The sequence below is a fragment of the Hordeum vulgare genome, chromosome 6H (assembly GCF_904849725.1).
Source record: "Hordeum vulgare subsp. vulgare chromosome 6H, MorexV3_pseudomolecules_assembly, whole genome shotgun sequence".
Taxonomy (NCBI): domain Eukaryota; kingdom Viridiplantae; phylum Streptophyta; class Magnoliopsida; order Poales; family Poaceae; genus Hordeum; species Hordeum vulgare.
Genome location: NC_058523.1, coordinates 500953135 through 501025223, shown reverse-complemented (window position 1 = coordinate 501025223; position 72089 = coordinate 500953135). Strand labels below are relative to the sequence as shown.

The following is a 72089-nucleotide window of genomic DNA, read 5'->3' as shown; positions in this document are numbered from 1 at the left end:
TTCTCCAACAGTTATACTGGAGACAAAGTCTCTGACCGAGGACTTAGGAGGATCATTAACACTACCCCCATCGGGTATCTTGCAAATCCTATTGAAATCCTCCAGATCCACGGTATATGATTTATCGTACAGATCAAACAGTATGGATGAGTCACGGCCAACTGAAAATTTAAATCTACGCACGAAAGAGGCAGTGAGCATAGCATACTGTTCACATTTATCTCAGAGGAATTCTTCTAACCCGGCATTGCGGACAAGTGTATCAAACTCATCGTTGAAACCTGCTTCGATCATGAACTCATCGGAAGGCCATTCACATGGTTGTGCCGGTGCGTCCCTTAGTTGAAAAGGTTCCGGCTCCCGAAAGGAGAGACGAGGACCCTTCTTACTTGAGGAACCACCATCAAACTTCCTCCTGAACATAATTTCCTTTTGCTGAAATTTTTGAAGTTCAAGAGAAAAAGTGAATAAAGACCCACCACACCTTGTAACAACTACTCCTACTAGTGCCTAGAGAACGTATCACGCGCTAAAACTACTTGGAACAACCTAAAATCAACATTTCTAGCTCAAGAACAGGGTCACCAAGGTAGCAAGAATACGCGAAGGATAAAGCACTAGAGCAAAAACTAATTGGGCCAATGGAGGAGTCACTTACCAAGGAGTAATTTCCCCAAAATGGTTCGGAGAATGGTGCTTTGAGCAAGGAGATTGAAAATCACACCCAAATGAGCAAGAACACAGGTTTGAGCTGCGAAACAATTTTTTCTAGAGGTGGACGAAGAGGCTGGGAGCTGGAATGAGTGGAGGGGGTGCCTGTGGGCCCCACAAGCTTGCACCCTGCCACCAGGGGGGTAGGTGGCGGTGGCAGGGATTGTGGCCCACTGGTCTGGCCCCCAGGCCAGCTCTCAGGCCCAGAAATTTTCAAAAATTCCAGAAAAATCATACTAAATTTTCAGGACCATCGGAGAACTTTTATTTTCAAGGTATTTTTCTCCGGGACGCTAAAACAGAAAACAGGAAAAACTAAAGTAATTCTATCATTTTTCTTCTAAGCAAAAGAACAGGAAAACTTAAAACAGAGGTATGTGACTCCTTGATTCATCCGTTTCATGGTCATCGAAAGATATCCGTCAATGGCATTGATCAAGTCCTTACGACAAAACCTTCTCGAATCACAAGAAAGAACGGAGAATTTTCGAATAGCCACTAAGTCACCTCAATGGGGATATGTATTTCCCCAACAAGCAAATCATACTCCATCTTGACACGAGGAATAGGGCATTCAAAGCTCCCAATGAGAATCGATGAAGTCTTTTCGATAGCATTGATGCAATGTACTGGATATCACTTCTTCGGAAAGCGCACTGTGTGCTCATTACCGTTGTCATGGAAAGTGACATTGCCTTTGTTGCAATCTATAACAGCCCCTGCAGTGTTTAAAACGGGTCTTTTGAGGATGACAGCCATGGCATCGTCCTCAGGAATATCCAAGATAACAAAGTCTTATCATCTCAACGAAGCGCTCAAAATCCTCATTAAGATAAGATAGTGGTGTTAGCAACCACAACAGGCACATCCTCGCAAATGCCGATAGGGAAAGCAGTTGATTTGTCGGCCATTTGCACAGAAATTTCAGTGGGTGTCAACTTATCCAACTCAAGTCTACGATAAAGAGAGAGCGGCATAACACTAACACCGGATCCAAGGTCACATAAGGCAGTTCTTACGTAGTTTCCTTTAATGGAGCAAGGTATAGTGGGCACTCCGGGATCACCAACTTTCTTAGGAGTTCCACATTTGAAAGTGTAGTTGGCAAGCATGGTGGAGATCTCAAGATCTGGTATCTTCCATTTATTAGTTACGATATCTTTCATGTACTTGGCATACTGAGACATCTTGAGCATATCAGTTAACCGCATCTGCATAAAGACGGGTCTTATCATCTCAACGAAGCGCTCAAAATCCTCATCATCCTTTTTCTTGGATGGCTTAGGAGGGAAGGGCATAGGTCTCTGAACCCATGGCTCTCTTTCTTTACCATGCTTCCTAGCAGTGAAATCATTCTTATCGTATCTCTTAGGTTGTGGATTATCAGGATTAAGCATAGATTCAATCTCCACATCCTCATCATTGCTAGGTTGAGCATTATTATGAACATCGTTGTCCACATTGTCACCAGGTTCATGTTCATCACCTGATTGTGTTTCTGCATCAGACGCAGAAATATCATTAGGTTCTTCAGGTGTGACAGTATTTGGTGAACTGGCGTGCAGGTTTCTATCATCCTTCTTCTTCTCCTTAGGATGACTGGGTGTATCAGCATTGATTCCTTGAGAATCTTGATCAATTCTCTTAGGATGACCTTTAGGATACAAAGGTTCCTGAGTCATTTTGCCTCCTCTAGTAATGACTCTGACGGAGTTGTCATTTAATTCATTGAGCATGTCATTCTGAGCTTTAAGTACTTGGTTTTTTTTGAAGGAAAACTGTAAGGGAAACCCCCCACAGCGAGTTTTTTTTAAATAATAAGAACTCAAATTCGCGCCCGTGGGGACTTTAACCAAGGTGGCTGGGTTGTATATCCACTCCACTAGCCAAGTGAGCTAGGCTCACTTCCTTTTTAAGTACTTGTTCTACCTGAGTAGTAATCATAGAGGCATGTTTACTCAGAAGCTTCAGATCATTGACATTTCTGTCTACACAAGCACTTAAATGGCTAAGCATACGAGTACTTTGTTTTAAATGTCTGCTAACATAATCATTGAAACTCTGTTGTTTGGCAACAAAGTTGTCAAATTCATCAAAGCATAGGCTAGCAGGTTTATCAAAAGGAATATCACTCTCATCAAACCTACGCATAGAATTCACTTCCACTACCTGTATCGGGTTATCGAGACCATGGATCTCTTCGATAGGTGGTAGATTTTTGACATCTTCAGATCTAATGCCTTTCTCTTGCATAGATTTCTTGGCTTCTTGCATATCTTCGGGACTGAAGAATAGAATACCTCTTTTCTTAGGAGTTGGCTTAGGAGGTGGTTCGGGAATAGTCCAAGCATTATCGTTGATCAAGAGGTTATTCAGTATGGTCTCAGCTTGTTCTACAATTCGTTCCCTAAAAACACAACCGTCACAACTATCTAGGTGGTCTCTAGAGGCATCGGTAAGTCCGTTATAGAGGATATCAAGTATATCGTTCTTCTTAAGAGGGTGATCAGGCAAAGCATTATGTAGCTGGACGAGCCTCCCCCAAGCTTGTGGAAGACTCTCTTCATGGAGTTGAGCAAAGTTGTATATTTCCTGCAAGGCAGCTTGCTTCTTATGGGCAGGGAAATATTTCTTACAGAAGTAATAAACCATCTCCTGGGGACTACGCACACATCCAGGAGCAAGAGAGGTGAACCAGACTTTAGCGTCATCCTTTAGAGAGAAAGGAAACAGCTTAAGGATATAGTAGTGGCGGATCTTCTCCTCATTAGTGAAAAGGTTGGCTATTTCGGATAGTTTGGCAAGATGGGCTATGACCGTCTCAGGCTCATAACTGTGAAAAGGATCAGATTCGACTAGAGAGATTATCTCAGGGTCGACACAGAATTCATAATCCTTATCGGTGACAAAGATAGGTGAAGTGGCAAACTTCGGGTCATTTTTCATCCTAGCTTCCCGATATTTTTCCTTCCACTTGAGAAGTAATTTCTCAGCGTCATAGGCATCCTTACACGCAAGAAAATCCTCAACTATCTCTCCCTCCATAACGTAACCATCAGGTATATCATGCAATTCATATCTAGGAGAGCTAGATCTAGCAGGAGCAAAAGCAGGTTCTATCTCAATAGTATCGGCAGTTTCAGAAGCATCACGAGCATTGGCAGTAACTCTAGAAATATGAGCATCAAGGAACACTCCTAGTGGAACATCAGGCAAAGGAGTATCTCTAGTAGTATCAAGCATAGCATCATCAGGCAAAATAGCATCTCTAGCATCATCAGGCAAAGCAGTATCAAGCATAGCATCTCTACCACTATCAGGCATAGTATCAAGCATAGTATCATCAGGCATAGTATCAAGCATGGCATCTCTAGCAGTATCAGGCATAGTATCAAGCATAGCATCTCTAGCAGTAGTATCACAAGCATCATCAAGCACAATCGACATATAATGATTTCTGGCAGGAGGTGATGTCGCAAACTTACTCATAAGTGAAGGTGAATCAAGTGCAGAGCTAGATGGAAATTCCTTACCTCCCCTCGTAGTTCAGGGCAAGACTTTGGTCTTCGGATCCTTTAGATTCTTCATAGTGATCAACAGATATAAATCCCAAGTAACTCAGAGAATATAGCAATACCTCACCGACAACGGCGCCAGAAAAATGCTGATTGCAATCTCTGGCGATGGCTAGACGAATGCTGATGACAACAAACCTTCCCCTGCAACGACACCAGAAGAATGCTGCTAGCACTCCTCAGCAACGAAACTAGATGAATTTTGTTGATGGCCCACCAGCGCGTGGGTTTGCAGCAGTTTTCGAGGGTAGGGTATTCGACCCAAATTTGTTGATTCGCCTATAGGAGGTGAGAGGATACTCTCAAGTATTAGCAGTTGAATATGTCAGATTCAACCACACCTGAAAGATTAGTATCTGCAAGCAAAGTATCAGTAGCAAGGTAGTATGATAACAACGGTGTCAGAAACGATCTGTTGACGGCAGACTATTCCTAACGATTGTATCAATGGCGCCAAGTTGCCTCGTTGACGGAAATTGTCAGTTCTCGTCAACGATCAGCGAATCAAGATTGTAGCAGGTAGCAGCAGTGTAATGAGCAATAGCAGCGACAAGGAACAGCAAGAGTGACAGCAGTAGCAAGTAGCAACAGTAGCAAGCGACAGTAATAGCAACATTAGTAGCAGCAGCAGAGCAAAACAAGTAACAACAGTAGCAACAGTAGTAGCAGCAACAGAGCAAGACAAGTAATTGCAATAGGACAAACTATTAGGCAATGGGTCGATGCTTTGTTTGGATGATATTCATCATGCAACAACTATAACACGGAGAGATATGTGGCTAGCTCCCGTTCGTCAATGTGATGTAGGCATGCATTCCGTGTGTCGTCATACGTGCTTAGGGAAAAGAACTTCCATGACATCTATTGTCCATCCCTCCCGTGGCAGCGGGGTCCAAAAGGAAACTACGGGATATTAATGTTCTCCTTTTAATAAAGAACCGGACCAACGCATTAGCACTTGGTGAACACATGAACTCCTCAAACTATGGTCATCACTGGGACTGGTTCCCGTTATTGTCACTCCGGGGTTGCCGGATCATAACACATAGTAGGTAACTACAACTTGCAAGATCGGATCTAAAACACACATATATTGGTAAAAACATAATAATTTCAGATCTGAAATCATGGCACTCGGGCCCTAGTGACAAGCATTAATCATGGCAAAGTAGTAGCAACATCAATCTCAGAACATAGTGGATACTAGGGATCAATCCCCATCAAAACTAACTCTATTACATGATAGATCTCATCCTACTCATCACCGCCCAGCGAGCCTACGAATAGATTACTCGCGAATGACGAAGAGCTTCATGGAATTGGAGAGGGAAGAAGGTTGATGATGACGATGGCGACGATTTCCCCTCTCCGGAGCCCAAGACGGACTCCAGATCTGCCCTCCAGATGAAGAACAGGTGGTGGCGGCGCCTCCGTATCGAAAACGCGACGAGAACTTCTCTTTTTATTTTTTCTGGGATGAAAGAGGACTTATAGACCTAAGGTTGGGGGCGGCAGAGCCGTCTGGGCCCCACAAGCCTGCCCACCGCCACCAGGGGGGTGGTGGCGGAGCCAGGGCTTGTGGCCCACTGGCCCACTCCCTCAGGTGGAACTTGCCGCAGATATTTTTTATATTTTCCAAAACTGCTCCCCGTAAATTTTCACGACGTTTGGAGACCTTTGATTTCTGCACAAAAATAACACCAAGGCAATTCTGCTGAAAACAGCGTCAGTCCAGGTTAGTTCCATTCAAATCATGCAAATTAGAGTCCAAAACAAGGGCAAAAGAGTTTGGAAAAGTAGATACGATGGAGACGTATCACTCCCTGGTTGTGAAGGAGGTGTCTGCTGCCAGGAGGAGCTCCCTGGATGTGAATGAGTTGTCTGCTGCCAGGAGGAGCTCCCTGGGTGTGGGGTTCGAGGTTCTTAATGGTGCACAGAGGTTCAAGGTTTTGAATGCTGCACAGAGGGGCGTGGCGAACGATGGGATGCACGAGTGTTAACAACATCCGAAGATCGTCTACATGTAACAGGTGCGTAAATCTCACGCAGCTTAGCAAGATGCCCTTCAACCATGTGACTTGCTCTCGCGGTTTTAACAACATTTCCACCTATATTAAAATTAACCTACACTAAATAAACCTACACTAAAATAAACCAACACTACAATAAACCTACACTAAAATAATCCTACACTACAATATACCTACACTAACAAAAACCTACGCTAAAATAAACCTACGCTAAATAATCCTACACTAAAAAACCTACACTAAATAAACCTACACTAAAATAATCCTATACTAAAATTATCTACGTACACTAAAATGACTACACTACATAAACTACTTTTTACGTACAATAAAAAAACTAACATAAACAAAAAAGGTATACCTTCGACGCGTGTGTCCCCTTCTTCTTCCTCTCCACCACACCACCTCCTTAGCATCCATACCTCCACCACCCTACCATGGCTCCTCCAAACGAACAAAAAACTATCAAATGACACAAAATGAGACCGTAAGCCGGTGGAGATGGGTACGATCTATTGTTTGATCGGATTGAATCGAAAAACGGGTGGAGGATGAAGGAGATCCGAGGGGGGGATTTCGGTATTGCGAAGAGAGAAAGAGAATGAGGAGAGGAGGAAGAAAGGAGGGAGAAGGAGAGCTGGTCAGCCTTACCCAGGGGCACTTCAGCCTCCTGGAGGCCGACGGCTCTCTTCGGCCGCCACATGGCCGACGACACGCACTTCGGCCTTCGGTTGGCCGACCGGCCCACTTCGGCCACCACCTGACCGACGGGGTGTTAGTTTTGCTTTTTATTTTTTTGGACAGGTGCTTTTTTAATTTGTTACAAAATCGGTAGTAGTTTTGAAAAAAATCAGCATCGTGACCCTCAACCACAACAATCATGTTGTGCATGATCACACAAAAAGTCATCACCTCCACAAGATCTCGAGATGTCCACTAATGTTGCCAATATTTTTTGTCATTGATTCGACGGTATCACAAATATATTCAAAAATGCTAATAAGAGTGGGAGTGTATATGCCTTAATTTGATCGTTTTGGCTATGTAGAAATGATTTCGTTTCTAATGATAAAAATGCTTATCCTTTGCACATTATTTTTCGGCGTACGCACTCGCTACGTACCTGGTCTATGCTACAACGACCGGAATACCAACCAATGTTCATGGCGGTATGTACGCGATTGGGGCAGGTGGCTACAAAGGTTTTTTCAACATGGATGGCGGCATAACCTATGGATCGATCCACCACCCATTTCTACATAGGCATAGTGTCGGTCTATAAGGCTCTATTGTTGTCATTTTTCGGTTCTTATTTCATGATTTTTTTTGTCAGACTTTTGGATTTGGTTGCGTGCATCCTAGTTATGCAGAGGTCGGGTTACTCATAATGTGTTTGATCCGTTTGATGCTATATTTTGAGATAATAGAGTCGCCTTTTATTGAAAAAAACAAGATCTCCAAATCCCATTGTTTTGCAGGTCCACAAACAATTGCAAAACGGGCTTGGAGAACTCCAAATGCCCTCTCGACATCCTTTCTAGCTGCTTCTTATCTTTGGACAAGGTGAGATTTTTTTGGTCCTTTGGGTTAGAGATGGTGCTGACAAAGTTAGCCCATGAAGAATAGATACCGTTAAACAGATAGTAACCCATGTTGTACTGATGCCCATTGATAGTATATTGGCAAGGATGGGCTTTTCTTTCCGTGAGCCTCACAAACAATGACGATTGTTGTAGCGCATCGATATCACTGTGAGACATGGACATGCCAAAGAAAGCGTGCCAAATCAATAGATCATGTGATGCAACTGCTTTAAGAATGATGGTGGGGTTCTTAACATGACTCTGTTATTACCCTTGCAAAGTATTTGGGTAGTTCTTCCATTTTCAATGCATGCAGTCAAGAGATCTAAGCAAATCCCGCCACACTCTTGCTTCTGATATTGGCAAGAGTCTTTCGGTGTCTGTCACAGTTGGTTCTCTCGGGTATTGAGGTCTGAACACCTCGACCACGACAGTTGCAAACCTGACCATGGCATCTCCGTAAGTGCTCTAAGACATCGGTACGTATTCACCTCATGATTTGACGGTCGTGCCATATGGAAGCATCCAGAGTGTGGTCATGCACTTGTGGTAACCAGAGAAGCCAACCGTTCCCACAACGTCCTTGTCCACGATGAAGGAGTTATCGTATTACCGGATGCAATGGTACAAATGACAGAAGGCACTCTTGCGTATTTGAAAATGCCGACAAAAATAGTCAAGGAATAATGCATCGGGGGTAAATTAGTCGGTAATTAGTAGAAAAGGCCCGCACGTCTGGTTGAGGTTGAGCACTCTATGATCCTTGATCGAGCCCTTGAAATTGAGAACATGCTCCTACGCACGCTCCACGTCTTCAAGGACCACCTGCATCATTGTTGTCTCATAGGAGTAGTCCTCCTCGTCCGATGAGCAGTCGGACAACTCAACATAATGCTCGTATATGTACTCCAAATCGAAATCCATTGCTATAAAGAAGAAGGGACATCTATTTTCAGCTTCGGTAATACATTGAATAGTTACCGGGCATGGTGAGAATAACAATAGAAGATGGTACCTTGTGGGACGGTGATACGTCTCCATCGTATCTACTTTTCCAAACTCTTTTGCCCTTGTTTTGGACTCTAATTTGCATGATTTGAATGGAACTAACCTGGACTGACGCTGTTTTCAGCAGAATTGCCTTGGTGTTATTTTTGTGCAGAAATCAAAGTTCTCCAAACGTCGTGAAAATTTACGGGGAGCAGTTTTGGAAAATATCAAAAATATGTGCGCCAAGTTCCACCTCAGGGGGTGGGCCAGTGGGCCACAAGCCCCTGCTCCGCCACCACCCCCCTAGTGGGGGTGGGCAGGCTTGTGGGGCCCACAGGCACCTGCCGCCCCCAACTCCAGCTCTATAAGTTGCCTTTCATCCTAGAAAAAATAAAAAGAGAAGTTTTCGATACGGAGGCGCCGCCACCACCTGTTCTTCATGTGGAGGGCAGATCTGGAGTCCTTCTTGGGCTCCGGAGAGGGGAAATCGTCGCCATCGTCATCATCAACCTTCTTCCCTCTCCAATTCCATGAAGCTCTTCGTCGTTCGTGAGTAATCTATTCGTAGGCTCGCTGGGCGGTGATGAGTAGGATGAGATCTATCATGTAATCGAGTTAGTTTTGATGGGGATTGATCCCTAGTATCCACTATGTTCTCAGATTGATGTTGCTACTACTTTGCCATGCTTAATGCTTGTCACTAGGGCCCGAGTGCCATGATTTCAGATCTGAAATTATTATCTTGTCACCAATATATGTGTGTTTTAGATCCGATCTTGCAAATTGTAGTTACCTACTATGTGTGATGATCCGGCAACCCCGGAGTGACAATAACCGGAACCACTCCCCATAGTTTGAGGAGTTCAGGTGTTCACCAAGTGCTAATGCGTTGGTCCGGTTCTTTATTAAAAGGAGAACCTTAATATCCCGTAGTTTCCTTTTGGACTCCGCTGCCATGGGAGGGATGGACAATAGATGTCATGCAAGTTCTTTTCCCTAAGCACGTATGACGACACACGGAATGCATGCCTACATCACATTAACGAACGGGAGCTAGCTACATATCTCTCCGTGTTATAGCTGTTGCATGATGAATATCATCCAAACAAATCACCGACCCATTGCCTATGAGTTTGTCCTACTGATGTTACTTGTCTTGCTCTGCTGCTGCTACTGTTGCTACTACTGCTGTTACTTGTCTTGCTCTGCTGCTGCTGCTACTATTGCTATTGATGTTACTTGTTTTGTTCTGCTGCTACTACTGTTGCTACTACTGTCGCTTGCTACCGTTGCTACTTGCTACTGCTGTCACTACTGCTGTTTCTTGCCACTGCTATTGCTCGTTACACTGCCGTTACTCGTTACTTTGCTGTTACTACCGTGCTTGCATATACTAATCTTTCAGGTGTGGTTGAATCTGACAATTCAACTGCTAATACTTGAGAGTATTCTCTCACCTCCCGTCGTGCGAATCAACAAATTTGGGTTGAATACTCTACCCTCGAAAACTGCTGCGAACCCACGTGCTGGTGGGCCGTCAACAACATTCTTCTAGTTTCATTACTCGGGAGTGCTATCAGCATTCTTCTGGTGCTGTTGCAGGAGAAGGTTTGTTGTCATAAGCATTCGTCTAGCTAACGCCAGAGATTGCAGATCAGCATTTTTCTGGCGCCGTTGCCAGGGAGGTATTGCTATATTCTCTGAGTTACTAGGGATTTATATCTGCTGATCACTATGAAGAATCTGAAAGATCTGAAGACCAAAGTCTTGCCCTCAACTACGAGGGGAGGTAAGGAATTGCCGTCTAGCTCCGCACTTGATTCACCTTCAGTAATGAGTAAGTTTGTGACATCACCTCCTGCTAGAAATCTTGATATGTCGCCTGTGCTTGATGATGCTTGTGATACTACTTCTAGATATGTTATGCTTGATACTATGCCTGATACTGCTAGAGATGCTATGCTTGATACTATGTGTGATGATACTATGCTTGATACTATGCCTGATACTGCTAGAGATGCTATGCTTGATACTATGCTTGATACTGCTAGAGATACTCCTTTGCCTGATGTTCCACTAGGAGTATTCCTTGATGCTCATATTGCTAGAGTTACTGCCAATGCTTGTGATACTTCTGAAACTGCCGATAGTATTGAGATAGAACCTGCTTTTGCTCCTGCTAGATCTAGCTCTCCTAGATATGAATTGCGTGATATACCTAAGGGTTACTTTATGGAGGGAGAGACAGCTGAGGATTTTCTTGCGTGTAAGGATGCCTATGACGCTGAGAAATTACTTCTCAAGTGGAAGGTAAAATCTCGGGAAGCTAGGATGAAAAATGACCCGAAGTTTGCCACTTCGCTTATCTTTGTCACCGATAAGGATTATGAATTCTCTGTCGACCCTGAGATAATCTCTCTAGTCGAATCTGATCCTTGTCACGGTTATGAGTCTGAGACGGTCATAGCCCATCTTGCCAAACTATCCGAAATAGCCAACCTTTTCACTAATGAGGAGAAGATCCGCCACTACTATATCCTTAAGATGATTCCTTTCTCTCTAAAGGATGACGCTAAAGTCTTGTTCACCTCTCTTGCTCCTGGATGTGTGCGTAGTCCCCAGGAGATGGTCTATTACTTCTGTGAGAAATATTTCCCTGCCCATAAGAAGCAAGCTGCCTTGCAGGAAATATACAACTTTGCTCAACTCCAAGAAGAGAGTCTTCCACAAGCTTGGGGAGGCTCGTCCAGCTATAGAATGCTTTGCCTCATCACCCTCTTAAGAAGAATGAGATACTTGATATCCTCTATAACGGACTTACCGATGCCTCTAGAGACCACCTAGATAGTTGTCCTGGTTGTATTTTTAGGGAACGAACTGTAGAACAAGCTGAGACTCTACTGCATAACCTCTTGATCAACGATAATGCTTGGACTATTCCCGAACCACCTCCTAAGACAACTCCTAAGAAAAGAGGTATTCTATTCCTCAGTCCCGAAGATATGCAAGAAGCCAAGAAATATATGCAAGAGAAAGGCATTAGATCTGAAGATGTCAAAAATCTACCACCTATCGAAGAGATCCACGGTCTCGATAACCCGATACAGGTAGTGGAAGTGAATTCTCTGCGTAGGTTTGACGAGAGTGATATTCCTTTTGATAAACCTGCTAGCCTATGCTTTGATGAATTTGACAACTTTGTTGCCAAACACCAGAGTTTCAATGATTATGTTAGCAGACATTTGGAACAAAGTACTCGTATGCTTAGACATTTAAGTGCTTGTGTAGACAGAAATGTCAATGCTCTGAAGCTTCTGAGTAAACATGCCTCTATGATTACTACTCAGGTAGAACAAGTACTTAAAGCTCAGAATGACCTGCTCAATGAATTGAATGACAACTCTGTCAGAGTCATTACTAGAGGAGGCAAAATGACCCAGGAACCTTTTTATCCTGAAGGTCATCCTAAGAGAATTGATCAAGATTCTCAAGGAATCAATGCTGATACACCTAGTCATCCTAAGGAGAAGAAGAAGGATGATAGAAACCTGCACGCCAGTTCACCAAATACTGTCACACCTAAAGAACCTAATGATATTTCTGCGTCTGATGCAGAAACACAATCAGGTGATGAACATGAACCTGGTGACAATGTGGACAGGATGTTCATAATAATGCTCAACCTAGCCATGATGAGGATGTGGAGATTGAACCTACGGTTAATCCTGATAACCCACAACCTAAGAGATATGACAAGAATGACTTCACTGCTAGGAAGCATAGTAAAGAAAGGGAGCCATGGGTTCAGAGACCTATGCCCTTCCCTCCTAAGCCATCCAAGAAAAAGGATGATGAGGATTTTGAGCGCTTCGTTCAGATAGTAAAGAAAGGGAGCCATGGTTAACTGATATGCTCTAGATGTCTCCGTATGCCAAGTACATTAAAGATATCGTGACTAATAAACGAAAGATACCAGAACTTGAGATCTCCACCATGCTTGCCAATTACACTTTCAAAGGTGGAACTCCTAAGAAACTTGGTGATCCCGGAGTGCCCACTATACCTTGCTCTATTAAAGGAAACTACGTAAGAACTGCCTTATGTGACCTTGGAGCCGGTGTTAGTGTTATGCCACTCTCTCTTTATCGTAGACTTGAGTTGAATAAGTTGACACCCACTTAAATTTCTCTGCAAATGGCCGACAAATCAACTGCTTTCCCAATCGGCATTTGCGAGGATGTGCCTGTGGTGGTTGCTAATACCACTATGTTAACAGACTTTGTTATCTTGGATATTCCCGAGGACGATCCCATGGATATCATCCTCGGAAGACCCTTTTTAAACACTGCAGGGGCTGTTATAGATTGCAACAAAGGCAATGTCACTTTCCATGTCAACGGTAATGAGCACACCATGCACTTTCCGAAGAAACGATATCCAGTACATTGCATCAATGCTATCCAAAAGACTTCATCGATTCTCATTGGGAGCTTTGAAAGCCCTATTCCTCGTGTCAAGATGAAGTATGATTTGCTTGTTGGGGAGATACATATCCCCATTGAGGTGACTTAGTGGCTATTCAAAAATTCTCCGTTCTCTCTTGCGATTCGAGAAGGTTTTGTCATAAGGACTTGATCAATCCCATTGACGGATTTCTTTCGATGACTATGAGACGGATGAATCAAAGAGTCACATACCTGTGTTTTGAGTTTTTCTTTTCTGTTGCTTAAAAGAAAAATTATGGAATTAGTTTAGCTTTTCCTGTTTTCTGTTTTAGCGTCCCAGAGAAAAATACCTCGAAAATAAAAGTTCTCCGATGGTCCTCAAAATTTAGTATGATTTTTTCTGAAATTTTTGAAAATTTATGGGCCTGAGAGCTGGCCAGGGGGCCTGACCAGTGGGCCACAAGCCCTTGCTCCGCCACCACCCCCTGGTGGCATGGTGCAAGCTTGTGGGGCCCACAGGCACCCCTCCACTCAATCAATCTCTCAACCTCTTCTTCCACCTCCAAAAAAAATTGTTTCACAGCTCAAACCCATGTTCTTGCTCATTTGGCTGTGATTTTCGATCTCCTTGCTCAAAGCACCATTCTCCGAACCGTTTTGGGGAAACTAATCCTTGGTAAGTGACTCCTCCATTGGTCCAATTAGTTTTTGCTCTAGTGCTTTATCCTTCGCGTATTCTTGCTACCTTGGTGACCCTGTTCTTGAGCTAGAAATGTTGATTTTAGTTGGTCCCAAGTAGTTTTAGCGCGTGATACGGTCTCTAGGCACTAATAGGAGTAGTTGCTTCAAGTTGAGTTAATCCTTATTTACTTTTCTTTCGAAGTCTCTAAAAATTTCAGAATTTTCAGAGCTAGAAAAAGGAAAAGATGAGGAGGTTCTTGAGAGGCTCTTCAAGCCGTAACCACAAGGAGGATGAGAAGAACCACCCCAAGTACGTAGTCCCTCGAGTCACAGAAGTTCGAGCGTGCGAGTGGCCAAGTGATGAATTTTTGCGCGCCGCTGGACTTTATGAAGACTTTTATTACTTGGTGGAGAACGCAGGTCTTACTACGTTCGTTGAAGATAAGTGCCCACAATATCTCCTCCTCACCAATATTTTCGTTCAAAGCTTCAACTTTTATCCGAGGAAGAATCCTCCCATGGTTGAGTTCATGATATACGATGTCCCCCAGTGCATGACGCTACAGGACTTTTGCAATGTATGCGAATTACCTTATGTTGGGGATATCCGTGACCCTCGTCCACGGGACTTGGAGGATTTCATTGGTTCTATTGCTGTTGGAGAGGAGAGATGAGTGTCCCGCGCTAGAATTGCTAGCATACATTTTCCTGTGCTTCGGTACTTCTCACTATTTGTGGGAAAATGTTTGATTGGCCGTGGGGAGGCTGGATCACTTAGTTCTCCAGACCTTGCGGTTTTGCATGAAGGCCTTTATAACGATAAGACTTATAGCCTCGGCGCTATAGTAGCTCAACGGTTGAACCTGAACCATTCTAAAGGTGTTGTCTATGGAGGTATCTATGCTACCCGTCTTGCCAGACACTTTGAGATACCCATTAGACTCGGAGAGGAAGGAGAGATGCTTCTCCCTGAGAGATATCTGGATTATGACAACATGGTTATTTCCCACCTTGGGAGTAGACCAAGCTAGTCCACAAGCCTAAGCTTGGGGGAGTACGTGTTCTCACCGACTTTACATTCATGCTTATGCTTTCACTTTGTTAGCCGGTGTTTACACGTTGCCACTGTATTATCCATGCTAGTTTCTTTTCGTTTTCTTCTTTTCTTTTTTTGTGTCCTTTTGAGAAAACCCAAAAAGTTTTTTCTTTCTTCTTTTGCTTGTTGGGAGCTTTCCCGTGTAAATAGTTTTCTTTATCTTTGTGTCAAGGTAGAAGATATTGGTTACAATGCTTAGTGGTTCTTGCATGCTTACCTGTTTAGCTTTCAAAGAGTCATATTATTTTGTCTTCTCCTTTGTGTTTGCCTGCAAATTTAGCTTAGTCCAATGCGCTTATTATTGCTCACATCGTTCGATCGTGCAAATGAAAGGCAACAATGATGATATATGATGAAGTGACTGAGACTGAAAAGCTGGTATGAACTCTATCTATTTTGTTTTTGTAAATATGACTAGCTTGTCGACCCAGACTTAGCTTTGTTGTGAGAGAACCATGTTTGCAATGACAACTTAGAGATCATAGTTTCTGATGCCATGCTTATTTAGCTTAGAGCTTATAATGATTTGTCTTGACTGCCAACATAGATTTTGAGTTGACTATGATGTAGTATGATAGGATGGTATTCTCCTTTGAATGTTTCAAGTGGCTTGACTTGGCGCATGTTCATGCATGTAGTCGAAACAAAATCAACATAGCCTCTATGATGTTCGTGTTCATGGTGATTTATATCTTGTTCATGCTTGCATTCAATGTTAGTCAAACTCATTGCATCTTGATGAGTGTTGTCGCTCTCTAGTTGGTCGCTTCCCAGTCTTTTGCTAGCCTTCACTTGTACTAAGTGGGAATACTGCTTGTGCATCCACTTCCATAAACCCAAAAGTTTTTCCATGAGAGTCCATCATACCTACCTATTTGCGGTATCTACCTGCCGTTCCAAGTAAATTTGCATGTGCCATTCTCTAAACCTTCAAGAAATAATCTGTTTTGCATGCCCGAACCGCTCATGTGGTGACAGAGGGCTATTGGTATCTTCCATGCTAGGAGTGTTATCCTCGACATGTGTTCATTCACAGTCATTCACGAGAAAGGGGCGGTATTAGGGATGCCCAATTCCACGCTTAAATCGAAAACATAACTGTAAAACAAGACTCCCCCCAGATTGATGTTAGTATGGACGATACCCGAGGATTCGGCTAGCCGTGGAGTATGATTGATTGGTGGTGGGGGAGTTAAAACTTTACTTTTACGTTTGGGAACCGCCTATAGCATGAGTAGCATGGAAGATATTGAGAAATCTTGGTCATTTCATTGACAATGAAAGCATGCCACCCAAAATTATTATCTCTGTTTTCAAAGCTTGAGCTGTGGCACCTCTGCAAATCAATGCTTCCCTCTGCGAAGGGCCTGTCTATTTATTTTCCTGTTGAGTCATCCTCCTCTTATATAAGCACCAATTAGAGAGCACCTTTGTCATTTTTATGCTTTGCTTTTGACTGATATTGAGTATGACTATGACTGGATCTTCGTTGCTATGAATTACAATGTTTAGTCAACCCTTGATCTTTGAAAGTGCTCTACATTTATGTTTTGCGGTCTCACAAAGACCTAGCGAGATACCACCTATTCATATTGCTTCAAGCTTGTTTCGAATGAAGTCTTGGTATTTGAAACTCATTATTATTTGCTCGTTAGCTGATTATGCCTTTGATATTAGTTTACCGTGAGACCTTTGTGTCATTTTCTTTTGTGGTTAACTTGTGATCTTGCTGAAATTCTGGTTATGAGTTATACATAGTTGCAACAACAAGTTCAAATAGAGTTTGTCAAATTTTGTCTTTCTCTCTCAGTTTGTCAACTGAGTTGCTTGAGGACAAGCAAGGTTTTAAGCTTGGGGGGGTTGATACGTCTCCATCGTATCTACTTTTCCAAACTCTTTTGCCCTTGTTTTGGACTCTAATTTGCATGATTTGAATGGAACTAACCTGGACTGACGCTGTTTTTAGCAGAATTGCCTTGGTGTTATTTTTGTACACAAATCAAAGTTCTCCAAAAGTCCTGAAAATTTACGGGGAGCAGTTTTGGAAAATATCAAAAATATGTGCGCCAAGTTCCACCTCAGGGGGTGGGCCAGTGGGCCACAAGCCCCTGCTCCGCCACCACCCCCCTGGTGGCGGTGGACAGGCTTGTGGGGCCCACAGGCACCTGCCGCCCCCAACAACAGCTCTATAAGTTGCCTTTCGTCCTAGAAAAAATAAAAAGAGAAGTTTTGGTCGCGTTTTCGGTACGGAGGCGCCGCCACCACCTGTTCTTCATCTGGAAGGCAGATCTGGAGTTCGTCTTGGGCTCCGGAGAGGGGAACTCATCGCCATCGTCATCATCAACCTTCTTCCCTCTCCAATTCCATGAAGCTCTTCGTCGTTCGTGAGTAATCTATTCGTAGGCTCGCTAGGTGGTGATGAGTAGGATGCGATCTATCATGTAATCGAGTTAGTTTTGATGGGGATTGATCCCTAGTATCCACTATGTTCTGAGATTGATGTTGCTACTACTTTGCCATGCTTAATGCTTGTCACTAGGGCCCGAGTGCCATGATTTGAGATCTGAAATTATTATGTTGTCACCAATATATGTGTGTTTTAGATCCGATGTTGCAAGTTGTAGTTACCTACTATGTGTTATGATCCGGCAACCCGGAGTGACAATAACCGGAACCACTGCCGGTGATAACCACAGTTTGAGGAGTTCATGTGTTCACCAAGTGCTAATGCGTTAGTCCGGTTCTTTATTAAAAGGAGAACCTTAATATCCCGTAGTTTCCTTTTGGACCCCGCTGCCACGGGAGGGATGGACAATAGATGTCATGCAAGTTCTTTTCCCTAAGCACGTATGACGACACACGGAATGCATGCCTACATCACATTGACGAGCGGGAGCTAGCTACATATCTCTCCGTGTTATAGTTGTTGCATGATGAATATCATCCAAACAAATCACCGACCCATTGCCTACGAGTTTGTCCTACTGCAGTTACTTGTCTTGCTCTGTTGCTGCTGCTACTACTGTTTCTACTACTGATGTTACTTGTCTTGCTGTGCTGCTGCTGCTACTGTTGCTACTGTTGTGACTTGTTTTGCTCTCCTGCTACTACTGTTGCTACTACTGTCGCTTGCTACTGTTGCTACTTGCTACTGCTGTCACTACTGCCGTTCCTTGCCACTGCTATTGCTCGTTACACTGTCGTTACTCGTTACTTTGCTGTTACTACCGTGCTTGCAGATACTAATCTTTCAGGTGTGGTTGAATCTGACAATTCAACTGCTAATACTTGAGAGTATTCTCTCACCTCCCGTCGTGCGAATCAACAAATTTGGGTCGAATACTCTACCCTCGAAAACTGCTGCGAACCCACGCGCTGGTGGGCCGTCAACAACATTCTTCTAGTTTCATAACTGGGGAGTGCTATCAGCATTCTTCCGGTGCCGTTGCAGGAGAAGGTTTGTTGTCATAAGCATTCGTCTAGCTAACGCCAGAGATTGCAGATCATACGGTTGGAGGACAAAAACAAAACGAAGACAGAGAAGAAGCGATAGGGATCCCTGCTGGAGCGCCAGAAGGTGAGGGAGACACATAATTCTGACAGGGTGTGGTATGGTGGATGGGGTGGTGGAACGGTGGCGAAGGGAGGAAAGGAAGAATGAAGGAGAGAAAAAGAGGAGGATGGAGTTGCAGGGGTCCAAAGAAGGTTTTTGGGTGGGCCACGGGTGGCGGATAGTGACGTTTCTCCTCACCGGACTCGAGCAAACCTCCCTCACTTTTGTCTCTAATTTGCAAGAGAAATCACGTCCGAACCGCCATGCAGATCGAGACAGGATCGTGTTGGATGACTTCTGCAGTCCGAACTATTGCATGACGTTTGGAAGTGTGACCTAGAGATGTCCTAAGAGCATCTACAGTTAAAACTTGCAAATCCGGCCCTTTAAACGCCCGCGGACACTGACCGGTCACGCCTCAAATGATGCATTCTACAACCGTACACCTCAATATAGAAATCGCAAATCCATATTATTACATGCAACGTAAACCAAATACTAAGCGGAGCTTGCCTGGCTCCGCCGTGGCCGTGTCGGGCGGCCGGCTACGCCCCTCGTAGTGCCCATGGGAAACTAGCCGTCTCACGAGAGTCGAGCTCCCGCCGTCTCCCATGTCCTACTCTTCCTCATCGAAGCCCATGACCCGAGTGATGTCGATGGACATCAGGTCGATGATGGATCCTTGTTGGGAGGAGATGATGTCGACCATGATGCGGTTGTGGCGCCGCTCCCATGCATTATACTGGGCACCGGAGAGTATGACTCCGCCTCTTCAACGTCCACTACCGCTAGGGCCTCTGCCGCCTCCCGCGCCCGCTGTCTTGCAAGGCGGGTGCGCCGCGCCATGTTAGCGTCCGAGGAGGGCCATGTTGCGTCCTAGATGCGCCAACGGTGTTCACATGTTAGATGGACCGCACCGCCTTCCGTGAGACATCGAAGCATGATCCAGGCACCGGTTGAACCGACGCAATGGTTTCCCAATGCTGCAAGTCCCCTCGCTGCTGAAGGGTGTCCGCCTCCTGGGAGCAGCAGAGAGCAAGCCAGATAGCCATCTCCTCCTCGGTGTTGCGTGGGATGAGCTCGCGGTCCACGGATCTGAAGGTGAAGGACACGAATCCATTGCCCACCATGTCGGAGAAGGTCGGAGATCGTCGGAGATGATCTTGGGTGACAAATGAAGTGAAGGGAAGTGGAGTGAAATGACTGGGGTTTGGTCTCACAAGCGGATGGGGATGAATATATATGTGGTCGATGCAGACCAATAAGGGCTAGTGCAGGCCACGCGGATGTGCCCTGGACGTGCCCAGACTCCCCCATATCCACCCCATATTTGGGCTCGGTATGAGGGGTGTCGGTCAGCCCGAACGTTTGAGGTCCGTTTGATGGGTCCGGCTGGGTTGATTCTTTGTGACCGGTCAATGACTGGACGGCGTGCCCGAACGTTTGAGGCAGATTTGTGGGGTCCCGTTGTAGTTGCTCTAAGGGTGTGTTCAGTTGGGGGACCAACTATCATGGAATGGAATGGTTCCATTCCAGAGGAATGGGTTCGTTCCATTCCTGTGTTTGCTAGGAGCAAAAGAGTAGAACGGGACGGTTCCGTTTCGGTGTTTGGTTGGAAGCATGTAATGAGAAATGGAACGACATAAAATTCAAAATTTCGGCAACATTTCATTTGTAATTTGAAGAAAGACAACATGACAATAGATATTGACAAGTTTATAACACATAAATGACAACACATAACATAATTTTAACAAGGTTCACATACGAAATTCCCAAAAGCATCAAAGTGCAATAGTCATACATATAAAGTTTGCCACTGGTTGACAGCCACATATGTCAAGTTCACATACGAAATCTCCAAAAGCATCCAAAGTGCACATGAGTTATGTGTCAAGTTCACATACTTGTCAACCATACAACCATATCGAATTTAGAAGTTCTTCTTACATACCTACTCACCCAAACAGACTTGTTGATTTGGGTTAGTTTCATGAAGGCTCTTGGTATCTTGGAACTGTCCACAAGATGAGTATAGTAATGGGCTAGGTGCTCTTCATCAAAATCTGGCAATAAAAAGACTACATCCCAAAGGTCATCGGGTATATCATCCTCATCTCCACTAGACTTCACAAGCGCTTCAACCACAAGTTTGAACCCATCTTTGAGAGTGATAACTAGTGGATCATCAACGACGTGCTTTACCTTAGCCTTCTTTTTAGGTGGTGCTTTAGGGTCAGACGACTCACCAACATTTGGTGACATGTTCACCTCAGCAATCTCCTCGTCTTCGATATCAATAGAAAGAAGATCATTTCCAGACCTAGCACCCAACCCCTTAGCTCCAATTGTCCCATAAATGGAAGACAATGCATGATAGTATTCAATTGGGGTATTCAAGAAGGGGGCATCAGCTTTGTGGGTCTACATACAATGTTGAAAATGATTATCATAATGCAAATATAAAGTGGCAACACATTTATGGGTTGAGAAGCATACCATACAATGCCCTGCATAGTGCTCCTCACACAACCTAATTGTGCAAGTATCTTCATCCCATAGAGCTCCACTTAAATTCTTCAAGTTGACTACTCTTCCTCAAATCTTACTCCACTTCTTGAGATGGTTTTTTACTTGATCTTCGGTGTCAGAAAGCTTCAATTGCTCGTTCAAAACAGCAACACATTGTCTATGATGCGCATCCTTGAATCCACTTGAAGTCCTCTTCCCATCAGCAACAAGACCAGCCAAAAAACCAAGCATGGTTTTAGTCATGGAATTGGTCCACACAATGATTCCAGCTCTCCCCGAGCTCGCACTTGCAGCGATGACTTCAACACCCTCCATTTATGTCCAGCCATCAAAAAAATTCACAAATACATGGTTCAAATATGATAAATGATACAATCTGTCCAGCCATCAAATAAATTGAAATATAGTTGCATAAACATCACAAATACATGGTTCAAATATGGTGAATGATACAATCTGTCCAGCCATCAAATAAATTGAAATATAATTGCATAAACATCACAAATACATGGTTCAAATATGGTAAATGATACAATCTGTCCAGCCATCAAATAAATTGAAATGTAGTTGAATAAACAACACAAATACAAGGAATGTGTCACACCCATACATTAGCATACATGAGTTATCTATCTTCCCACATTTGGGATGCCATTGGTTTCTATATGCAATAACTAGTAAAAACAAATATTTGTGGCAATGGTTTCTATAGGCAAATTCTTACCCGATGGTACTTGTAAGCCTCCCTCGCGTGTTAACGCATCAGCTAAAACGGTTGCATCGTGTGCTGACCCTTCCCAACTAGCCAACACATATGTGAAGCGGAGATCAAAATCAACCGCTGCCATCACATTTTGGGTTGTAATGACCTTCCTACCACAAAAAGAATGTTCAACATCTTTGGTAACACCTGCTCGCACATGTGTACCGTCGATAGCCCCAATACAATCCTATATAGTGACAAGAATTAAATATGGGTCAAATAGCCTACATATCTAAGGAATAGTTTCTGAAATTACCTTAAAATATGGGTCAAATCGATGATTTTCTTCATTTTTTGCTGGGGTCTCCAATGATGCGTACATAATCATTACGAGCCTATGGCATGAAGAGTCTTTCTAAAATAGATGCTAGTTGTGCCATATGATCTACAAAAATTACGTGACACCACCTTATTCCGAAGGTTATGCCCAATTGTATACAAAAACATTACTAATTGTTGATCAACGCTAACATGTGGACTATCTTCTAGCAACTTGCGGTCCCTCATTATGGCACACAAATTAAAAAACGCAGCTCTTTCAAACCTGAGCATGCTTTTACGTAGGACATTGCTTTGCCAATTTTTTTGGTTTAGATAATCGTATCTGATTTGATCTCTTTCGTGCATTGGGCCATAGGTAATACATGGTCTTCTCTTCTTTATTATAGCCCGAATAGCGACTGTCATTGCAGCTAGTGCTACAAAAACAACAACTTCCCAAGCCATCCTTTTTCTTTTGTTCATCTTGTTGGCCATCTGCAAATGATGCATACTATCAACAATATGAGTACCAAATCTAAATAACCATGGATCAGATCTAGGTAACACACACCATCACTTATTGAGAAAAAACATGAGAAATCATGATCTACACAGCAGCAAATATATATGAAACATGGATTTACACAGCAACAGAAAACTTGGGAAACCATGGAGGCATGGATATACCTTGCTGCCAGGTAGCCGTCAGCCTGTCCTGCTGCCTCGCTTCCAGGTACCCGCCGCCTCCGGTCCTTCCTTCCTCTCCGGCCGTGCGTGTGCCTGGTCGTCGCCCGCTGCCAGGTAGCCGCCACCCGCAGCCAGGTCTGGAAGCCCATGCCGAAGGGGAGAGGGTGCGGGAGGTGGGCGCCGAGACGGGGTGGTGCCGGGGAGGAGAGGCTGCGGTAGGGTGGCGCCGAAGAGGAGAGACTGCGGGTGGGTGGCGGCGCGGAGGAGAGGCTGCGAAAGGGTGGCGGCGCGGGGTTGAGGTGAGGGAGAGCGAGGGGATAGGGTGCGGGAGAGCGAGGGGAGAGGGTGCGGGAGACTCGTTCCCTGTCGTCCGGCCGATTCTGAAGTATGTCCCGGTTCCGCATATTCAACGAATATTCCTTTTTTTTTGGTCTGATCGGTTCCGGTATGTTCGGCAACTGAACACAAAAATGGACTCACGGAACGAGTCCGATCCATGACATTCTATACCATGACAGCAACCAAACACAACCTAAAACCCCCCAATCAATACAATCATTCATACACGGGCGACTCGGTCGACCGAAGCGAGCAAAGTTTAGAAAATATCATCTCGTTCTGGTTGTATTTTCTCCTTGCGTTGCTATCCAACATTTGATGTTTTTGCCTCAACTTGGCACTAATAAACCCATCGCGAGAGGGACTCCGTACTATACACTCACGTGGTGGCCATGAAAAATGAGCACCCAATAATGAACTCGTCGAGTACATTCGCGTGTACTAATTGGACCTGCAAACGGTGCCATAATTGAGCAGGCGCTACGGTTCAACGTTGTCCTTTTGGGGGTCCTAATCGCCGGTGGCCACGGCTCTATGCAATGAACAGTAGGACATTTTTTGTTTCTCATGGTTCACACCAGTAGTTTGATTAGGACCATGCAACAACGGGTGTTCTAGATTTTTCTCACCAGTGCAAAGGTAAAGGGATAAAACGAATAGACGATTCAAGAACAATGAAGAGAAGATCTCTCGAAAAAAACTTCAAAAAACATTCAAGACAAAACACATATGACAATATAATCAGTCAATTGTTGGAAAATTAGTGGGGTGGTTGTTTCCCATGCCGATTAATGCCGATAAAATCCTAGGTTTGACGTCTTAGACCCCTTCCAATGCTCCCTTCTTTTCGGTTTATATGGTTCATCTTAAAAAAAACAGTTTTTTATTATTATATTAGACTCATTTTGAGTCTGAATGAGTTAAAATGATTTGAGTCTCACATCATATTTAATTTATAAAGATAAAAGAAAAAAATTAATGGCTACACATACATTTTTTTACATGCATCATGCAAGTTCAATGAAAAGGACTATGCTACATTTATTGTTCCGAAAATCAAATTTATCAGAAATATTTTATTAACTAGTTAAAACTAATGTTATCCACTCACAATCCACCTTGATCGATGAGATTTCAGAGTTGAGTCATATAAACCGAAAATGAGGGAGTATGTGGTAAGGCTTTCATGTATGCAAAAATTTGATGTGAAAAGCTAATTAATAAAGAGATGGGTGTAGTAACCCAAGAAGAAATAATGCTACTCCCTCCGTCACATGAACCTAAGCAAAACACTTAAATAAAAAAAAACCCACCAATGCATTAACAACTGTAGTTGCAAACTCATTAAATGGAGGATGCTTAGGCTGATGTAAATAAAAGTATCATACTTTTTCGGTCACGGTTTAGGCTGGCCCTAGTGGGAGTAACTTAGATGATATCATATACTTGGGACTAGCAAACATGCTGATATGACAGATAATTAAAGAAGAAAGGGAGGGTTAGAGTAACATAGGTAGATATCATAACATGTTAAATGTTATGCTATTATGTGTCATGCATGTCAATAAATGAGGTCATCTATGATACTAGTTTATGATAGTACTATGCATTACGGAGGTAGTATCATACAATAGTATCATATGCATGATGCTACTATATGATACGCCCCACTATGACTAGCCTTAGAAGACACACTTAAATTTTCATGCGTTTCACAATAGACAAGATTTAAGGAGCCAACGCAATTACTTCTACTAATTAGTACTACTTATGTATGCATTCGCCATGTTAACTTCTGAGCTCATTAGGCGCATGAGCATTGTTGATGCTATTTTCAGCCCATCTCATAGTCAATCGATTACTACCTAGGTTCGAGAGATTTTCCAAGCACACCTTCTAAACCGTGACGGATGGAGTAGGTAGTAATATAAATGTCACATAAGCAAAAAAGATGACGTGGCAGCTATTTAATAAGGAGAGCGACAAATTAAGTAACATAGTTATTTACTCATACTATAAATAACATCATACATGCGAACACAAGATGAGTCTATAAGCTAATAAGTGAAAGTCTACATGTTACCATGTTTATGTTACTATCCATTATGGAGGTAGTAACTTAGACTAGTAACATGTGCATGTTAATACTCTATTTACTTTCCATTGTGAATAGTCTCATGCATGCCAACTACTCCCTCCGTTCCTAAATATAAGTCTTTTAGAGATTTGACTAGGGGACTACATACGAAGTAAAATGGATGAATCTACTTTCTAAAGCATGTCTATATACATACGTATGTAGTCTCTTAGTGAAATCTCTTAAAAGACTTATATTTAGGAATGAAGGGAGTAGACAACTTTAATGAGGTGATATATAATTAAATGAAAAAAAGATGGTTGAGTATCATATTATGATATCGTTTCATATTAAATGATGTGCTACTATGTGTTATGCATGACAATAAATAAACTATTATATGATACTAACATGTGATATGATGCACTACGGATGTATTATGGAACACTAGTATCATATACATGATACTAGTATATGATACTCTCAATTACAACCAGCCTTAGCAACAACAGATTAAAATCAATACATTAAAGATTTTAGTTGCTAATTTTTTTATGTATTTAGCACCTTATATAAGAAACTCTGTATTGGAAGAGGCCTTATGATTTGTGTGGATGGGAGCCCTAGCTTACCAATCCAAACAGTTAATGTTGATCGAGTGTTTGGGCATCGATTGGATCGAAACCCATCACTTGGTGTGTCCATGATGGAGTCTCAAATTGTGTGCCCACTCGGAGTGCGCCGGACCGGTGTGTCACCTAGTCCCAGTGTTGTGGCTTGGATGGGGCATCCGACTTTAGACGTTAGGTTTTGGTGCGATGTCTGTTTGGTATTTGGCACGGACATTCGGCTTCCCTTCATCAAGGGGATAGGAGTAGCGGCATGTGTTGCCAAGATGGTGGCATCAGACTTATTGATGTATTACTTTATAAGGTCTTGTTGCATAATTAATAACATGGCTGCATGCATCGTCTAGATGCAGAGGCCGGATACATCCTCCTTTTATAAAAGTAAAAAATAAAAAAATGATGGAGTCTCAAATGTCCGCACACAGTGAGTCGTCAAGCCTCAAATAATTCATTCTACAGTTGTACTTCATATTAGAAACGTCAACTTCAGAGTTCAAAACAAGAAATCTCAAATCCATACTATTACATGTAACGTAAAACGGCATTTAAGCAAAGCTTGTCTGCCTACCTCGTGCCCATATTTGATGGCCGTATGCACTCCCCAGAGTGTTGGTCCGATCATCAGCGAGCTAGAGTAGGACATGTGACACTGTCGGCTCACTGGAGTCAAGGCCGGTCCTGAATTTTTGGGGGCCCGGGGCAAGCCTAAAATTTGGGGCCCTTAATATAGCACTATACCTATGTATGCATATGAATATAACAATGTTACCAGTGATCACATAAATGCATTGAAAATAAACATTCGTATCAAATTATTTGTGCATATTTATTACCTTTAAAATTATTATAACAATACTCTCACTTATGATGGATCAATAGCTCTTCCCTCTGATTTGATCAATTCAACCACACGGTGTTTCCTTTTCATTTCCTTTTATCAAAACCGATATATTCTAGTCAACATGATGATGCACCCAATGCTAAAATTTAAAATAAATTGCATCAAAGAATGAACGCTGCAATTTGTGCAGGATATATGGGAGACAAATTACTTAATTAGTAATATATAACACTATATGGGATAGGAAACAAAAATGGCAATACGGTATTACTGGGATAAGTCGGATCGGCATCGTTGATCACCTGATCTAGCGCTCGCCGATGATGAGATGTAGCTTGGCGTGGCTTGTGACCGGAAATTCTTGGTGATGTGTGTATGCATGCAACGCCTTCAAATTAGAAAACAGAATCGGTGTAGTTCGTCGCGTCGCAACTTGCAAACATGCGTCAGGGCCATCCGTCCGCCCACCATGGCCACATCCACTTTGACCCCAGCATGGACGCCACCCGCCGTCTTGCCGTTGTCGCCGGCCGCGTCGATCTAGGAGGAAGAAAATGCAACGAAGAGAAAAAGGAACAGACTAACTGCCCGGTTTTTCTGGTCAAGAAATAGCGGAGTTTGAGGAATGGCGGAACATATCACGATCATAGAAGAGTTACATGCTAATTTTCAGGACGTATTTTTTTTTGGATAAATTGTATCTGGCTAGGGAACACGTATTTTCTCAAAAGGGAAGGTTAGGAAACACGTACAGAACGAGGAACAAACGAGTACTACAGCCGTCAACATTTTGGGCCTCTCGGGGCCCCTCGATTTTGGGGGCCCGGGGCGGTCGCCCCCCTGCCCCCCTCAGGGTCGACCCTGATTGGAGTCGAGCTCTCGCTGTCTCGCGTGTCCTACTCTTTCTCGTTGGAGCCCGCAACCCGGACGGCGCCGATGAATGTGAGACCGAATGGATCCCTCCCGGGAGGAGCTGACGTCCACTACGATGAGGCGCCCGCACTGGTTCACCATACGGGACGCCGGAGAATGCAACTCCGCCTCATCAACGTCCACCGCCGCAAGGCATGCCACTGCCTCCCGTGCTTGCTGCCTCGCATGGCGGGCACACCGTGCCATGTTTGTGTGTGAGGACGCCCATGTTGCGTCCTCCAGCTCGGCATAATAATGGATGGGTTGTGCGTCCGCCCCCGTTGTCGGATGCGAGACAGACATCACCAAATATGGTGAGGGGACGACAGCACCGCTACCGGCGGATTCTCGACCAAAGGAGTCTATGCACTGCCGTCGGGCGGCCTCCTCCCGAGAGCGGTGGAGCGCAAGCCGAACGATCATCTCCTCCTCGGAGCCCCGTGAGATGAGCTCATGGTGGACGAATGTGGAGGTGTAGGACTCGGATCCACTAGCCGCCATGCCGAAGAAGGCCAGAGATCGCCGAACGAGAGCTTGGGTGGCGAAGTGATGGAGGGGACTGAAGTGGCTAGGGTTTGGTCCGTACAGAGGATCGAGATGAATATATATGAGGTCGGATGGGCCAGCAGGGGCCGGACTCGTCGTGGCGGACGCGCGTGGTCCTCCCCATATCCGCCTCATATTTGGGCTGGATATAAGGGGTGTCGGTCAGCCTGACTGTTTGAGGCGTATGTCTCGATCATATTTTGCGAATGGTCACTGATTAGGCTCTCCGTCTGGACGTTTTAGGCGGGTTTAGGACGTCCGATTATAGATGCTGTAACGAGGAATTTTGTTTTTGTTTGCCATTTTTTTTTTGAAATATAGAACGACATTCGTGGGAAACGTGGGAAAAAATGATGCTCCAAAATATGTTTGAAAATAACATCTTGGAGCATCGATATTTTTGTTTGCCATATTTTTCACGATTAACAACTGGTGATAAAATTTTGCAAGCAATTGAAACATTTATCAATATTTCACACATAAAAGAATCATTTCTTGTGTTTTTTTTTTTTGATTTTCCTGTTTGCTCGAGCTCATATGAGCTCGGGATAAGAACAACCGTGTCTAAACAAACAGACTAAACAGAAGATTACGAAACTAATGTAGAAAAAGATATGTACATGTGAAAAATGATTTAGCACCTTATTTTAAGCAGTGGGTTCGGAGCTCTTGGCGCAGCTCAGAAGCCGAATTCCGGAGCAGAGCACAAAGGGCAGGGGCAGCACATTGTGAGGTCAAACGAGCGCACCACCACCCAATGAGACGAGGCCACTTGCACAGAACTACAGCGTGGAGATGATCACCCGCGTGTCCGGAGCACAAGTGGCGGATCCTCATTGGCCGCAACTTGCGGTTCCCGCGTGCTGCCCGGCGCGTGCTGACGCCATGGGCGAAAGCAACGTCTCATTTTTCAAAACCGCAGTGCAGCTCCCAACAGAACAAGAAACGATTAACGAAATTAACCCCAATCACATCGCTTTGTGGCAGCAAATTGCACGGCGGGTGGGCGTTGCTTGGCTTGGCGTGCACTGCCGGCGGGAGCCTGGCGCTATAAAACGCCCGGGCGCGACGCCCCTTCTTCCTCAGAGAGACGCCTCAACCCCCACCACCCACCGACTGCAAACGCGCAGCCAGCCACATCCCATCCCATTCCACTCCACGGTGAGGTTGAGCGATCTGACGAGCCCTTTGAGCAGCGACGACGACGGCAGGTTTGTTCTCTGAACTTCTCTGGTCTTTTTAGCAGCAGCCAGCAGGACCACGCGAGAAACAGAGGCCCTGCTCAAGGGGTCCTTCTTCTGGGATTATTAGATCGGAAGAAGCGCTCTCCTCTTGCTCGGGGCTCCTCTTGATTTCTTGGCGACCTCACCACTCTCCTAGAGGAACAGAGATCCAGAGAACCTTTTTTCTCTCCTGGATTCTTGCCTTTCTTTTTCCTTTTCTTTCTGCCTTCCTTAATTTGCCTCGGCACGGCCGGAAAGGGTTCTTTTGCAATACCCTTCGAGTTCGTCCGGATTTATTCCCTGTTTTCCCCTCGTTTCTCTAATTTTATTGAGGAACAGGGCCCTTTTTTTTTCCCTTCCTTTCTGCTTGCACGAGAAAGCTCCTTTTTTTCCGTCCCGTTTTTGGTTCGCCCTTCTCTGCATCACCATCTTCTTCTTCCTCTGTCCAAAGCCCCCATGGCCGCAGCCATAGACATGTACAAGTACAACCCCGCCACGCACCAGATCGGCTCTGCCTCGGATCAGGAGCTCATGAAAGCACTCGAACCTTTTATCACGGGTGCTTCCTCCTCTTCCTACCCCTACCCCTACCAGTACCAGTATTACTCTTCTCCTTCCATGACCCAAGATTCATACACGGCCACCCCATCATCGTCGTCATCCTACGCCTCGTTCGCAGCCCCTCCTCTACCCACCACCGCGCCCTTCTCGCAGCTTCCGCCGCTCTACTCCTCCTCTTCGCAGTATGCCGTGAACAACGGATCCATGGGGCTGGCCCAGCTCGGCCCGGCCCAGATCCAGCAGATCCAGGCCCAGTTCTTCGTCCAGCAGCAGCAGCAGAGGGGCCTGGCTGGCGGCTCCTTCCTTGGGCCGCGCGCGCAGCCGATGAAGCAGTCCGGGTCGCCGCCGCCGCGCGCGTCCGCCGCGGCGCTGGCGCTGGCCGGAGTGGCGCCCGCGCAGTCCAAGCTGTACCGCGGAGTGCGGCAGCGCCACTGGGGCAAGTGGGTGGCGGAGATCCGCCTCCCCAAGAACCGTACGAGGCTGTGGCTCGGCACCTTCGACACCGCCGAGGACGCCGCGCTCGCCTACGACAAGGCCGCCTTCCGCCTCCGCGGCGACCTGGCCCGCCTCAACTTCCCGTCGCTCCGACGCGGCGGCGCCCACCTGGCCGGCCCGCTCCACGCCTCCGTCGACGCCAAGCTCACCGCCATCTGCCAGTCGCTCGCCGCGCCCTCGTCCAAGAACTCCGCCGAGGCGGAGCCGGAGCCGGAGTCCCCCAAGTGCTCCGCGTCCACGGAGGGAGAGGACTCGGTGTCCGCCGGGTCCCCGCCGCCGGTCCCGGAGATGGAGAAGCTGGACTTCACGGAGGCGCCGTGGGACGAGTCGGAGACCTTCCACCTGCGCAAGTACCCGTCCGTGGAGATCGACTGGGACTCCATCCTGTCGTGAACAGCAAGCAGCTACTACCACTACCAGTACAGTCTTCGTTAAGCTCCGTAGCTATGATGTAATTTCTCCTTGGATCGAATCGGCGGCTGCTCTGGCCCGACGGCATTTTAGACGTCGGCCATGGCTGCTGCGAGTAGCTAGCAGTAGCAGTAGCAGTAAGAAGCCAGTGGTGTTTAGTGCTGTAGTAAGGTCGTCGCTACTACGTGGTGTAACTGATCTCCTGGTTGACCCGCCGGCAGTTTTTTCACGGCAAAGGCGGCCAGTCGAGAGGTGTAATCGTGTTTACCCGTTGGAAATTGCACTAGCTTAATTATGTAACCATATGCGTGCCTGTCTCTTGGTGCGCTGCTACTGATGCAGTGATGCATGTGTGGAGTGTGCTCTTGCAGTCTTGCTGTAAAAAAAATCATGCGTGCATCCCTGAGTTGTGGCCTAGGCAGATGCTTCGTGGTGCCTTTTCTGATCGTGCCAAAAAGTACAGTACACTACATGATGATAGCTTTTCAGAAACAAAAGTATGATGACGGCATCAGGCTGTGCTTGTTGGAAACATGTCTATGCATGGGAGGCGAACTCACGACTACACGTACACTGACATGCGAAGGCCGATCATGATTCATTGATTTTCATTCATGGGACTTGAGCATATGAAGGGAGCAGAGTTGTGGCTTCAAGTTCATATGCTACCCAAGTCAACACAACATAGAGCAGAAGAAGGTTGCCACACGCCAGGCCCGCCAAGGGAAGCGCAAACTCACACTTAACAGCAACAACTTATTCACACGCAGCACCCAAGTTTGTAAGGTCGTTGCCTATGTCGGCTGGTATTATAACCTCTTCCCCCAAAATGATAAGCACCAAGTTTCTACTCATGTGTTTGGCTCTTTGACCTCGGCCCTCTTTCTAGCCTCTGCCTAGTTAAAACTGTGGTCCGTCAGTGTTAATTTACATGTAGTTGTATCCAACTTCTAGTCCCATGGCTGCCAATCTTGTGTGTTGTTTGGTTCGGTCGCAAACGAAAGCACTCTTAAGTCTTAACATCACACACGCATTTGCACCATTTAATTACTCAACGAGTTCAGCAAATGTGCCAAAGAAAGAAGCGTCCGGATTTCGGACAAAGCCATGGAGCATGATCGTTCCAATCTTATCCGTGGAAAACGACCCGGTGGCGACGCCGGGCCAGCCAACCCTCATCGCCACCGCATCCCACGGCCGGCCTTCCTCCACTGGTTGCAAATTATCAGCAGAACCCCAAGTCGCCGGTGAAAAGGTAGAAGAACACGCGGGCCAGGCAGGCACGATCGATAGTGGGGCATCCCCTAACCAAGCAACCAACCCCTCTCTACGAGTCTATCTCCTCTCCTCTCCTCCAATCCATCTCTATCCCCTTTGTTCTCATTCCTTGGAACAGATGCTACCCAACATTCATATGCTCCCGTTTCCCTTTGAGAAAGGAACATATTCATTCAGGAAAACCGCCACGGCCATATAGTTGCATGCCCTCGCATGAAATGGCATTATTGGTGCCTGCGAGCAGAGAGAGAGAGAGAGAGGGAGGGAGGGAGGAGATGGCGCTAATTACGCCGAGATACGGATTGATCTGATTGGATGGGGAAAAGGCGGGCAAAGTCGCGGGGCATACGATGCTTTCACATCGATGTCCCGAATTGGAGCTCAGTAGACGGTAGAGTGGTCGTCCAAGTCGCGGAATGCGGCGGCGAGCTCGGTGGACCCTCGGTGCCGGTGCCGGAGGCCGACTGATTTGGGGACTGCCTCTCGCTCGTGCCCGTGGAATCCGCCAACTAGCACCAACGGAGAGCGACACCCACCCACCCACCCACCGGGCTCGATCCCCATCTTGTTGCTTGCCGTGCTGCCGTGCTGCTGCTGCTTCATGCTTAGCGAGTATCATCACCGATCGACCGATGGAGTAATATCTTGGGGTACGTAGCGATGGTTGAACGAACCTACATGGCAGGGTACATGGTGAGTTGAGGCTATTCTTGGCAGTTCGTGGGCGTGTGGTGGTTCGGTAACTTGGGAAGGAGGTCACTCGTGATCGATGATTGGCGCCGGCTGTTAAAGTCCCGTTCGGTTTAACTGCCGTGCTACGTGTGGCTGGTTGGCACCATTTGCCTGTCGTATGTGGCTAAGAGCATCTCTAGCAAACCCCGTATAATGCATCGATCCGTAAAATAACCGTCAAAACAAAGGTCTGCGCGAAAAATATTGCCAGACCAGATCGCGCAAACGCGTCCGTTTCGTAAAAAAAATTGAGGGGCGCGGCAAAATCCGCTCTTCGACCCACGAAAACACAGGTTTTCGTCTCGCCTATACGGTACACTGTATCCGAGGGAAGCGGTTGGCGGGACGGATATTTCAGCCCATCCCCTTCCGCCGTCGCGCTGCCATTGGTTCTCTCAGTCAGCTGCCGACGATTTCCGCCGAATGTGCGTGGTGAATCGCGTCGCTGGGGCGCCGCTGCCGTGTTCCGCCGAGCTGCTGCGCCGGCTTCCCCGGATCCGACAATCCACGACGACGGGAGAGCCACCACCGGAGATGGACTTGAGCCTATGCGAGAAGTTGCTGCTCGAGGATTCATCTGATTCAGATGACTCGGATGTTGAGACGATGCTTCATACATTTCGCCAACAGAGTTTGGTGATGGCCCTTGCCGTGAAAGAGCACGAAGACGAGAACCGAAAGAGGCGGCGTGCATCGACTGTCGGGCGTATTTGCATTTCTCGAAATCCCCATCTCAACAACGAGATGCTAATGCGAGACTACTTCGCCGCCAGTCCAACATACCTGCTGCACCTCTTCCGGAGAAGGTACCGTATGCGCAGATCCCTCTTTGTTAAAATTATTGAAGATTGCGAGTCCAGTTGTCGATATTTTACTCAAAGAAGGAATGTCGTGGGCTTGAAGGGATTTAGTGCATATCAGAAAATATCGGCAGCTATGCGGGTAATTTCATACGGCGTTCCGGCTGACTATACCAATGAGTACCTTCGTAGTGGGGAAGATAGTACAATTGAGTCAATGCGTAGGTTTGCCAAAGTGATTGTCCGTGTTTTTGGTCCTGAATATCTTCGGGCACCGAACGAGGAAGACACAAAAAAATTGATGGCATTTAACGAAAGAAGAGGTTGGCCGGGCATGCTAGGAAGAATAGATTGTATGCATTGGACTTGAAAAAATTGCCCAAAAGCATGGCAGGGATGTATTTTGGCAAGTCTCGTGATACAACAATTGTGCTAGAGGTCGTAGCTTCACATGATTATGGATTTCGCATTGCTTTTTGGTATGCCGGGTACTTTAAATGATATCAATTTGTTGCAACGGTCTCATTTGCTTGCTAGGCTTGCTAGTGGTGATGCTCTAGCTTGCAACTACACTATCAATGAGCATGAATACACAAAAGGATGCTATCTTGCAGATGGTATATACGCTTCTTGGTGCACATTTGTGAAGAGCATCAAAGAACCCGAAAGTAGGAAAGAGTCTGAATTCGCAAGGGCACAAGAGGCACCCCCAAAAGACATTGAAAGAACATTTGTGGTTTTGCAATCTAGGTTTGCCATTGTTTGTGGTCCTGTTCGGTTTTGGGACAAGCGATCCTTAAAAAACATCATGACATGTTGTGTTATTATTCACAAAATGATTCTCGAAGATGAGAGAGTTATGAACATGGAGTTCTTCTGTGACAATGTGGGCAGCCGTGTCAGCTTTTTTGAGGACCTACAGGGAGATTGAAAATGCAAACACCCACTCTCAACTTCAGAAGGATGTCATTCAGCACCATTGGCAAAGGGCTGGGCAGTAACACATTCCATTTTTACATTCATTTTCATTTCATTTCATGTGTGATTTGTATACAGGACAAGTTTTGTATTCAAGTGTGACATTCATTTAGTTTGCTACGGTGATTTGAATAATTATTGTACTTTGGATCATTACTGTATTTGTAATATTGAAATTTTACTTATATTGCACATGATGAGTAATTCTGATTTACGGGTTATTCTGTTTGCAGGTCGACGCGGTGGCGCCCGAGTAGACCCCACATTGGCGATCCGTATAGTAGCATCTTCTGTGAATATCCTTTTATAGGGTCCGTTTTGGGGGGTGTGCCTCTCTCCGCGACTGTGCCGGCCCGCAAAAATCGTTTTTCGCAAACTGTAAATAACTTTTACGGGTCGACATTATACGGGGTTTGCTAGAGATGCTCTAAGGACATCCACAACTGCAAGCTGCAAAAATGCTAAATATACAAAGACTTACACACGGTTACACGCTGACTAGGATTCTTTTCTTCGTAACTAACCTCTCTCCCCTGATTTTCAAGGGGGGTGGCCTCATATCTCTTAACCTCCAATCAAAATCCACCTGCGTGTAAAATCCGTGCAAACTTATGCATGTGTAGCATTACTGCTGCAAACTGCTAAGAACAAGTACAATAAGGTGACATAAGCGGGCTATAAGAATTAGAATATTATATCCTTATTCAGATGGAAGAGGAGAAAATGAGAGAGAATAGAAGCGGACTCTTGATTAGAGCAAGTATAATAGAGCTGAGTCAGCTAACTATAAGAAATAGGTGAGAGAAGGTAAAAAAAAGAGGTGAGAGAAGGTAAGCGGGCTCTTAGTTAAGAATCAGTTCTAACATGTGCTCCTAGATACTTTACGAGAATGAAAGGTGGGCCATATAATAAAAAAATAGTACACTTCTTTAATTAACTATTGTACACATTGGCCATAATATGGATTATAGATGACATGGCAATGGCTTATAGCTAGCATCTGGCTATACTATTAACCATGCTCTTAGTAGCGAGCTGCACCACGAGCCCCAAGATGCTTTGTGAGGTTGTAAGGTGGGCTAACTACTAATAAAGTAGTACACATTTGAAACTTACTATTGTACATGCCGGCTATTAGGTTAGCTCTAAATGACATGGCAACTTCTTATAGCCGACTATTGGCTATATTATTAACCATGCTCTAATTTGGTTCCTTGTACTATTCAGACTTACCCGTAAATAGTGTCTGGAGAGGTCTTCAATTTTATCATTTAGAATCATAACACCTATTTTAAAAACAGTAAACACATGCAAACACATACATGTGGGTCACCATGTCCGTATTGAGCCGTTGAGGCTGTCAAAAAAACACCGATTTTTTTTTTCATATTTAAGATTTTCACATCCGTAATGGCCGTCGGGTGCCGGATGTGTTTTAGTTCCACCTCTTCGCGTGAGGAGCTAATCGACCGGCTTAAATAGTCGGATCATCGAGAAGCGTAAGCTTATATCATCATTGTATCCTTTATGGAGCAGATGAACTATTACTATTACATTGATGTTTGCATGACTCTTTTTAATCACGAAATAAAATATCGCTTTCATTATAGTAGGGGTATCAACGTGTATGAATGAGATGAACTTACACTCGATGAACAATCATTAGTTGATGAAATGCAATCTAGTGGCTATCGGCTCCGGCCCGCACGACGAGGTGGGACTAAAACTTGGGTTGAACAACACGACCAACTCCTCTTCGATGCCCGTGCTGGAGTAGAAGCACACAAGGCCAGCTCGCCACGCCGTTGCATCCTCCACACCATGTAGAGATGAGAGAGGAAGGAGCTTCGGGTGACTACAGGTGGGACCGTTATGAAATGGAGCGGGGTGCCTGATCGCATCCGGGTGTCCTCATATCGTCCCTACACTTGGTACTGACTCGCAGGGTGCTGGTCAGTCCTGGCGGATAGGGACTAAGTGAGGCGTCTGATTGGGTCATTCTTTCGACTCGGCACTGAGGAGACGGACGTTGTGGATGTTTAGGAAGGAAAAGGGGGTTCGTCTGTAGATGCTCTAACCCTGCCACTCAACGTCAAGTCAACTTAAGCAGAGGATGTCTCAATGCCAAAACATAATGAAAAATGAGGAAAACATGAAAAACAGAGGTTATAGACCAACCTATGTAAATAAATATAAGACTTCTTTTAGAAACCGACAGGAGCGCTGCCTTTTTACTAAGAAGGGGGACACATTTACAAGGTGGCATGTTATAAAAGGGGACATGTCGGAAACCCCAAGATCCCAAGGACCGTAGACTCAACCGCAAGCTAACTACCCGTGAATTGGAAACACTCATTGCCGAAAAGCCAAATCGTGCTGCTAGATTTTCTCGTAGGCTAGATATGCCATCTTAGTGTAAGTCAGTCTCGTGCCTTCGAAGATGAGGCGGTTCCTCTCCTTTCAAGCACTCCACATTATGTAAATGAGGATGCCACCACGTCGTTGTCCTTGAGGCTTCCATCCCACCAAGCATCAATTGAGGGGAAAGTGGCCGTCAGAGCGAAAGTCGGTGACTCTCCCACCCAGGATCACAAAGGCGACTGACGGCGGAAATGAATATACATCTCATACGGAGATGCTCCACGGTCTCAAGGGTTGTAAGGAAAAGTTGCCGGACAGGCTCATGCGGTAAACCGTGTGTGGCTAACTAAGAATCGGTGAGGATCCTATTGTGGAGGACGAGCTAGGAGAAGAGCTTACACTTTTGCCCCACATGCGCCTTCTACATTTTATCAGACGATAATCTTGGATAGGAGCCCAAGAATTTGGCCCAATAAGCCGATCCATTCGGGTATACGCCGCTCGGGTGGGAGTCTAAGAGATGGAGTCCTAAGTGTGAGGATTAAATGTGGTCGAGGTCACGACAGAAGTTAAATCAATGAATACCCACACCTCATCCATCATGTTCATCTTAGTTGTCGCACGAATCCGAGTATCGTCCTGGAGCTCATTGTGCACCTATCTGTTCTTCCAAGGTGTGATGGCGAAAAGGCGAGGGCATTGCAGCCGTTGTGCTCCTTTACCACAAAAAATGTCGTGCGAGAAGGATGCCTTATGCCTGTCATTAATGGAGATCGAAAGATGGTCTTGGACGCCCTAAAAAGGGTCAAGTCAGAAGCATCACAAGGGAGTTGAGATATGACCCATGGTCACTCAGAATCGTTCCACCACGGCATAGCCAACGCAGTCTAAGCACCCAAGACTATAAACAAAGGGAGTACGAGATTATAAACAAAGCAACAATGTTGGCTATAAGACCGCAAAAAAAGAGAGAGAAGGGTGTCCATGAAGATATGCTATTGACACTGTCCCCGGTAACCCATAGGAAGAAGAAAATCGTCTAAGACTATGCCGATATATCCATCATGGGAAAAAACGCGAAACTTAGCACATTGCAAAGGAAGCAATATATGATTCCTTTTCCCATCAAATAAGGCCCACATGGGAATCCATGAGTAGTCTCACCCATTTAGCATGCATTGTAGCAATTGGTACACTACAGTGAAGTGGTACACTTTTTGTTTTTTTGTAAATACAATTATTCTTTTTAAGGGTGTTTTTTTCAAGATACATAATTTTTTTGAAAATTCTTAACATTTTTAGAAAACTTGATCATTTTTTGAAAATTCTTTAACATACTTTGAAAATGTGAATATTTTATATATTTGTTAACAAATTTTGAAACAAGAGCAATTTCTGAATCCAAACAATTTATGAAAATGAAAGAATGTTTGAAAATGCCCTACTTTTTTTAGAAAAAATATGAAATTTTGTGTAAACAAGGAATGTTTATTGAAATGCAAAACAACAAATTTGAGACAATGATTACTTTTCAAAATTACCATTTTTTTAAATGTCGACCATTTGTTGAATTTCTTTGAGCATTTTTTCTTAAGAAAAGAAGGCTATTTGAAACAAAGGAAGTAAAGAACTCTGAAAAAAATCAATAAAACAAACAACAAGGAAAAGAAAAAACACAGACTTGTACCGGTTCCCAAAACCAAGATCAGTGCTGACTAAATGGGTTGGACCGCGAAAGGAAGGACTAGGCGAGCTCTTTGCAAATGTTGCCAGCTCGGGCAACCCATTAAGAGCAATGCGTGCTCGATCACACTGAGAGCTAGCTCGCTCGATTTCTTTCCTCGCTCGGTCGTTCATTGAGACCGTTAGACCCATTGACCACTTACTATTCAAAAAATAGGACTAATTCATCAATTCAAAAAAAGTTCATGAATTTGAAAATTAAGCTCATGAATTTGGAAAAGTTCATGGAAATACAAAAAAGTACACGAATTTGAAAAGTTCATAGATTTTGGAAAACGTAAACTAATTTTGAAATAAGTTCATCAGTTTTTAAAAAATTCAATGGAGTTGAAAAAGTTCCTTGATATTGAAAAAAGTTCATCTATTTCAAAAAAATGAAAAATTCAAAAGAAAGTTCATTGATTTGGCGAAAATCATGAACTTGAGAAAAGTTCATCTATTTTGATAAAAAGTTTGCGAAATTGACAAATGTTCGTGAAGTTAGCAAAAGAAAAAGAAATAAAGGATAAACCTGTGAACGCAACGGATGAAGACACGCTCTGGGCAGGTCTGAAAGGTGTGCTCTTGGCGGAAGGTGGGGCAGGTGCTTGTTTCCTGCTATCTCGGTTCGAGTTAGTGGCTGAAATAGGTGGTGCCGCAGCAGGACATGTGGAAGCAAATGAGGTTCGTGGCGTCCATGATGAAGTGTGGCTTGTAGAAAAATTAGTTCTGGTCAATGCGTGTCGATCCTGCACTTCACGTTCAGCTTTGCAAGCAAGATGAAATAAACGAGTGATAGTGTTATACTCCTTATACTCTACTAGTTAGCATGCACGCGCAACACACGACTAATCGAATAATTTATAAATTGCTTTTTATATTAAAATTTTAGTATATATATATATAGCTGCAAAAATATTGAAACACACACAATATACACATTACTTGCACTCAATTGAAAATTTGAAAACAAATGTATTCAGTGGAATAATGGAGAAAATGTTTGGAGTAACATAAGACAAGGAGAAACATTGGGCTCACTTGAAGGTTGCAGCAAGCTGGAATGAATCCCAACTTCTTCACTTGATGCATCATATCTAGCTTCAATGTTTGAAAAAAGCTTAAATACAAATAATCTGGCATTAGAACAGGACACAACCTGATATTTCAAAGGAAATATATACAACCTGAGATCTTTTGGCACTTGCATATAAAGGTTGAGGTATCACCTGCAAAAACTCCAAAAAATCAAACAAAAATCCGTTGTGAGTAACTGCAAATCACAAAATATATCAACAGTCCCAACATATATAATCAGTGAACGGAAATGGTAGTGTAAAATCATAATAATAGGTAGGTCCTTTGCTGAGCACAAATCATAATAATCGGTTGACGTGAAATTAAAGCTTTTAGAGCTACCTCACAGGTGAAGAATTGTGGCTTCTTAATGGGGTATGCCGGTCTTGTGACATCCTCAGCTTTTGCTACAGTAAGCATTGTAATTAAGCTACAATGATGACCATGATCAACAACAAATCATTTTGCTAAATTGGATATGATCAAGTTGAAATTCATATCTCTTTTCAAATTCCACGTAAAAAGCCACTTGAATTATATGAAAATAAAATAATTTTCCAAACAACATTGGAAAAATGTTGCACAATTGTGGAATAATCCAAAACAATTATTATTAAGGAAAAAAACATCACCCTCGATGTTGGTGTGGACCCCACCATCAAAACTGAGTCATTTTTGCATTTAAAAGTGCTCTTAAATTCCATGGAAAAATCCAAACATATTCCAATGGGCCCAATTATTTTTGCGGTCATTTAAAATACTGTAAGATATGTGTTGGACCATGTCACACATTTTTGCTATGGGGAAAGTTGCTGGAATTAAATAAAGCAGAAAATAATAAAAGAAAGCAGAAAAAAAAATAAGAAAAAATAATTGCTGGGTACACGTAAGAATGTTCTTGTTTGCTTGTTTAACAGTAGTATAGAAGCAGCCAATTACTGCCAAGTGCTTGAGGCAGAAAAAGAGCCTCCAGAACACTTGATCCAAAGAATGTAGGATGGTAACTACATCTTGCAGGTATCATCTGGACATAAAATATACATCTCTGATCTCCATCAATCAAGAGAATCAGAGGCTGAGCCGAATGCTCCGCGTCCACATTGCCGGACAAACATAAACAGAGTACCATTAACATATCCTTTCACAGCACTGCATAACCGTCTTGGTGCCTATATCAGAATAATGATGGTTAGCAATTGTGAAGGTTGAAAGAGCAGAGGAGATTTTTCTAAGGAATGTTAGAACGAACCAGATGCCATCTTTTGCTTAATGGGGACGCAAAAACTTGAATCTCGTCTATGTCAGATAAAGGAGGTGACCTAAAGCAAAACACCTTCCTTTTGAGGTAATCCCGTTCACTTGACCTTATGTAGGAGCCTCTAGTTATGTTCCGATCCTTCCAAACATCCTTCAAGAAAAATAAGACTGGCTTCTTGCACATAGACTTCTGAATTTCCTTGGTGTCAAAATCGAGTTCAGTTCTCTGGCTCATCCTATTGAAAGCAACGTAAGTCCGCTCGGATCGTTCCAATTCAGGAGGAAGAAGAACACTGGGGTACACTTGAACAACATAACCCAAAGAGATGGCAAGTGTAAGCTTCTGCTTTTTATCATAACAAACTGAGCGCTGCAAGAAGCTCATGGGTTCTGTTTACATAGCCTTCGTAAAAAGCTCCAAGCTCTCAAGATAGTTCAATCCAGGATATATAGGATCCACAAACTCCACATGGTGGATACTGATGAAAGGAGAGATTGGATGAGCAGCCAATATACCATGGGCATTGCCTCTGATATCCCACTGATTACAACATCAGAGAGAAAGTACATACATTAGAAGAGCAGGGAGGTTAGAGAGATGTATTCAAAATTCCAAATCCATAATACATAAATGAACTGGAAAATCAAAATATGTAGTCAAAGGTCGATTGCCCATACTAAGCAAAACAGCTTGATCAGTAATTGTCTCTTTCTCTAATGATGCACTGCTTATTCAACAGAGAGATGTACAAAGATAGTACCGTAAAAAAAGTAGACAAGCAAGCAAATTCTATGAGAAGGAAGCATCAGTCAAGCCCAACCAAACTTGCTTTCACTATCATAAACACTCTGGCAAGGCCCTACTTTTGTACATGCATTACAACCAGCGAGGTAACAAAACAGGATACAACTAGGGTGGTACCACAGAGAAAGGATCAACTTTCTTTCTGTCATAACGAATCAAGCATGATACCCATAGTAAAGTTCAAAACAACGCATTAGCATCAAAACTTGCAAAGCAAGATCTACGGTGGGGCTAATTCCTCAGCAATCCCCATATTCGTTCAGTCGACATGAAGAGCATGTCACATTGCACTAATGAAGCATGGAATGGGGGGAGGAGCGCGCCTGAGAACTACAGTTTGCTAGCAGAATCTACATAGCACGACAGGCTAAGCGACCCAATTGCGTTGCTCAGATGAGATTTATAGCCATTTGATAAGATCTCTACAAATAAGATAAGCGCTGTAAATAGCAAAAAAAAATGTTGAGTGCCGAACAAAATTTGAAGGATATAGCTCCACACCTGATGGAATCCATATTCGCGTGAATGGGGCACGCCAAGCTCTGTGATGCAAGCATGGGGGCGGTCGTCGCTTCCATACAGCCTGGGGTACCTCTCGATGCACACGTCGAGCGTCCGCGCGAGCGCAACGGCGAGGGGGAAGCTGAGCGCGACGCCTCCGCCTCCGAACGCCATGCCGTGGCTGAAGTAGTTGTTGGCCGAGTGGCTCTCCGACGGGGCCCCGACGTACACCATCTGCCTCCAGTCGTACTTCCCGAGCACCGCCACCAAGTTGTCCGGGAGAGCACAGTGTCGTCGTCCACGAGCACCACCCACCGCGCGCCCCCACCCCCGAGGAGCCGCACGGCCTCGGCGACGATGTGCGCGATCCGGAGCCTAGGGTGGCCCGTCGGGTTGGTGTAGCGGAAGCGGGAGGTGTTCTCGGACACCCGGATCGGCAGGAGCGACGACGGCGGAGGCGGAGGTGTACGGGGAGGGGGAGGGGGAGGCGGAGGCGGAGGCGGAGGCGTAGGCGTACGGGGAGGGGGAGGGGGAGGCGGACAGGGAGGGGGAGGCGGAGGCGGACGGGGAGGGGGAGGCGGAGGCGGAGGCGACGATGATGGTGCATGACAGGGCGTGTGGCTGCCGTTAATTCTGCCTAAATTTCAGTAGTTGATTGGCTAGTTTTTTTTTCTGAGGAGGTGCAACAGTTGTTCGCTGTAGAAGGAGGTGGAGCACGGCCAGCCTTTGTTAATTTGGTAACTGCACACCGTCGTGGTGCATGGATGGTGGAAGGCCGTTAGATTGTAATTTGTTGACTAATTGTGTGGTGGTGATTGGTGTTTGTTTTTTGTGGGGGTAATAGCTGTGTGTACTTAGAGAAGTTTTCGTTTGATCTTTTATTAGTAATATAGAAAATGGTCTGAATATCTCTATTTAATCCACCCATAAAACGTGCAAGCATAGCTTCATTATCCTCAACAATACCACATCTAATCATGTCAGTTTGTAATTCGTGATAATATTCTTCTATAGACTTTCTTCCTTGTCTTAAACGCTGCAATTTTTAAAGTAATTCACGCTGATAATACGGTGGAACCCAACGAGTACGCATAAAAGTTTCCAAAGTACCTCAAGTAGTTGGAATATTAGCATGATGTATTCTACAATGTTCAGACTGTTGGAATTATGCCCTAGAGGCAATAATAAATTGGTTATTATTATATTTCCTTGTTCATGATAATTGTCTATTCTTCATGCTATAATTGTATTAACCGGAAACCGTAATAGATGTGTGAATACATAGACCACAACATGTCCCTAGTGAGCCTCTAGTTGGCTAGCTCGTTGATCAATAGATGGTCATGGTTTCCTGACCATGGACATTGGATGTCGTTGATAACGGGATCACATCATTAGGAGAATGATGTGATGGACAAGACCCAATCCTAAGCTTAGCACAAGATCGTGTAGTTCGTGTGCTAGAGCTTTTATAATGTCAAGTATCATTTCCTTAGACCATGAGATTGTTCAACTCCCGGATACCGTAGGTGTGCTTTGGGTGTATCGAACTTCATAACATAACTAGGTGATTATAAAGGTGCACTACAGGTATCTCCGAAAGTGTGTGTTGGGTTGGTACCAATCATGATTGGGATTTGTTGCTCCGTGTGACGAAGAGGTATCTCTGGGCTCACTCGGTAATGCATCATCATAATGAGCTCAATGTGACTAAGGAGTTAGCCACGGGATGATGTGTTATGGAACGAGTAAGGAGACTTGCCGGTAACGATATTGCACAAGGTATTGGGATACCAACGATTGAACCTCGGGCAAGCGTCATACTGGTAGACAAAGGGAATTGCATATGGGATTAAGTGAATCCTCGACATCGTAGTTCATCCGATGAGATAATCATGGAACATGTGGGAGCCAACATGGATATCCAGACCCCGCTGTTGGTTATTGGTCTGAGAGATGTCTCGGTCATGTCTGCATGTTTCCCGAACCCGTAGGGTCTACACACTTAAGGTCCGACGACGTTAGAGTTGTTATGGGAATCGTATATGTGGTTACCGAAGGTTGTTCGGAGTCCCGGATGAGATCCCAGACATCATGAGGAGTTCCAGAATGGCCAGAGGTAAAGATTTATATATGGGAAGTCCAGTTTTGGTCGCTAGAAAAGTTTTGGGGATTATCGGTATTGTATCGGGACCACCGAAAGGGTACCGGGGGTCCACCGGGAAGGTCCACCTGTTCCGGAGGGCTACATGGGCTGAAAGGAGAAGGGAACCAGCCCCTAGTGGGCTGGTGCGAGCCAAGGAGGAGGCCCAAGGCGCACAAGGAGGCCAAGGAGGCCAAGGAGGCCAAACCCTAGGGCGTGGTGGCTGCCTTGGGTGGGAAGCCACCCCCTAGGGCGCCGCCCCCTCCTCCATCTAAGGCTGCCACACCTCCTAGGCTTTCCCTAGGGGTGGCACACCCCCTCTCCCTCCCTCCTATATATAGGGATGGACTTGGGAGGGCTGCGCACACCTAATTCTATCTTCCCCGGCGTAGCCCTACCTCTCCACCTCTCCTCATCCGCGGTGTTTGGCGAAGCCCTACCGGAAAGCCACAGACTCCATCGTCGCCACGCCGTCGTGCTGCTGGAGTACTCCCTCAACTCCTCCTCCCTCCTTGCTGGATCAAGAAGGAGGAGACGTCCCCAGGTTGTAGATGTGTTGAACGTGGAGACACCGAACGTTCGTTGTTTGGATCTGATCACCGCGAGTACGACTCCATCAACCACGTTCATAGTAACGCTTCCGCTTTGCGATCTTCAACGGTATAAAGATGCTCTACCTCACTCGTTTCTGGTTTCTCCTAGATGATCTTGGTGTGACGTAAGAATTTTTTTGAATTATTTCTACGATCCCCAACACAGACCACCAAACACAAGAAAAATTAGTAAATGAACAAACAGCAGCAGCAACACGTCCATCCTCAAGAAATCGTAAGCATGTAAAACGCTGCTCTATTTCTAACTCCTAAGTAAGATATATATGAGGAACATATCTACCATCAAATGTAGGAATATTCAATTTAAGTTTATGGAGAGGGTCATGATCCCGTGCCTAAGGTGGTGGTGCAGCCCTACCATTGCGATTGTATCCATGTGGACGACCCGGTGCTTGTGGTGGTGGTTGTTGTCCGTGGTGTTGATTTGGAGCAACCTCTCCCTGATCATCGTAATCACCATCATAATCCTCATTCTGCTCAACCACAGAAACATCAGTAGTAGCAACAGGAGCAACAACACCAGAATTCTGGCCTTGGCCGGAAGGCAAACATCGCGCTCGTCCCACAAAATCCGGGAATCGTTGTTGTCGTTGTTGTTGTCGTTGGAGAGGAACGGAAGCTGCAGCTGGCGGCGGTAGACGGGCAAATACCTCCTTGAACTGGCTTCGATCTTGGTGTTGAATGTCTTCTCCAAACCGTCTAGCTTCTCCATGGCCTCTCCAAGGCTGGTCAGGAATCCGTCAAGCAAATCTCAAATTCTTACCAGTTCTTACCCAGCACCAGGTGGTGATCGACAACCGGTGTAGTCAAAACTCTCAAAGCTTCGATAGAACGATTGTGAGGTGGTGTCAAAAACACGATGTAGATGTATGTGGAGCTGGAAAGGCTGATAATATGATAGCAAAAAGGGTCATAAATAATTAGTTTAGAGATGCAAAGTTGAAAGGATGCTCAATGACGGTACCGTGCTGGTGCTAGGCTAGACGTAAAGACGCGAGCCTAGAACACCAACAAAATCACGACGCTACACATAATCAAGGAAGAGCCACTCTGATTTTTTTGTGCTCTTTTTTTCAGAAAATCACTATACTGGGGGTGTCTCAAAACTCTTCCGAAGGCCTAAAAACAGGATAGGCACGATTTTTTTGACTATTTTTTCCATGAGTTATTCGGGGCTGCGACGACCAAAAATTGCAAGAAAAAAAATCGCTATGATGGCGAGTGTCTCAAAACGCTCTAGACATCCTAAAAACAGATTGGGAAAAAATATTTTCACCCGCTAAAATTTTGGCCTAAAGACTGCTCTGAAAACTGTGCCAGACTCTTTTTTTTCAAAACCTACCGAGGCAAGGAAACGCGAAACCAAAAACAAAGGAATCTCGAAATGACACCTAATGTGTAAAGGACTTGAAACTGTGGCGGATATGTGGTGGGATATATGGTAATAATGATGGTAATAGTGGGTGATGCTATATGGCAGCGATTATGATTGTTGTGGGTGGCAACAAGATCGAAGATGGGACGGCTGCGACGTGACAACTTTTGAATAGAACTCAAAACTCTAAAGGACTGGACTCAAAGATTAGCAACTCGACACGATGATGTAACCACAAGTTCAACAAAGCAAAATACCGAACAGAAAATTGCAAAAGTCTAAGGTTGGTTCGGATAGGATGAACTAACCCTAATTTTTTTGGCTTTTTTCGCGGACTATAGGTATGTAGAACAAATGCGATCTAAACTACAAAAAACTAGTAAGATCTCACCGAGAAACCTAAAAATCTGATACCACTTGGTAGAGGCGAAGTTGTTCTATTTCTATGAGTAACATCTTTTATGGTCATGCACCCAATGTGAGAGGATTGTTCATATTGAATCTTGATAGCGATACACACATACATAACATTGAGACCAAAAGAGTTAGAGTTAACAATGATAGCGCCATATTTTTGTGGCACTGCCGCTTAGGTCATATTGGTGTAAAGCGCATGAAGAAACTCCATGCCGATGGACTTTTGGAGTCACTTGACTTTGATTCACTTGACACGTGCGAACCATGCCTCATGGGCAAGATGACTAAAACTCCGTTCTCCTGCACAATGGAGCGTGCAAGTGACTTGTTGGAAATCATACATACCGATGTGTGTGGTCCGATGAGCGTAGAGGCACGCGGCGGATATCGTTATTTTCTCACCTTCACTGACGATTTGAGTAGATATGGTTATGTCTACTTAATGAAGCACAAGTCTGAAACATTTGAAAAGTTCAAGCAATTTCAGAGTGAAGTTGAAAATCATCGTAACAAGAAGATCAAGTTCCTACGGTCTGATCGTGGGGGTGAATATCTAAGTTTCGAGTTTGGTGCTCACTTAAGACAATGTGGAATTGTTTCAGAGTTGACACCGCCTGGAACACCACAGCGTAATGGTGTGTCTGAACGTCGTAATCGTACTTTATTAGAGATGGTGCGATCTATGATGTCTCTTACCGATTTGCCGTTATCGTTTTGGGGTTATGCATTAGACACAGCTGCATTCACTTTAAATAGGGCACCATCAAAATCCGTTGAGACGACACCATACGAACTGTGGTATGGCAAAAGGACAAAGTTGTCGTTTCTTAAAGTTTGGGGATGTGATGCTTATGTCAAAAAGCTTCAGCCTGAAAAGCTGGAACCCAAAGCGGAAAAGTGCATCTTCATAGGTTACCCAAAAGAGACAGTTGGGTACACCTTCTATCTCAAATCCGAGGGCAAAGTGTTTGTTGCTAAAAACGGAGCTTTTCTCGAGAAGGAGTTTCTCTCGAGAGAATTGAGTGGGAGGAAGATAGAACTTGATGAGGTTGTCGAACCTCTCATCCCTCTGGATGGTGGCGCAGGGCAAGGGGAAACCCCTGTCGTTGCGACACCGGTTGAGGAGGAAGTTAATGATGATGATCATGAAACTCCGGTTCAAGTTCCTATCGAACCACGCAGGTCGACGAGACCACGTGCTGCTCCAGAGTGGTACGGTAATACCGTTTTGTCAATCATGTTGTTAGACAACAATGAACCTGCAAATTATGGAGAAGCAATGGTGGGCCCATATTCCAACAAATGGCTGGAGGCCATGAAGTCCGAGATAGGATCCATGTATGTAAACAAAGTGTGGACTTTGGAAGTACTACGTGAGGGCCGCAAGGCTATTCAGAACAAATGGATCTTTAAGAAGAAGACGCATGCTGACGGCAATGTGGCCATTTATAAAGCTCGACTTGTGGCAAAGGGTTTTTCACAAGTTCAAGGAGTTGACTATGATGAGACATTCTCACCCGTAGCGATGCTTAAGTCCGTCAGAATAGCAATAGCTGCATTTTTCGATTATGAAATCTAGCAGATGGATGTCAAAACGGCGTTCCTTAACGGTTTCTTAAGGAAGAGTTGTATATGATGCAACCCGAAGGTTTTGTCGATCCTAAAAATGCTAACAAGGTATGCAAGCTCCAGCGGTCCATTTATGGACTGGTGCAAGCATCTCGGAGTTGGAATAAACGCTTTGATGAGGTGATCAAAGCATTTGGGTTTATACAAGTGGTTGGGGAATCTTGTATTTACAAGAAAGTGAGTGGGAGCTCTGTGGCGTTTCTAATATTATATCTGGATGACATATTGCTGATTGGAAACAACGCAGAGTTTTTGGAGAGCATAAAGGATTACTTGAATAAAAGTTTCTCTACGAAGGACCTAGGAGAAGTTGCTTATATTCTAGGCATTAAGATCTACAGGGATAGATCTAAACGCCTGATAGGACTTTCACAAAGCACATACCTTGATAAAGTTTTGAAGAGGTTCAAAATGGAACAGTCCAAGAAAGGGTTCTTGCCACTTTTACAAGGTACGAGATTGAGTAAGACTCAGTGCCCAGCATCTGATAAAGATAGAGAGCATATGAGCACTGTCCCCTATGCTTCAGCCATAGGATCTATCATGTATGCAATGCTGTGCACTAGACCGGACATTAGCCTGGCCATAAGTATGGCAGGCAGGTTCCACAGTAATCCAGGAGTGGATCACCGGATGGCGGTCAAGAATATCCTGAAGTACCTGAAAAGGACTAAGGAGATGTTTCTCGTGTATGGAGGTGACGAAGAGCTCGCCGTAAAGGGTTACGTCGATGCAAGCTTTGACACAGATCCGGACGACTCTAAGTCACAGTCCGGATACGTATTTATTCTTAATGGGGGTGCGGTAAGCTGGTGCAGTTCCAAGCAAAGCGTCGTAGCTGATTCTACATGTGAAGCGGAGTACATGGCTGCCTCGGAGGCGGCTAAGGAGGGTGTCTGGATGAAGCAGTTCATGACGGATCTTCGAGTGGTGCCAAGCGCACTGAATCCAATAACCTTGTTCTGTGACAACACGGGTGCCATTGCCTTAGCAAAGGAACCACGGTTTCACAAGAAGACCAGACACATCAAACGACGCTTCAACCTTATCCGCGACTACGTCGAAGGGGAGGACGTAAATATATGCAAAGTGCACACGGTTCTGAATGTAGCAGACCCGCTGACTAAACCTCTTCCACGGGCAAAGCATGATCAACACCAGAACTGTATGGGTGTTAGATTTATTACAATGTAATTCACATGGTGATGTGAGGGCTAGATTATTGACTCTAGTGCAAGTGGGAGACTGTTGGAATTATGCCCTAGAGGCAATAATAAATATAGTTATTATTATAATTCTTGTATCAAGATAATCGTTTATTATCCATGCTATAATTGTATTGAATGAAGACTTATATACATGTGTGGATACATAGACAAAACACTGTCCCTAGCAAGCCTCTAGTTGGCTAGCCAGTTGATCAAAGATAGTCAGGGTCTTCTGACTATGTACAAGGTGTTGTTGCTTGATAACTCAATCACGTCATTAGGAGAATCACGTGATGGACTAGACCCAAACTAATAGACGTAGCATGTTGATCGAGTCATTTTGTTGCTACTGTTTTCTGCGTGTCAAGTATTTGTTCCTATGACCATGAGATCATATAACTCACTGACACCGGAGGAATGCTTTGTGTGTATCAAAGTCGCAACGTAACTGGGTGACTATAAAGATGCTCTACAGGTATCTCCGAAGGTGTTCGTTGAGTTAGTATGGATCGAGACTGGGATTTGTCACTCTGTGTGACGGAGAGGTATCTTAGGGCCCACTCGGTAATAAAACATCACACACAAGCCTTGCAAGCAACGTAACTTAGTGTAAGTTGCGGGATCTTGTATTACGGAATGAGTAAAGAGACTTGCCGGTAAACGAGATTGAAATAGGTATGCAGATACTGACGACCGAATCTCGGGCAAGTAACACACCGAAGGACAAAGGGAATGACATACGGGATTATATGAATCCCTGGCACTGAGGTTCAAACGATAAGATCTTCGTAGAATATGTGGGATCCAATATGTGCATCCAGGTCCCGCTATTGGATATTGACCAAGGAGTCACTTGGGTCATGTCTACATAGTTCTCGAACCCGCAGGGTCTGCACACTTAAGGTTCGACGTTGTTTTATGCGTATTTGAGTTATATGGTTGGTTACCGAATGTTGTTCGGAGTCTCCGATGAGATCACGGACGTCACGAGGGTTTCCGGAATGGTCCGGAAACGAAGATTGATATATAGGATGACCTCATTTGATTACCGGAAGGTTTTCGGAGTTACCGGGAATGTACCGGGAATGACGAATGGGTTCCGAGTGTTCACCTGGGGGGGGGGGGGCAGCCCATCCCGGGGAAGCCCATAGGCCTTGGGGGTGGCGCACCAGCCCTTGGTGGGCTGGTGGGACAGCCCAAGAAGCCCTATGCGCCATAGATAGAAAATCAAAGGGAAAAAAGGAGGTGGGAAGGGAGAGAAGGACTCCACCTTCCAATCCTAGTTGGACTAGGATTGGAGGAGGACTCCTCCTCCCTTGGTGGCACAGCCCTTGGGGCTCGTTGAGCCTCAAGGCAAGCCTCCCCTCCCCTCCTCCTATATATATGGAGCTATTAGGGCTGATTTGAGACAACTTTTGCCACGGCAGCCCGACCACATACCTCCATTGTTTTACCTCTAGATCGCGTTTCTGCGGAGCTCGGGCGGAGCCCTGCTGAGATTTGATCACCACCAACCTCCGGAGCGCTGTCACGCTGCCGGAGAACTCATCTACCTCTCCGTCTCTCTTGCTGGATCAAGAAGGCCAAGAACATCGTCGAGCTGTAGGTGTGCTGAACGCGGAGGTGCCGTCCGTTCGGCACTAGATCGTGGGACGGATCACAGGGCGGATCGAGGGACGTGAGGACGTTCCACTACATCAACCGCGTTCACTAACACTTCTGCTGTGCGATCTACAAGGGTACGTAGATTGGAAATCTCCTCTCGTAGATGGACATCACCATGATAGGTCTTCGTGCGCGTAGGAAAATTTTTGTTTCCCATGCGACGTTCCCCAACAATTTCAGATGCAACGCTAGATGATGGTTTATTAGGCTTATTGTGTCGCTCAAATTCCTTTGCCACAATCTGATTTTCACTCTTATTTAGCTCCTGTTTTGCTTTACTAGCTCTAGCAACGTCATATTTCATAATATGTTTAGTAGACATAGAAAGCAACGTTATATTGTGATCCTTATGAACAAGAGTACGTATATTGATTTTTCCTACCATGGTGTACGGAATTTTTATCAAATTTCCATGGTCTACCAAGTAAAACAGAACATGCTTGCATGAGTACCACATCACAATCAACATAATCAGAATATGTAGCAATGCTAAAATGCACACGAACATAACGTGTTACCTTAACCTTGCCACTATTGTTGAACCATTGGATGTAATAAGGATGAGGATGTGATCTACTGGTGAGAGACATCTCCTCCACCATCTCCATGCTAGCCAAGTTGTTGCAACTCCCCTCATCGATGATGACGCGAACATAATGTTCCTTCACAACTCCTTTTGTATGGAACAAATTCTGCCGCTGATTTTGCTCAACCTGTGTTACCCGCACACAGAAAACACGTTGAGCGACTAAACTTTCATACCTGTCGGCGTATTCAACGGTCATGTATTGTGTTTCCCGTTTAGTATCGTTGACACCCTGTTCATCACTAGTAAGAAGAGCCAAAGTCTCGTCATCATAATTGTTGGAAATATGCCCTAGAGGCAATGATAAATAGTTATTATTATATTTCTTGTTTAAAGATAATCATTTATTATCCATGCTATAATTGTATTGAATGAAAACATAGATACATGTGTGGATACATAGACAAAACAATGTCCCTAGCAAGCCTCTAGTTGGCTAGCCAGTTGTCAATGATAGTCAAGGTTTTCTGGCTATATGCAAGTGTTGTCACTTGATAACTGGATCACATCATTAGGAGAATCATGTGATGGACTAGACCCAAACTATGAACGTAGCATATTGATCTTGTCGTTTTATTGCTATTGTTTTCTGCATGTCAAGTATTTGTTCCTATGACCATGATATCACATAACTCACTGGTACGAGAGGAATACCTTGTGTGCATCAGACGTCACAACGTAACTGGGATGACTATAAAGGTGCTCTACAAGTATCTCCGAAGGTGTCCGTTGAGTTAGTATGGATCAAGACTGGGATTTGTCACTCCGTGTGACGGAGAGGTATCTCGGGGCCCACTCGGTAATACTACATCAAACACAAACCTTGCAAGCAATGTGAATAAGTGTAAGTCACAGGATCTTGTATTACAGAATGAGTAAAGAGACTTACCGATAACGAGATTGAAATAGGTATGCTGATACCGACGATCAAATCTCGGGCAAGTAACATACCGAAGGACAAAGGGAATGACATACGGGATTATATGAATCCTTGACACTGAGGTTCAACCGATAAGATCTTCGGAGAATATGTAGGATCCAATATGGGCATCCATGTCCCGCTATTGGATATTGACCAAGGAATGCATAGCAGGATAAGGCACATCATGGCTCAAGCATCTACCAGGTATGCTAGGTTGCAAGGTTCAACTATTTACTGTGACAAGGACATGTCATACAAAGGAACTGGGTTCAACTAACGTGGTAAAAGCATTTGAAGCATTTGAACCTAATGCAATAAGAGCAGGAGCGAGAACATGGGATTTATCGGGATGATCAAAATGGTTGCTTGCCTTGTTGCTCAGCAGAGGGGTGATGTCCTTCAGTCGGATAATCAGATGTATCCGGAGGGGCGGAGCCTACCGAAATAACAGCAATCAATCAATATCAAACATATGCAACAAAATGATGCATGAAATGCAATGTAGTATGGTTTGATATGACTAACAGAACCTTTTGGGTGATCTTGGTTTGAAATCATAATTCAAATATCATTTGAATTATAATTTAGAAAATTCTTTTAATATATTTGACCTGATTCTGTTTCATATATTTGTTTTTCATGCATGAAAATAACACCATTGGATTCCTTGAATTTTTCTGATCATTTTACATATATAATTTGTCAAATTTGGAGTTATATTCAATTTTCTATGAATTTCCAAAATTTTGAACTTATTCTAGAATTATTTTTAAACAGAAAATGAGTTATTGCATCAGCATGACATGAGCAGGTCAATCTAGCCGTTGAAAGTCAAACCTGACCAGTGGGACCCACTATTCAGTGACTCTGGCGAGGTTTTAGTTAAATTTAAACTTAATTAGCTAATTAACAGGGTTGGACCCACATGTCAGTGTCTGGTTATCGTTTTAAAATAATCTTTATTTTTATTAGACTAATTCTAATTAGCCTGGGGGCTGGCCCCACTTGCTAGTGACTCAGGGGAGTCAGATCCACCGGCGACCACACAGATGGCGGAGGGGCTCGGGATTTTCATTCCGGCGACCAAACTTCACGCGGAGGGCATCAAACGAACCAGCACTCAGCCGCAGTTCCATTTCTGCAAAGAACCGAGGCTAAGATGGCCGGAGATGATGCCGACGACGAGCTCGGTGGTGGCCGAAGCTCGGGCGTCATCGGGGGCACTACTACGGGGCTCAAAACACGCGGGTTAGGCTCCTACAACACCTACACAACGCACTGAGGCCATTGGTGGCCTCAGAATGACCTGTCGATCACCGGAGGGCAACCGGCGACGAGGTCCCGCGGCGGATCTCGTCAGGCTCCGATGGAATTGGTGCCTAGAGGAAGGAATCGAGGGGGAATACTTGGGGGAAAGATTCGTGAGCTCACGAGGAATGCAGAGGCGACGAAAGTGGGCTCGGGGATGGCCCGAGGAGGGAGAACGACGGCGGTGAGCTCCGGTGACCCGAGGAGGAAGATGACAGCGTCACGGCGTTTCAGAGCTTCTCGACGTCGAGCGACTTGTTGGAGAGCTTCAGGGAGCTTGGGCAGAGCTGCTGCACGGATCAGGAGAGAGGAAGAGAGGCTGGAGCGACTGCTAGCTCGAGCTCGAGCTTGCGGTCATGGTGGCCGAGAGGGGGAGAGAGCAGGGGGCGAATGGAGAGGGGATGAGCACGGGGAGGTCTTCGGGGAGCTTATCCCCTTCACGCCAGCGTGATGCGGTGGCTAGGCAGGCACGCAACTGCGTGGGCGCGCCGGGGAACGCGACGGCCACCTCCTGCTCCGACTGGTGAAGGAGGAAGACGACAAGCATGGAGATGGGCTCGGCCTCACGTGAGCGGCAGGTAAGTGTTTTTCCCATTTTTCTTCTTTTTTGTTTCTGTTTATTCTTTCTGATATTTGTTTATTTATTTTTGGCTCCAAACTATTCCTAGAAATAGTTTGAAAAATACCAAAGTGTTAGTTGGAATATTTCCAACCACTCATAAAGTTTTCAACATTTTTGGAAACTTTAAAATATTTGAAACCAAATATATATTTGATTTCAGTGACTTTCAAAATTGAAATAAAATGCCAAAATTAGTTTGAATATAAGTTTGACCCCTGATATCTTGTTTTCTACATTTATCAGAAAAGGTGAGCTTTTATAATGGCCATTTTGGGTTCATTGATTTTGGCAATAGTTGTATTTCTTTTGAATAAAGAGTGGCTAGGGTTTTGCTTTGGATTTCACCACTTCTTTTGAGTTTGTTTCCATTTCTTGAATGCAATGAAAGAAGACATGAGGACAAGTTGCTAAACCCTAAGTAGGGAATTCCAGGGATGTGACAGGAGCGTGCAAGTGACTTGTTGGAAATCATACATACTGATGTGTGCGGTCCGATGAGTGTGGAGGCGCGCGACGGATGTCGTTATTTTCTCACCTTCACTGACGATTTGAGTAGATATGGTTATGTCTACTTGATGAAGCACAAGTCTGAAACGTTTGAGAAGTTCAAGCAATTTTAGAGTGAAGTTGAAAATCATCGTAACAAGAAGATCAAGTTCCTACGGTTTGATCGTGGGGGTGAATATCTGAGTTTCGAGTTTGGTGCTCACTTAAGACAATATGGAATTGTTTCAGAGTTGACACCGCCTGGAACACCACAGCGTAATGGTGTGTCTGAACATCGTAATCGTACTTTATTAGAAATGGTGCGATCTATGATATCTCTTACCGATTTGCCACTATCGTTTTGGGGTTATGCATTAGAGACAGCTGCATTCACTTTAAATAGGGCACCATCAAAATCCGTTGAGACGACACCATACGAACTGTGGTATGGGAAAAGACCAAAATTGTCGTTTCTTAAAGTTTGGGGATGTGATGCTTATGTCAAAAAGCTTTAGCGTAAAAAGCTGGAAAGCGAAAAAGTGTGTATTCATAGGTTACCCAAAAGAGACAGTTGGGTATACCTTCTATCTCAAATCCGAGGGCAAAGTGTTTGTTGCTAAAAGCAGAGCTTTTCTTGAGAAAGAGTTTCTCTCGAAAGAATTTAGTGGGAGGAAGATAGAACTTGATGAGGTTGTCGAACCTCTAATCCCTGTGGATGGTGGTGCAGGGCAAGGGGAAACCCGTGTCGTTGCGACACCGGTTGAGGAGGAAGTTGGCGATGATGATCATGAAACTTCGGATCAAGTTCCTATCGGACCTTGCAGGTCGACAAGATCACGTACTGCTCCTGAGTGGTACGGTAGTCCTGTCTTATCAATTATGTTGTTAGACAACAATGAACCTGCGAATTATGAAGAAGCAATGGTGGGCCCACATTCCAACAAATGGCTTGAGGCCATGAAGTCCGAGATAGGATCCATGTACGAGAACAAAGTGTGGGCTTTGGAAGTACTACCTGAAGGCCGCAAGGCTATTCAGAACAAATGGATCTTTAAGAAGAAGACAGACGCAAACGGTAATGTGACTGTTTATAAAGCTCAACTTGTGGCAAAGGGTCTTTCACAAGTTCAAGGAGTTGACTATGATGAGACGTTCTCACCGGTAGCGATGCTTAAGTCCGTCCGAATCATGTTAGCAATAGCTGCATTTTTCGATTATGAAATCTGGCAGATGGATGTCAAAACGGCGTTCCTTAACGGTTTTCTTAAGGAAGAGTTATATATGATGCAACCCAAAGGTTTTGTCGATCCAAACAATGCTAACAAAGTGTGCAAGCTCCAGCGATCCATTTATGGACCGGTGCAAGCATCTCGGGGTTGGAATAAGCGCTTTGATGAGGTGATCAAAGCATTTGGGTTTATACAAGTGGTTGGAGAATCTTGTATTTACAAGAAAGTGAGCGGGAGCTCTATGGCGTTTCTAATATTATATGTGGATGACATATTGCTCATTGAAAACAACGTGGAGATTTTGAAGAGCATAAAGGATTACTTGAATAAAAGTTTCTTTATGTAGGACCTAGGAGAAGCTGCTTACATTCTAGGCATTAAGATCTATAGGGATAGATCGAGACGCCTGCTAGGACTTTCACAAAGCACATACCTTGATAAAGTTTTGAAGAAGTTTAAAATGTATCAGTCCAAGAAAGGGTTCTTGCGAGTATTACAAGGTATAAAATTGAGTAAGACTCAGTGCCCAGCAACTGCAGAAGATAGAGAACAAATGAGTTTCGTCCCCTACGCTTGAGCCGTAGGTTCTATCATGTATGCAATGTTGTGCACTAGACCAAACGTCAGCTTGGCCATAAGTATGTCAGGCAGGCTTCAGACTAATCCAGGAGTGGATAACTGGACGGCGGTCAAGAATATTCTGAAGTACCTGAAAAGGACTAAGGAAATGTTTCTCATTTATGGAGGTGACAAAGAGCTCGTCGTAAAAGGTTACATCGACGCAAGTTTTGACACCGATCCGGATGACTCTAAGTCGTAAGCCGGATACGTATTTATTCTTAATGGGGTGCAGTTCCAAGCAGAGCATCGTAGCAGATTCTACATGTGAAGCGGAGTACATGGCTGCCTCGGAGGCAACAAAGGAGGGTGTCTGGATGAAGCAGTTCATGACAGATCTTGCAGTTGTGCCGAGCGCACTAAATCCAATAACTTTGTTATGTGAAAACACTGGTGCCACTGCCTTAGCAAAGGAACCAAGGTTTCACAAGAAGACCAGACACATCAAACGACGCTTCAACCTCATCCGCGACTATGTCGAAGGAGAGGACGTGAATATTTGTAAAGTGCACACGGATCTGAATGTAGCAGACCCGCTGACTAAGCCTCTTCCACGGGCAAAACATGATCAACACCAGAACTGTATGGGTGTTCGATTTATTACAACGTAAATCGCATGGCGATGTGAGGACTAGATTATTGACTTTAGTGCAAGTGGGAGACTGTTGAAAATATGCCCTAGAGGCAATTATAAATAGTTATTATTATATTTCCTGTTTAAAGATAATCATTTATTATCCATGCTATAATTGTATTGAATGAAAATATAGATACATGTGTGGATACATAGACAAAAAAATGTCCCGAGCAAGCCTCTAGTTGCCTAGCCAGTTGATCAATGATAATCAAGGTTTTCTAGCTATATGCAAGTGTTGTCACTTGATAACTGGATCACATCATTAGGAGAATCATGTGATGGGCTAGACCCAAACTATGAACGTAGCATATTGATCGTGTCGTTTTATTGCTACTATTTTCTGCGTGTCAAGTATTTGTTCCTATGACCATGAGATCATATAACTCACTGGCACCGGAGGAATACCTTGTGTGCATCAAACATCACAACGTAACTGGGTGACCATAAAGGTGCTCTACATGTATCTTCGAAGGTGTCCGTTGAGTTAGTATGCATCAAGAATGGGATTTGTCACTCCGTGTGACGGAGAGGTATCTCGGGGCCCACTTGTTAACAGAACATCACACACAAGCTTTGCAAGCAATGTGACTAAGTGTAAGTCATGGGATCTTGTATTACAGAACGAGTAAATAGACTTACCGGTAACGAGATTGAAATAGGTATGCGAATACCGACGATCAAATCTCGGGCAAGTAACATACCGAAGGACAAAGGGAATGACATACGGGATTATATGAATACTTGACACTGAGGTTCAATCGATAAGATCTTCAGAGAATATGGGCCAAGGAGTGCTTCGGGGCATGTCTACATAGTTCTCGAACCCGCAGGGTCTGCACACTTAAGGTTCGATTATGTTTTAGTATAGTTGAGTTATATGTGTGGTTACCGAATGTTGTTCGGAGTCCTGGATGAGATAACGGACGTCACAAGGGTTTCCGGAATGGTCCGGAAATGAATATTGATATATAGGATGGTTTCATTTGGTCACCGGAAAGTTTCGGGCAATTCCGGCAGTTGTACCGGGAGTGACGAATGGGTTCCGGGAGTTCACCGGGAGGGGCCCACCCACCCGGGAGTGAGCCCAAGGCACTAGGGTAGCGCCACAAGTCCTTAGTGGGCTGGTGGAGTCAGCCCAAGGGGCCCATGGCGCCACATAAAGAAATACCAAGAGAAAAGAAAAAGAAAAAGGGAAAGAGGGAGGTGGGAAGGAAGAGGAGGACTCCTCCTTCCCCAAACCAAATTGGAGGAGGAGTCCTCCTCCTCCTAGCGCTGGCGCACCCCTTGAGGGCTTGTCCCTCAAGGCAAGCCCCTCCCCCTCCCTCCTATATATACTGGTGTTTTAGGGCTGATTTGAGACAACTTTTGCCACGTGCAACTCAACCTTAGACCACATAGTTCGACCTCTTGCTCGGATTTCTGCGGAGCCATGTAGGAGTAGATCATCACCACCACCGAAGCGTCGTCACGCTGCCAGAAAACTCATCTACTTCTCCGTCTTGCTTGCTGGATCAAGAAGGCCGAGATCATCGTCGAGCTGTACGTGTGCTGAACGCGGAGGTGCCGTCGGTTTGGTACTAGATCGTAAGGGATTGTTGGACGGATCGCGGGACGGTTCGTGGGACGGTTCGAGGGACGTGAAGACGTTCCATTACATCAACCGCGTTTCTTAAACGCTTCCTGTTGTGCGATCTACAAGGGTACGTAGATCCAAATCTCCACTCGTAGATGGGCATCACCATGATAGGTCTTCGTGTGCGTAGGAAAGTTTTTTGTTTCACATGCAACGTTCTCCAACAATAATCACTAGGGAGTCATATCCACCATCCTCATTAAGAATCATCACATGCTTGGATGGGCAGTCTCTCACATAGTGACCTCCACCCTGGCAACGACGACATATAACCTCATGTGTTCGCCCTATGGACGCAACGGATGAAGACACGCTCTATGCAGGCCCAGAAGGTTTGCTCTTGGTGAAAGGTGGGGGCATGTGTTTGTTCCCTCCTATCTCGGCTGGAGTTAGTGGCTGAAATAGGTGGTGCCGCAACAGGACGTGTGGACGCAGATGAGTTTCGTGGCATCCATGATGAAGTGCGACCTGCACAAAAATTAGTTCTGGCCAATGCGTGTCGATTCTGCACTTCACGTTCAGCTTTGCAAGACCGACGCTCCAGAAGATTCCTCTTTTATTCCGTTGCCACCGTGTGATTACATTGTTCGTCGCATTCATCATCGCACCATTCGCATCATCCGCATTCCATCGCCACTCCGTTGACGTCAGCTTTCAAAACTTGCATCCGTTCGTAGTTGCAAGTTCTCTCCCTTTTCGTCGTTGACCATTTTGAGACCAACAACACACGCACGCGCCCACGACATCGATAAAATATTGTTTTTAAAAGCGTGTATAAAACTTTCTCGGATTGGGTTGAAGCTTGACTTGCGGTCTTATTTTAATGTATGTAGGCCGCCTGCCTAATTTCTTCGCAATCGGAGAACGTTTCATACCCGAACCATTAAACATATAGCGGCAATATAGCCGATCAATTATCCCACATTTCGGTATTTTAAACTCTGTCGCCGGGCTGGCGTTTTCCCTCTCATCCCTGCCTAGCCCCTTGATACATCTCCAACGTATCTATATTTTTTGTTGGTTCCATGCTATTATCTTGTCAAACTATGGATGTTTTGTATGCCTTTTATATCTTTTTGGGGACTAACTTATTAACATAGTGCCAAGTGCCAGTTCCTGTTTTTTCCGTGTTTTTGACCCTTTTCAGAGGAGAATATTAAACGGAGTCCAAACGGAATAAAACTTCCGAAAAGATTTTTTCCGGAACAGAAGATACGCAGGGGTCGTGATAACCAAGGCAGAGCCCACCAGGGGGCCTAGCAGGCTTGTCGGGCCCCTATGGCTCGTCTGCCCTACTTCTCCCGCCTATAAATCCCCGAAAAATCCAAAACCACGAGAGAGATCCACGAAAATACTTTTCCGCCGCCGCAAGCTTCTGTCTGCGCAAGATGCCATCTGGGGCACGTTCTGGTGCCCTACCGGAGGGGGGATTCGGATACGGAGGGCTTCTTCATCAACACCATTGCCTCTCCGATGATTTGTGAGTAGTTCACCATAGACCTTCGGGTCCATAGCTAGTAGCTAGATGGCTTCTTCTCTCTCTTGGATCTTCAATACAAAGTTCTCCATGATCTTCATGGATATCTATCCGATGTAATCTTCTTTTGCGGTGTGTTTGTCGAGATCCGATGAATTGTGGATTTATGATCAGATTATCTATGTATCTTATTTGAGTTTCTTCTGATCTCTTATATGCATGATCTCATATCCTTGAAATTCTCTTCGAGTTGTGGGTTTTGTCTGGCCAACTTGATCTATGATTCTTGCAATGGGAGAAGTGTTTGGTTTTGGGTTCATACCGTGCGGTGACCTCACCCAGTGACATAAGGGGTAGCGAGGCACGCATCGTGTTGTTGCCATCAATGGTAAAAAGATGGGGTTTATATCTATTGCATGAATTTATCCCTCTACATCATGTCATCTTGCTTGAGGCGTTACTCTGTTCGTCATGAACTCAATACACTAGATGCATGCTGGATAGTGGTCGATGTGTGGAGTAATAGTAGTAGATGCAGACAGTATCGGTCTACTTGTCTCAAACGTGATGCCTATATGTATGATCATTGCCTTAGATATCATCATGACTTTGCGCGGTTCTATCAATTGCTCGACAGTAATTCGTTCACCCACCGTAATATTTGCTATTTTGAGAGAAGCCTCTAGTGAACACTATGGCCCTCGGGTCTACTTCACATCATATTTTCAGCCTTACACTTTTACTTTGTTGCACTTTCCGCCTTCAGATCTCACTTTGCAATCAATCTTGAAGGGATTAACAACCCCTTTATAGTGTTGGTTGCAAGCTCGTTTGTGTTTGCGCAGGTACTCTCGACACTTGGCTTGATTCTCCTACTGGATTGATACCTTGGTTCTCAAACTGAGGGAAATACTTACTGCTATTGTGTTGCGTCACCCTTTCCTCTTCAAGGAAAAAACCAACGCAAGCTCAAGAGGTAGCACCCCTGTGCACAGTGCACCGACTTGCCTGCAACCTAGTCCGGAAACTCCCCCCGGATCCAAATCATACGGTCATGACCGTTGGGTCCGGATCAAGCCTGTTATACCCTAAACCGTCATCCGTTTTTAAATAGGACCCCTAACCAATTTTAATGCGACTGTTTGATTTAAATCAAAGGGCCAATTAGACTTCATTTAGTAAATAGTGGCTATTTATATACGAAACCAGACAGCACCGCCACCCCCACCTAGTTTTCCCCATCGGACAATCCCGCAACCAATCTCCCACCTCGGGATCCTCCCAGATCCAGCTGATCCATTCAACCTCCGAGTAGCCACGAGCCCACGAGGAGTTTGAGTCTCCCGCAACCGCGCCTCCGACAGCAACAGCAGCAGTCCAAGCCTGCCGGAGCAACTGGAGTGCTACCTTCTCCCATGGCGTCTCGGCCTCCCTAGCGAGCATCCCGCCTCCGCCCTGTCCTCGAGCCTTGCTCCCATGGCGACCGTGACCGGTGCCCAGCCTTGTCCCCATTGCGGCAGCAACAACAGCTAGGGCCCGAGAGCCTTGCGCTCGAGCCTCGCTCCACGGTGTTGGAGCCCCCAACTCCGGCTAGCTGTGTCAGAGCGCTGCCGCCGCCGCCTTCATCCACGCCCCGCCTCGGCTCCTCCGCGCCTCGCACGTACACCAGCCCGAGGAGGCAATCGCTGAGCTTCCCATCGCCAGTGTGTTCTTGCAGATCCCCGCGTCAAGCCGTGCCTCCTTCCGTGCCGCTCTGCTGCGTCTTCGCTCCTTGTGCTGCTGCCATCCCCGTCGCAAGGAGAATGACCACCAGGAGCTTCACGTTGACCTCCTCGAATCGACGCGCCCATCCAACAACGAGTGCCCTGCGTCCTGGGCCACGTGGCCATGGAGCCGCCAGCCGGCCTAGCTGCAGCTCCCGCGCCTGGCCCAGCATCGCCTGCGGCCTAGCGGCCTCCTCAAGGCTCCACTAGCCTGCACCGCCTCCATCGCTTGTGGCTCGAGATATCAAGACCTCCTGTGTGGATTTCACCAAGTGCCACGATGATGAGCCAAGTACCACTATCGTCGACCCCTGAAGATACTGAATTCGCCAAGATCCTCTCTACCAGTGTACGACTACTTCCACGATGTCCATAGCGATCCATGTACATCTACGCCGCGACGACTCGAACTGTCCCGAGATACACGCTTGGAAGGTATACCGTTGAGATGATGCCCATGGATGAATGCATTATTGTATGAGAGGCGTAGTTGTCTATTTCGTAGATGCCATGTTAGTTGCAGGTATCCCATATTAATGCCTTCGGCACATGGGAACCCGATAACCGGGATCACCCCATCATTCTTTGGCATGACACGCACACACTCCCAATTCGTTGGCACCGGTATCTCATTGAGTTATCGGGACAGGAACGTTGTTGTGGCATCATTTCCGTTTTGCCGCCATGGTTCCCTTTCGTCCACCATGGCGGCATATGCTTCATATCCTTCTTGCTAGTGTTCTCATAAAATTGCATGCATGTTCCATTCATGGCATAATATCCTGTGTTGCACGTATCTTTTAACCGTAGCTCCGTTCAATGTTCTTAGGTGTTAACCCACTAGAATGTCGTGTAGAATCACACGCTTCACCTCTTGCCATGTCTAACAACATTTAATATTGTCGTGTACCTAACGGGAGTGAACTAAGTAATTCAAGTGTAGAGTTTCGTCAATATGCAACTCGCTGCATATTGAGTCTCAGTTAATGTGTAGAGTTGGATTGTTGTGAAATGCCATGCCATGCCTTGCATAACTGAAATGGGCATGCATCATATTAGGTTGTGCATCATATCGTGCATGTGCCATGGCGAATATATCGTGTGTTGATTCTTGTTTCCGGTTTGCTTCGCCTCAATAGAGTTCCGCAAGCGTCTCAGAATGTGAGGATCTGATCGACTACTTCGATTCGTCTGCTTCACGGGTTCAATCTTGTAGCGACCCGACTCAAAACGAGTCAAGCCTCTGTGTTTCTGTGCCATCCCTGGATCAGTATGCTGGCACACACAGTACATCAATGTATATATCAAAGTGCAATCACATGCAAATAGCGTAGAACTGATATATACCTTAAATATCTCAGCGGAAGCGGTCAAGGGAGTGGAGTCCCAATAAACACCAATGGCAAGTTGAGTGTAGACCGTAACCCCGGATCGTACTCTTACTCGTCGAAGAAAAATATCTGCAACATAAGACGTTGCAGCCGTGTAGGTCAGCATATTGAATATGCCGACAAGTCACATAAGAGAGGGGTAAAGTAATAATCAACTATCTCTACATGCATATTTGGTCGGTGGAGCTAAGTTTTGCATAAAGCCAGTTTTATCCTACAACAAGAGGGGTTGAAAGCAAAATGTTACTACCAGGTTTGTTGTTAACGAGATGGTTCCGCCAACCAGTTCTCGTACCCGAGTTGTCAATAATTCCCACATCAAATATATTTAATGGTGTTGAGAAATCCAGATAACTTCAGTTCCTTTGGCTCAAGTTGTCCATGACCGTGGACACGGCTAATCGATTAGGTTTGAGTACTCTGCAGAGTTTTGCACACGTTCCCCACAAGATTTGATCGCCTCCGAGTATGTCCTCGCACTTTAGGGTGTTTGAAGACCGGATGATCAAAACATGGTCTTTCAACGGGTTCCTCTGAATCCCCGTCGGTGCCCATCCATTCCTACCGTTCGTCTACATCTGCTAGCACCGCCTGTCCAGATTCGCCGCGTTGTCCAACCAAGCCAGAGCCCATAATGACTTGTGGCTGTGCAGGTAAGCCTTGGGTCTTGAAAATATCCATCCGTCTCTTTGAGCCTGGGTGAAGCTTTCCGCAGGATGACATGGCCTCTCCAGCATCCCGGGCATCCACTGGGTTTTCCAGGGAGCCGATCAACCGTCCTTCACCCAGTGTTGCATTGCGTCCGAGGTCTTGAAAATCTTGTCTTAGTCCGGTCTTGATTATTATATCAATCTCGCATCACTCGTGGTATACACTCAACCGATAACCCGTCTACTCAAGCATAGCATTAAGAAATTGTCGTCCCGGGGCCAAGTGTCGGGGTTGTTGTGTTCCTACCACATGATACTACAACTGGACTAAAGTTTCCAAGTACCTAGGCAGCATGCAAATGGGCATAGGATGGTAGAACTACGATGCATAAAAACATAGGTGATAGTATGATCAAAGTGACTTGCCTGTGATGTTGACGAAGAAGAATTTCTCGAGAAAATAACTTGATAGATTACTCGTCACTCTCCGATGAAATCTATATAGCAAATATATCATTCACATAAGCACTCATTCTAGCAATCATCCTAGCAATCAAAACAAAAGAGCGAGAGCGAATAAGAACCGAAAGAAGCTTCAAATAGAACTAAAGAGTCTTCTACTACGTCAACCACTAAATAGTTTTGTCTAACAGAAAATATTAACAAGGAAACTAATATATAAGTTTAACTAAGATAAAATAAAGTACTTTTCACAAAACTAATTGAAAGCATTCCCAAACGGGATTTGAAACAACGGTGAAAACATTTGCACGTTACTACGGAGCTAGAATTGTTTTAATGAAAACAAATAAAACTAAAATAATAACTTGTTGCAAAACTACTGTTAACTAACATAAACAAACAATAATAATCTTTCTGAAATAATAAAGAAAATATTTTAAAACAAAAGTAGAAAAGGAATTAGCCAAAATCCTAAAAGCGGTGAAACAGAAATTATTTCACATGAAACAGTGAGCTAAAATACTCAAACAAATCTGAAATTTTTACCACTGATAAATAGGATCACTAGTGATCAGTACCAAAAGGAATCAAATTAAAAGCTATTTTTAAACTCCTGGAATAGGCAGAACAATGTTTAAACTAAATCTGATCTAACTTATATTTGAAAATTTCAAACATAGACAAATTATATGTTTTTCAAAACTACAGAAATTTTTGAGCTACTGGAAAAAGAATCAATGTCATTGGATTTCGGGATCAAAAGTTGTGGCCAAAACAAAATTGAAACTTTCTGTTTTTGCTATTTTTGACAGAAAAACTGCAGCTATCTAGTACAAAAAGAGGAGTAAACGTGGAAAGTTTCTATTGGCTGTGGAGAACATTTGTTTCTTGGTTTGGAGCAAACGTCCTAAGCTAAGCAAACTCGCTGGTTAAATCATAAGTGAAAGGAAAACCGTTGGTTAACTGAACTAAACCGAAAGGTTATTTCCTAGATCTAATCTAACCATCCACTAGAGATCTAAGGGCTAAAACAAAAAAAAACAAGAACAGAGAGGGGGAGGGAGTTACCTCGCTGGGAGAGCTCCTCCCGTGGCTGATGGGGGCCGATGGGGGGAGGAGGTGCTCTGGTGGGGGGTCGCCGGTGGGGAGGGGAGGGGCCGACGGGAGTGGGGAAGGGGGGGGGGCGAAGGGGGTGGGGAGGCGAGGTGGAGGGGGGCTGCAGGGGGGCGAGGTGGAGGAGGAAGCTCCTATTGCTCGTGCCTGGCAATGGGGAAGCAGGGGGCGATGGGGAGGAGTCCTGGCGAGGGGAGGAGCAGGGGGCGAGGTGGAGGGGTGGCGGCGAGGTGGAGGGGTGCCAGGGGGGCGAGGTGGCGTGGTGGAGGTACAGGGGGCGAGGTGGAGGGAACTCCTGGCAAGTTTTTCCGGTGATAACTCCGGCGAGGGTGCGCGAGCTAGAGGCGAGGAGATGGGGTTTTCTCGGGAAAAATGGAGAGAGGAGGGCGGTGGGAATTTATAGGCGGTCTCGGATGGCGCCCGGAAGGAAGGAGGAGGGAGATCGGGAAGGAGGGGATTCCTTCCTCCATGGATGGAAGGTTTCTCTGTCACGTGGGAGAGAGGAGGAAGAAGAAGATCTCCTGGGCCAAATTTGGAAAGTGCTTAATGGGCCACCTTGAGTTTTCCTAATAAAAGTGATCTCCTTCCTATTTTCAAAACTAGGAAACTAAAACGTTAAAAAGGAAATCAAATCAATTCGGAATAAAGAGTTTTTATATACTAAAATTATCAGGAAAATAAAATATAGATGATGGGCATTTTTTCAATGGCAAAAATAAAAACTTCAGAAAAAATTATTTTTCCAAAAATCCCTAAAAGCATTATTTCTTTTTGCAATTATTTTTGCAAAAGAATTTTGGGTTTTCTTTGCTCAAATATTTCAGAGATTTGCCCGCACTGTGGAGTGTCATATTCCTCTGCTCTCTCTCTTGCGTGCAAGAGAGTTTTCTCCGGACATTTCTCGCGCGATGGAAAAATGGAAAAGCAAAAGAATTCAACGCAAATATCTCCGTTCAAATTCTGTATAATTGAAGAAGTCATGTCATCTTCTCTCGTTGCTTTTGAAAGCTTGAATTTGAATTCACCGGAGAAGGGGAAAGTCATTTTATTCCCTCTCATTCAAAAGTTTCGAAAAGTTTCAAATTTCACACAAGTTTCAGTCACTCAGCAAACAAACAAACAATCAATCTAATAATTATATTAACATTCCAAAATTTATAATTTTGGGATGTTACAAATCTTCTTTCAAGCAGGATCACAAGCAAGATGATCATTTCCCTAGATACCATTACTATCATTGCCATGCTATTTGTTTCATTTCTATCCCTATGTCACACTGCCTACCACCTATTTAATAAGCCTCCCAAGCTTGCCGTGAAAACCTCTAACCTTTCCACAACCTAGCAAACCATTGTTTGGCTATGTTACCGCTTGCTTAACCATTTGATAGTGTTGCTAGTTGCAGGTGCAGTTGCTTCCATATGATAACATGGGTTCCTTATAATATCACCATAATAATTGCTATTTAATTTAATGCACCTATATACCTGGTAAAAGTTGGAAGGCTTGGCCTTCTAGCCTGGTGTTTAGTTCCATCTTTGCCGCCTTAGTTTCGGCTACTAGTGTTATATTCCATAATTGAGCGTTCCTAACACGCTCGTGGTTGTTATGGGCCCCCCCTTGAGAATTCATTTTAGTTTAAGACTAATTTGGCAAGGCCCAACTTTGGTACTATTTTCCTAATAACTAATGAACCACATAGGGAGTAATTAACCCAAGGATAATTAATCAACAACCCGACCCAGTGCTCCTCATGAGTGTTGGTCCAACCCGGAGCACTGTGCGGGGCCAACCCACGGCAACTTGGGTGATCTCTATCAGGCCCCCGTGCGCGTAGCTTATCCATCGTCTCCTGAGAACGAGATACGCCTCTCCTATCGGGTTCGTCAACACGTCGGGCAACCTTGCTGGACTTGTTTTATCTTTTACGAAATATCTTGTGCATCGGGTTTCCGCTGATGCTTTGGGATATCTCAGAGTTGAGGTTTTCCACTAAGGAATCCAAGGAGATCACGAGTTTCGTGATCGAGGCTTTCTATGCGGCTTGTGGTAATTTGTGATGGATTAGTTGGAGCACCCCTGCAGAGTTAAACCTTTCGAAAAGCCGTGCCCGCGGTTATGTGGCAAACTTGGAAACTTTGTTTAACATCTGGTTCTAGAAAACTTGAATAAGCTTAATTAAAATGTCCCAACTGTGTGCGTACCGTGCCTGTCTCTTTCGTGAGCTCCTTCTCCGACTGAGGACCCAGTTGGGTTATGTATGACATAAGTAGGCGTTCAAGATCATTCATTTGATCATTATTAGTTCACATCCGTTATGTGTAGATCATCCCCCTTTTTATCTTTTACTCGTAAGTTAGCCACCTCAACTAAATACTTAGTCGCTTGCTGCAGCCTCATCACTTAACCACACCTCTCTTGGGAACATTGCATGGGAAACAAAAAAATTCCTACGCGCATACAAGACCTATCCATGGTGATGAGCATCTAAGAGAGGAGAGATTGGATCCACATACCCTTGTAGATCGCTAAGCGGAAGCGTTAAAGAACGCAGTTGATGTAGTGGTACGTCTTCGCGATCGATCCGTGCCATGAACTCCCGATCAAGGAGTTCAGCACACGTACATCTCGATGACGTCTCTGCCTCCTCGATACAGCCAATGAGGGCGGAGTAGTAGATGAGTTCTCCAGCAACACGATGACGTGGTGTCATTTATGGTGGTGCTATCCCGGCAGGGCTACGCCTAGCGCTACCGAAACTGCAAACGGAGGAGAAAACGATCTAGGGAGAGAGAGGGGCGCCAAGGGCTCCGTGTGTGCTCTTGGGGCGCCGCCTCCTCTCTATATATAGGTGGAGGGGCGTGGGGAATAGACCCTCCAAACCCTAGGGGGCATCCAAGGGGGGAGGAGGTGTAATCCTAATCCCCTTCCTTCGCTTCCATACAAAGGTGGACTTTCCACCTTTCCCAACTACATGGGTCTTGAGGGACTTGTGCGCTTTGCCCAATAAGGCCATGATGTCCCCCCATCATCCCATGCAAAACCTTGCGACATGGTGGAACCCTTGGTGGGACTCCTCCGGAAGTTTCCGGAACCTTCTAGAAGTTTCCTTGTACAATACCGGAAAAACCCAAAACTTTTCCGATAGCCAAAATATGACTTCCCATATATAAATATTTACCTCCAGACCATTCTGGAGCTCCTCGTGAAGCCCGGGATCTCATCCGGGACTCCGAACAACATTCGGTTACTACCACACATAACTCATTAATACCAAATCATCACAAAACCTTAAGTGTGCAGACCTTATGGTTTCGCGAACTATGCAGACATGACCGAGATACTCTCCGGCCAATAACCAATAACGGGACCTGGATGTCCATATTGGATCCTACATATTCGACGAAGATATTTATCGGTCGAACCACGATGTCAAGGATTCAATCAATCCCGTATACTATTCCCTTTGTTTATCAGTATGTTACTTTCCCGATATTCGATCGTCGGTATCTCTATACCTAGTTCAATCTCGTTACCGGCAAGTCTCTTTACTCGTTCCATAATATAAGAACTCGTGCCTTTCTCCTTAGTCACATTGCTTGCAAGCTTCTTGTGATGTTGTATTACCGAGTGGGCCCTAGAGATACCTCTTTGTCATATGGAGTGACAAATCCAAGTCTCGATTCACTCCAACCAAACAGACACCCTCGGATATACCTGTAGAGCACCTTTATAGTCACGCAGTTATGTTGTGATGTTTAATACACACAAGGCATTCCTCTGGTGTCCGGGAGTTGCATGATCTCATGGTCATAGGAACATATACTTGACATGCAAAAAACAGTAGCAATAAACTCAAATGATCACATGCTACGTTCATAGTTTGGGTCTTGTCCATCACCTCATTCTCCTAATGATGTGATCTCGTTATCAAATGACAACTCTTTTCTATGGTCAGGAAACTTTGGCCATCTTTGATCAACGAGCTAGTCCATTAAAGCCTCACTAGGGACAGTGTGTTGTCTATGGATGCACACATGTATTTGAGTTTCCAATCAATACAATTCTAGCATGGATAATAAACGATTATCATGAACAAGGAAATATAATAATAACCAATTTATTATTGCCAGTAGGGCATATTTCCAACAGTCTCCCACTTGCACTAGAGTCAATAATCTAGTTCACGTCAATATGTGATTGTAATAAATCTAGCACCCATACAGTTGTGGGGTTTGATCATGTGTTGCTTGTGAGAGAGGTTTTTAGTCAACGGGTGTGAAACATTCAGATCTGTGTGTACTTTTACAAATCGCTATGTCATATTATAGATGCTTCTACCACGCTTCACTTGGAACAATTCCAAACGACTGCTCCACTATATGAATTTGGTTTACAACTCAGAGTTATCCCTATTAGTATCAAAGCTTGCATCGATGTAACCCTTTACGACGAACTCTTTTATCACCTCCATAATCGAGAAAATTCCTTATTCCACTATTTACTAAGGATAAATTTGACCGGTGTTCAGCGATTCAATCCTGGATCACTCTTTGTACTCCTTGACAGACTCATGGCAAGGCACACATTAGGTGTGGTACACAACATGGCATATTATAGAGCCTACGGCTAAGGCATAGGGGACAACCTTAGTCCTTTCTCTTTCTTCTGCCATGGTCGGGTTTTGAGTCTTACTCAAATTCACACCTTACAATACAGTCAAGAACTCCTTCTTTGACTGATCCATTTTGAACTCGTTCAAAATGTTGTCAAGGTATGTATTCAATAAAAGTTATATCAAGCGTCTTGATCTATGTCTATAGATCTTTGATGCTCAATGTTCAAGTAGCTCAATCCAGGTTTTCCTTTGAAAAACTCCTTTCAAACAACCCTTTATGCTTTCGAGAAATTCTACATTATTTACGATCTACAATATGTCAACCACATATACTTATGAGAATTTCTATAGTGCTCCCACTCACTTTCTTGGAAATACAAGTTTCACATAAACCTTGTATAAACCCCAAAACTTTGATCATCTTATCAAAGCGTATATTCCTACTCCGAGATGCTTTTCCAGTCAATAGAAGGATTGCTGGAGCCTGCATACTTGTCAGCATCTTTAGGACCGACAAACCCTTCTGGTTGTATCACATACAACCTTTCCTCACGGAAACCGTCGAGGAAATAATGTTTTGACATCCATTTGCAAGGTTTCATAATTGAAAAATGCAACAACTGCTAACATAATTCCAACAGGCTTTAGCATCGCTACGAATGAGAAAGTCTCATCGTAGTCAACTGCTTGAACTTGTCGGAAACCTCTTTGCAACAAGTCGAGCGTTCTAAATGGTGACATTCAAAATCATCGTCCGTCTTCCTTTTAAAGATCAACCTCTACTTAATAGCCTTACGACCATCAAGTAGTTCTTCCAAAGTCTACACTTTGTTTTCATACATGGATCCTATCTTGAATTTCATGGCCTTCAGCCATTCGTCGGAATCCGGGTGTAGCGACCCGGCTCTAAATGAGTCAAGCCTCTATGTGTTCTGTGGCATCCCTAGATCAGTATGCTGGCATACATAGTACATCAATGTATGTATAAAAGTGCAATAATATGTAAATAACGTAAAACTGATATATACCTCAAAATCTCAGCGGAAACAGTCAAAGGGAGTGGAGTCCCAA

General features: G+C 44.7%; 1 protein-coding gene and 1 pseudogene across 1 annotated transcript; one reads left to right on the top strand and one right to left on the bottom strand.

Moving 5' to 3' along the window:
- The first annotated feature begins 29309 nt into the window (after positions 1-29309).
- Positions 29310-31241, top strand: LOC123402980 (ethylene-responsive transcription factor RAP2-4-like). Its single transcript, XM_045096953.1, has one exon. It carries the CDS (start codon positions 29931-29933, stop codon positions 30921-30923), a length of 993 nt encoding a protein of 330 aa, XP_044952888.1. The 5' UTR covers positions 29310-29930; the 3' UTR covers positions 30924-31241.
- Positions 31242-40944: 9703 nt separating this feature from the next.
- On the bottom strand, positions 40945-62533 carry LOC123405685 (annotated as a pseudogene).
- Between the last annotated feature and the right edge of the window lie 9556 nt (positions 62534-72089).

Coding starts and splice junctions, on each gene's coding strand:
- LOC123402980 (XM_045096953.1), top strand. CDS start 29,931: ATGGCCGCAGCCATAGACATGTACAAGTACAACCCCGCCACGCACCAG.